General features: G+C 39.2%; 1 protein-coding gene across 1 annotated transcript; it reads right to left on the bottom strand.

Annotated features, from left to right (window-relative positions):
- Positions 1-14,423: 14,423 nt before the first annotated feature.
- Positions 14,424-68,281, bottom strand: SI (sucrase-isomaltase). Its single transcript, XM_075761625.1, has 48 exons — positions 68,142-68,281; positions 66,433-66,556; positions 64,945-65,018; positions 60,694-60,814; positions 60,497-60,606; positions 59,647-59,798; positions 56,223-56,394; positions 54,737-54,836; positions 54,019-54,131; positions 53,084-53,209; positions 52,105-52,236; positions 51,820-51,939; positions 50,546-50,659; positions 48,912-48,996; positions 48,174-48,291; positions 47,620-47,791; positions 46,394-46,510; positions 45,676-45,830; positions 45,016-45,100; positions 43,912-43,968; positions 43,253-43,377; positions 42,777-42,865; positions 40,295-40,344; positions 38,840-39,010; positions 37,742-37,891; positions 35,912-36,121; positions 35,254-35,408; positions 33,817-33,985; positions 32,845-32,941; positions 32,621-32,733; positions 32,392-32,517; positions 31,452-31,580; positions 31,227-31,334; positions 30,881-30,943; positions 30,485-30,619; positions 29,900-29,984; positions 28,837-28,975; positions 24,847-24,980; positions 24,372-24,406; positions 24,164-24,280; positions 22,601-22,749; positions 21,535-21,619; positions 21,383-21,439; positions 20,615-20,739; positions 20,243-20,331; positions 18,962-19,011; positions 16,599-16,769; positions 14,424-15,318 (listed from the first exon to the last, which is right to left on the bottom strand). Exons 2-48 carry the CDS (start codon positions 66,554-66,556, stop codon positions 15,256-15,258), a joined length of 5,436 nt encoding a protein of 1,811 aa, XP_075617740.1. The 5' UTR covers positions 68,142-68,281; the 3' UTR covers positions 14,424-15,255.
- Between the last annotated feature and the right edge of the window lie 3,808 nt (positions 68,282-72,089).

The raw sequence follows: 72,089 nt of genomic DNA, 5'->3' as shown, positions 1-72,089 counted from the left end.
AAATCTGCATTTTTTTTTACTTTGGGATGGGAAGGTGGTCATGAAATTCTTAGGCCATGGTTGAAGTTAGTCATATTTTCTTCTCTGCACTTTTTAAATGGCTCTTATGATATTCTTTTCCTTATTCCCCATTTCTATCTTGTAGCCATGCTTTATCCGTTTCACTAGTAAGTTCCAGGATGTCACATTTAGTACATTCTTTTCCATTTTCCCTAACTCCTTAATGTTATCTTTAAAAATGGGTGCAGTGGGAGGACATTCAGAGCATGGTAAAAATGTTAACAATAAATGTGTTGGCAGGGGCTAGTAACATTCAAAATGCACAGTTTTTTTAGTGGATGGGGGTAAAGGCTTGCATCTAACGTGGGCTATTCCAAGTGAACAGCACTCCCTTTCCTCCCGCTGCTGGCTGGCGATTTTGGGGGATGATTTCGGAGATTCCCAGCTCCTTTCAACAGGACTGCCGAGAGGATGTTGCTTTTTCCAGTTAGCAGAAACCTCTCTGTGTTCGTTCCCAAGATGTCCAGCACTCGGCGCAGTGGATGCCCCTGCCGTTTGGTAAGGTGAGGAAACAGTTTCATGTAACTTGGGTGGGTCTGAAATACTTGACATCAAATGCCAGATTTCTGGATTTTTCTCCAGACACAACTCTTGGAGGTGGTTTCTGTTCCGAATTATCCTGCCATCGAATCCAGAGTCAGTCGAGCGGCTGAGTCCTCTAACACATTACTCCCCCAACTTCCCATCCTGAAGTTATTTCCAACTCACCTGTAATATATGCAGCCCTGCTAAGCTGTTAAATAAGAAAGAGGCTGCAGAGCGCTAAAAATATTTAAATTGCTGCCTTTTCAGATTCTCTCGTTGCTGTCTAATGGGCCTTCAAACGCGCCTTCATTGTTTCTCCAAGCACATTGTGCTGCGAGCCCTTGCAGATAGATTCCTTCTGCTTCCAGAACTCATCTCTGTACCCTGCCCGAGATCAAAATGAATGCTTATTTCAAACTAATAAACAGGCTGCATTTTCTGACAGACCGTATTCACCAGAGTAATATCATAATGTATTTCTTTTGATGTGTTTGTTTCCCAAGTTGTCAATTAGCTGGAGAGAAAGTGTCACTCTCCCCACCATCTTTATTTCTGTGACCAGATCTTTTTTGGTACATCATTTGTCAAAATGTCAGCCATGGAAGCTTGCTGGGGGTTTTTTATGTGTCTGAAAGTATTCTTAAAAGATGTTCTTTCATTATCTAGTGTACATTTAAACCAAATGCTTTTGAAGTAATGTTGTTAGGCTTTGGAAACTTCTGAAGTTGACAACAAAAAAGACGGCTGGGAAGTTGAAATTCTTTGGTTTCAACAATAATGGTGGTTTTTTCCTATTGTTAAAATATGTGACTTGGAATTAAAAAATAAAAAAACTTTTCCTGTTTTTCGTATTTTCCCACAGTATTACATGATAACTCCCCCCGCCCCCAATTTGCAGCTATCGGGGTGCAGGGCAGTGCTGCTCCCCTTCTCATGGCCTCAGGGATGCAGTTTCCCATCTGCCCCGGGAGCCGTGGGCATGTAGGGATGGAGGTAGGGATGGATGTAGGGATGGAGGTAGGGATGGACGTAGGGATGGACGTAGGGAGCCCTCGGGATTTCAGGAGGCTCCACCTGGGCTGAACTTCCTCATCTCGCACGTTTCCCTGTGTCTATGCTCTTCAGTAGGATGGCAATAAAATCTTTAATTGTACCTGAAAGTTAAACTAAATAACCACTCGGTCACCTTGTACTGCAAGCTCGTTTTATTCCATGGGTCCTGCTAAAATTAAATATTTATAAGGTGCCTATAAAGTAAATAAGAATAAAAGCATGACACTTGCAGTAAAGGGACTGAGGGATTAAAGTTTCTCAGCAGCGTTCTCTCACCGTGTCCAACAGTTCTCTCCGCTGTTTGGCTGCAGCGTGTTTCAAAACTGCTGCGGATTTCTGCAGCGCAATCCTATTTTCATTTACAGCAAATGATACCCAACACTATCGTAGGTAAGCACCTAAGCATGATGATGTGCAATAAGTGCACAGCTGCTACTTCTTACTTTTACGTGATAGTGAAACAAACTGAAGGATTTTTTTTTCTATTTTATTAGAAAAAAATTAATAAAATATCAAGCTGTAGGAAATTATCTATTTTGTCATCATTCTTGAGGATAATTACCAAAACATTAAGAATATACTATTTCAAGCCTTGCTACTACAGATGTACTGATTTATTAAATTTCATGATTATATAAAATTATCTCAAAAAACCCCACCGTTTATAGCTGTACATCTACACAGCTGAACTGATAGATCTGCATGTGGATACAGGACATATAGATAGCTGTGGGTTTTCTAAGCATAAATATCCATAAACCCAAACATGCATAATCTCTAAACATGTTAACTTCTTACAGAATCACCATAGTATGAAAACAGTATACATCATAGATGCTGGAAAGCACATTACAATATGTTATATTTTTATTATATGCATTATGTATTAAAAAAAGAGAAAAAAATGCTATCTTCTCTCAAGTAACTAAATAGTTTCCTGTTGACATAATCAGTTCTGCATAATATGTAGATCCATGTCTGTGTGTGTAAATATTTATTGTGATTGAACATTCTATATAGGTATATACTATACATGAATGTGAAAGACACATTTCTAGCAGCTGAAAATATTTCCTCTCTGGGGTGTTGTTTCTACACAACAACAACAACAAAAATAATATGATGATTTATTACCCAATATGTAAAGGAACTTTGAATCTATCTGTGTTGGAAATATATACTCTCGAAGTTTGACATTTTCAATGTGTAGCCATTAAAAAAAAGCTTCCTTTGGTTTTGCTCCCCCTTTATTTAAGGAAAAAATAAATTTCCTTTTTGACCCATATATGTATTTGTATTCTCGTAAATATACTTTATGGTATGGTGGAAAGTATATTCCCTATCTAACATCTATTAGTCATAAATAAAAAAAAAATCTCATAAGATTCATCTAGCAGCAGGTAGAGAATTCCAGCTTTTGTTCTTCTCTTGCAAGGAAATATTGAATAGAAGGAAAGTATGAATTACCTCTCCAGAACTGTAATGGAAGACTCAATAAGAAATGCATTAAAATGCATTATGAGAGGCAAAAAGCCTGACCCAAAATTCTTCTCATAAGATATTAATGAATGGTTCTATTTTCTAGGTAGTGAGAGAGTATTTAAATAATCGCTCTGGTCATGCATGTGGTGCTGCCAGCGAAAGCCTGCACTGCCTGATGGCAATATTCATTTTTTCAAAGTCATAAAAGCATAAAAACTTCTGAAGAAATATCAAAAACTTCGGCTTGTTGGAAGTCGGTATAACAAGGCATCAGATACAGCCAGTAAGGGGACCGCTGAGCTGGGAAAAGTTGTCAGTAAGCAGATGAGAAACAGCAAACTTTGAGAAACAGTCAGAATATCCACTGCTAGAAAAGACACGAGCACCGTCCTCTAGTATGTTTTTTCAGTGTAATTCCAGAGGAGATTTCAGTGAAGTCCTACCTGACTTACACCCTATGAGAATATCCAAGTCCAAAAAAATACTAAGAAAACGCAGAGATATTTGTACCGACCCCATGAAAGCCATGCATCTACCTGCTCCTATATTCCCGTATTAACACCCGGGAATTTCGCTTGCTGAGGCTTTGGGGAATCATTTCTGGTGCATGTTTGCTGGCTTTTCCCACTAATGCTTCTGACCTGCTCTTTGCAGCGCTGGTCCGGAGCAGTGCCGTGCCCTGGGGCTCTGCCAGTGCAGGGAAGGAAAGGAAAACTATTTCCACTATATTCAGTCATGTACACATACCATATATCAATATATTCCACTATATTCAGTCATGTGCCATGGGAACAGCTATATAATGTTGTGTCAGCGTAGTTGTGTAGTACTTGTGTGGAGTTATAATACTGATATATCTGTATATCAGTGGGGGGGGTGGGTGTAAATATATGCATAATATTTTTAAATTATTTGCAAATTAGTTTTTTAATGGAACCATCAAAGCAAAATAAAATGCACTGAGACTTAGATTGTCTCATTAGCTTGAACTACGCAAATGTTTGTTTTCTCTCACGGTCATAATATCCAGTGCTATAAATTATTCTAGTATGTTGACTATCTCTGTGCTGCAGTTTATTTTGGGTTTGGTTAGTTAGTTCTCCGTGGTCAGAGGATGCACACCAGAATCATCTACATCTTTACTGGTTTGGCTGCCTCGTACCAGAAAGATCCGTACGTGATGCTCCGCGCCCGCATCCTGCCGCACGGCGCGGCAAGGCGATGTGCCTGGTACCTCCAGCTCCCGGGAACACCCATCACACGGTTCTGGGATAGGTGCCCACCAGCAGGCAGGTCCCTCGCCCTGCGCGGACCAGTCAGGCTGTGGGTACCAGCCTGCAGCCCTGCCAGCACGTGGCTGCGATGTAAACGTACAGGAGGTTCCCCCCTTACCAACGTGCTTGTCCTGTCCTGCTCCTGGGGCGTTCACAGAGTTGGGAGAAAAAGCATTACATATAGTCTATTTTTCATCTCGGAGAATAAAGGAGAAAAAAAAAAAGAAAAAAAAAAGAAGAGGTACTCTTCAAGCTCCCTGTTATAAAACAATATACAGGGGCTCACAGCCTGCTTCACCTTAGCACATAACTTGTTTAAAATGAGCCTGGTTAAATCATGTTTACAAGCGTATCTGCAGGTGTGAAAATCACTGGGTCAGGCAAAATATTTTAACTGTGGGTATTTTTATAACTGCAAATCAACATTCCTCACACTCTCATGCACTTTTTACGGCCTTCAGTTCTACAGGCAGCTTTTTCTGACTGAAATGTCACCCTGCACTACCATACTTGAGCAATATTAGTATATGTGATTCATAATTAAAGCACACTATAAAATATTGCCTGAGCATGGAGGTGTCGTCCCAGAGAAATAAGGCACGTGAATGAGCAGTCTCGTGAGGTTTTTATGCACAGTAGAACCAGCATAAAGAAGCTCAAAAAAGGATTCAATTGAACTTTGCAGTCCCAGACTCTCCCGAGTCTCGCCTCACTTACCCTCTGAGCAGTATTGTTTAACATCTATTTTTAGTTTCAATAAGATGATCCTTCTTTATGATCATCTTGGTAATGTCCTTCAGTTTCAGAAATAATTTAATTTCAGATTATTTTATTAAAACCATCTCTTTTCGCTTTATTCGCTAGGTGCTGCCGTGCAGAACACGCTGAGACGAAAAGAGCCAGCAAGACGCCGAGCATCCTCAGGAGCCCTGGCAGCGAGGACCCAGCAGAGCTTTCCTTGGTGGCAAATCACCTCGCCCTAATGCCGGCTCTTTCACCATTGTTCATTAACGTTACGATGTCCTTGTGAACTTGCCACTCAACGGAGGTTAATCAATTAGGTCAACCTATGGAGAAACAGTTCTCAAAATGAACCAAACCGACGGGTTATTTCAGTAGCAGAAGTTTTTCTCCATGTTCCTATTTCAGTTTGGAAACGTTGAAGTAAGCCTCTGCCTGTGACTGCTGCATTAACGAAGAAATGCACAGGGAATAAATTGTCCTGATACACCTTCGCATAAGCGGGCGGAAAGGTAGATATGCACCGAGAGACCGGTGGTCTCTCCAGCTATATTCAGCGTACCTTTTGAAATGAGATACGTAGCCTTGCCTGTAACAAAGTCAGCGTCAAAACAGACCGTGAGCCAAGACTCTAGTGAGCAGGTTCAGTCCAGGTCATTTCGTCCTTCCAGGTATCTTGCCCTGACGGGCAACTCTGCTCTCTGGTTTTCTGAGAGACCACTCCCAACATGGGAGGATTCATGAGTAACTTTGTAATCAGCTTTTTTATAATTCATTTTTATGTGCACACTGGGTAAGAAAATATTTACTCTTCATCTGGGATATATAGAGAAAGAAGTGGGGTGGGATGTGTGATGAAACAGGATATTTCAAAGAAAAAAAACCAAAACACCTTTGTACATGCGCCAGCTCTTCAAGTGCCGTATGAATTATAAATCGCTTAGATCTGTAGAGTTTGAAACTATTTGGGGAAAAGGGGATTGATAACTGTTTACTAGTCCATGCATTATGAGTACAGAAATTCAGTTCTCTGTTCTGAATTCATTTGGAGACAAGTATTAATAAGGAAGATTGTTACCTGCATCTATCCTGAAGCAAGAAATCATTTCATGCGAGCACTTAAGGTAACGAATGGTTTAGAACAGTCTAAGTAAGTCATGCATTGCTGATACAAAAAAAATAAAAAATCAGACCATGCCACAATTTTTAACATGTTAATTTTTTTACCTTAAATGTTTTTTAATTATTTACTTTTTAATTTAATATTTTTAATTATTATTAGTATTATTTGTGTAACCACATGTACTTTTGATATACTAACAACTCGGGAGGATTTGATGATATATTGGCAAGCATATATATTCTGAAATGGAATATTTAAAACTTGTTAATCGACTGTAAGTGCTGGGTTGGTACCAACACCAAAAGTTCGGTGCCTGAGTGACGAAACGCGTGGCGTGTCGCCTCACTCCAGCGGGTCTCTTCGAGCCGTTTAAGAGCTGGTTTTCCCCGCAGTCGTTTGTGTAGGAGAAGTTTACTTCAGCTTTGTACAAATGGGCTGCTGAAACCCCAAACAACCCGCTTGTCACTTGTTCCCCCCCTCCCTGCATCACCAGGGGTGGTTTGCACGATCAGAGGGAGGGGAAAGGAGAGGCATAAGCCGGCATAATTCCGGAAAAAAAGTGCCAATCCAATTAAACAGCATGTCATCGTTGTCTTTTTTAGCTGCTACTGCTGATTTACTTTATCTTGAGGTTTCTGAGTCCTAGCAGGAAAGCGGAGCCTCCTGAAGGGTGGGAGTAACGCAGAAGGGCAGGAGGTCCCCCCGCCACCCCAGGGGCGGGCATTCGGCTGTGGTTGGTCTCTGAGGGCGACGGGAGGGAGGTCGGGGCCGTGGAGCAGGCTGGGCAAGGTCGGCCACAGACACGCTGACTTTTCAGACAGAACCTGGAATATCAATATTAGAGTCAGGGCTTTTGCTTTTTTTTTTTTTTTTTTTGGCAATACTGACCCTATCTCTACAGTGGTTATATTCAAAAGCAAAAGGACAAAGTGACTGAAACCATCACTGTGAAGAAAAAAAAAAGTTACTTCACCTAAGAGAATTCTAATTTGATTTATAGGGTGCAGTTACACAAGAGCGATGGAGAAATGGGACAAGGATAACAAGAAGGGGATAGTAATCCAAGAGTTCAAAGGTAGGTAGCTGATCAAAGGTTAAATACAAGAAAAGGAAATATTCTATTCAAGTTAAAGATAGGACATTGTAACCTAAATAAATATTTAGCTTCAATTAAAACTCTTGGAAAAGGCTTTTGTGCTGTGGGTAAAAGTTCTCAAAGTCAGGCAAACTTTTTTTTTTTTTATTGCTTGAAATGTTATATGGGAAGAGTGAGAGATTAGGCTATCACTGAAGGATGCGATATCTCAATTTTCATTTGAAAGTGTTTCTAGTTATAAAAGGTAGAGGGCAGAACCGATTAGATCCATTTAAAATTGCGGTGTGTAGAGGCAGCATGAAAATATTTCGTTTTCTAAAGTCAGAGATGGAATAGGTAGAACCCGTAAAAGCATTTTCTTAAGACTGATAGCAGCACAGAGCGAACAGAAGGCAGAGGCTGGCAGTGAAAATGAGAAAAGGAGGAGCTGCGGGAGAGATTAGCTCAATTGTGAGAGGTATTTCATTAAAGGAATCAGATGGGAACTTGTAGAGGAAGCAAGAGCTGCCTGGTATGAAAAATAACAAAACATGCTTCCCGAGCATCCCTGCCTGCTGCAACGGAAAATGAATCCGGGAATACCGGATAGCAATAAAATTAATCTGAGAGCTTGTATATGCAGTGTAGGAAATTCTATTTTCTTTTCACTCATTATTTAATAGGAGGGAAATGTATAACTTTGAAACATCAGAACACCCTTTGACTGATGCCCTGCCGTAAGGAAGCGTTCCGCCTTTGCACCTCGGGGCTTCTGCCGAGCCCAGGACGGGGCTGCCCGGCGTGTCCAGACACGAGGCACCTGCCGAGCCGCTGTTTGGCTCTCTCGGTCCTGCAGGGACGGGGGGATGGACCCCACGGGACTGGGGGCGAGGGGTGCCCGGGGCCACCCGGAATTGGAAGGCAGAGTTGTCGGGGTGAAGGGGGGATGGCACAGGAGGAGGGGAGGGGAAAGCTCCCCCGTTGCTTGCGAGCGAAGGCTCTCTGCGAGTTGCTGGAGAACCATTTCAATGAGGGTTGCTGTTTCTCCTAGGATTCCCAAACAGCGTTATGATGTTATACCCAAGGAGATATTATTTAGTGGTATTAGTGCAGGAGGAAAACCTTTCCCTTTCCCTGGCTCTGATTAATTAGCTTTACCCTTGGTCACGTCTGGCCCAGCTAGAGCTGGCCAAGTCCCTCCTCTCATCGCTCACCCCCAAGAAGTGACAACGGGGAGGGAGTGGGACGCCTTAATCCTGGCGCAGCGGATAAGAGCGTCGGGATTCACCAACAAACCCAGCCGCGTTTCCTAACAGGACAGATCCTCCCGGAGCTGTTTTTTCTGTCTGTTCTAATCCAACCGGCCCTACAGAAATGATAAGATATAGGTGTCGGGATGTTGCGAGGAGTTGTGTAGATCAAATAGGAGACATCAGAGAGGAGAAAAGAGATGTTGCAGCTGTTATTTTAAATGAATGTACTGAGCTGTGCAGTCTTTTCAGAGGAGGCAGCAAGTGTCGTTACAGATAACACTTATTAAATACATATCTGACTGCAAATATTGTTAAAAATGCTATTTATTTCCACATGAATCTGTTAAAAATGATAACTGATAGAATTAAATATATTAGTGAAGGTAATAATAAGTGAGGCAAAATGGTTGGGCCTGAAAAAGAGCCTAATTCTCTCTCAAATTTCTGTTTGCTGGCTTCATGTCAAACATTGCAATCACCAGTCACAGTCTGTTACTCTCCATTGCATTCATATTCAGGAGAAAATAACAGAAGCCATCACATTTCTGCATTTTTTAGGCAGCAGCTCTCCTAGATTCAAAACATCAGATTGGACTCCTCAGTTCTAGACCTTTATCCAAATATGAAAGCCAGACACGAGGTTATTCTTTTAACTGGCTGTTTCAAAGTGAATCAAACTGTCCTGGTGACACCTCGTGCAGGAACAATCCCCAAATACAAGGGATTGGAAGGCTGTTGTAGCAACTCCGGTACACATCTGATTTAACTCCAACTCCTGTGGCTGTGCCCTGATGAGCCCTAGGTTTGGATATTCAGGTCTACATAGGAGTTGAACATTTTCTACGTTCCACAGCAGATCCTCCAGCTCAGCTCTTCCCATGCCAGCAAAGCAAGCCACGGACCTGGAGGGACTCCTCTAGACCACGTTCTTTGCTCTCCCCCATCCCCATGGTATTTTTAAGAAGCAATTTATGGCAAATAATGTTTTTAACAAATACTTTTTGGTCATCCCTCATGAACGCCACTTTTATTTGCCTTTTCTGCATTGAGTGCTCAATGCAAATTGCTTCCGTTTTTAGAAATGGCTGGAATATATTAGTATCAGCTGCTTTATGGCCTGACCCCGAATACAGGGTTTGTATGGGTGGGAGTAAACGGTGCACCATATCCGCCTGAAAGGTCTCACGAGATTATTAAAAGGGAACCACTGGTCAGAGAGCATTTCTAAATTGCTTATTACATAATTATTATAATGTGCATAATGCCTCATACGCATTAAAAATTCAACTGAAAAGACTCTGGATTTGAGAATAACCATATAATAAGTAACCCCCCCCCTTATTTTACATAATAGAAATTAAAATATTAATAACAAAGAATTTATATAGTGCATGCATAAGTGTATATACTTACACATTCACTTATGAATTACATATATGTAACATATACCAAATATGTATTTAAACACATAACATTTCCACATAGGATAATTTGAAGCGTTATATCCCATTGGATTCACTTTTATCAATTCCAGTTCATCATCACTCAAAAATTCATAACAATTCATATTGTAATATATTCATATTACTAATAGCAGTGAGCAAACCATCAAGCTTGGCTTAATCCTCAGAATACGAGATTAGTATTTTTGGTAAATGTGAAGAGCAAGGAACAAACTCTTCGTTACTGGTGTAGCTTCTTACCAAAATTTCCTGGTTTAGCTAAAGAAAACCCAAAAAGTTCATCAACTGATAGTACAAAAAGCCTTGCATTTTTGAAAAACAGAATGAAAATGTTTCTCTCAGTGCCTGTCACTGGAGTTGGGAGACGCTTTAAAACATAAAACCATGCTGACTGGGTCACCACCTCGAGATAAATAAGACCTAAGGAGGGAAGGAAGAACTCCTCGTCCCAGAAGGGAGGTAGAGCTGAGCCCCCCGTGCTGGAGCAGTGAAGACATTTGAAAACTTCACCCCGCCGTGCTCTCCCGAATGGAGAGATGCCGCTCACTTGGCAAAGCCAGACCACGCTCCCGCCGTGGTGCCAGATGTTGCCATCCAGCTGTTACTTCTAGACTCCAGGGAAAAATCCAATTAACTGCGCTTGTGTGTGGCAGTTTCATTAGAACAAGCACAGCCAAGTGTGACATGGTTTTGTCTTTTACATTAGTGGAATAGTAATTTCAGGGCCGTAAATGTCTCTTTAGTGCAGTGATACCTGCTCCTGTTCAACAGAGATACCCCACCCCAGGCAGCCCATCCACTCACTCGTGTACGTTGTACCCAAGAGAAGTCCTTCAGAGTAGCTAAGAGCATCATTTGGAAACCCTTTGGCATCATGCTGAAGGTAAATGTGAGTTGATTATTTACAATTTCCTTCCCACACCAATTAGTGGCGGTTTTCCTGTAAGTTGGCATAACTGAACACTTCTTTTTAGCAGCAAAAGAGCTGCTTTCAAAATGCAATACTTTCATGGAGGAAGATCTTAGCTAAGGGAGAAGATCTTGTATTGAACACCTCGCTGCTAAGGATGGACAATCACACAGCAGCATCTTCCAAAAGGCAAAACTTGCGAGCATCCCGACAACATTTTAACCCACAAGAACCGCAAATATTTAGAAAATCCACTATTTATGCTATATATGGTATAAGAAAGCTATCACTGAAATCTGTAGCTTCTGTCATCTTCCCAGAAGTAATATCAGGTGTGATACTGCAGGAATTAACCCTACAGCTTGGAAACCTGGGTTCTGACCCAAAAGCATCCTGGAAACACCAGTATTTCATTATCATTTCCATAGGTTTTTGAGTCAGAATCTGTTTAAGGTAAGTCACCCTCTGGTTATTACATGGTGCTCCTCAGAAAATGTCCTCCAGCTACTCGTCTGGCAAGGATGTAATTTACAGAGCTGTCACCTCGATAGCGCTCATCACGTTATGGTTGCTAGGAAGAAAGCTCCCAGCTCTTTCCAGGCTTGTGCTTCACGTGTTGTATTATTGAAGCATTCTTGGACTCTTCCACTTTCCAAGCATGAGAAAGGTAATTAGATCTGAATACCACACATTGCTACAGCCATGTAATGGTATTTAAAAAACAAAGATAAACTACTAAATGGTGTGGCAGACTGCAGAGAGGTCTGCTATGCTTCCTATTTGAGAAATAGGAGGGAAAAAAGGAGTGAAATGAAAACCCAGGGTTTTTTTGAAAACCCAGTTTTGCGGTTATCTCTGCTTTCTCTCTCTTTAAGACCAAAAGCAGAGCTTTCATAGCAGGAAACACAGAGGCCAGGTGGAAATCCACCCAGAAAAACCCACCTTGACCTTTGCAACCCAAACATGCCGTGTTCTGTCAGAGCACGTTCTCCTTCATGTTGGCTGAGTGGGCTCAGTGCACAAGGGCAAACACAGCGGTTGCCCGGCCGGTTGATGAATTAGTAATAATTGGATATAAAAATGCTTCTGTTCTGCGAGGTATTGAAGGTCGTGCTACCTGTCATTGGAAATGTAATTTCCTCTTGATTTGTGGTGGAGTTATGGACCTGGCCTCCAGCAGTCCCGTTGCCGGCTGGCCGGTGGCCTTGCGCTCAGGCTATTTCGGGGAGCTGGACCACAGCTCAGGCTTGTGCGGCACCTTCACCGGTGTGGGGGTAAATAACTGCAGCATTAACCATTCCTCACGTGTGTAAAAAAATACTTGCTTTTCTTTAAAACAGTCAGGATAATCTGCCAGGATGTGAAAAGCTGTCATCTGGAGAGGGATTCACCGGGCATTGCCTCTGTATGCGCTGCACTCCTACAGCGAGAACACTCGCGTTTGTTCCTCCTGCAGCAGCTTTTTTCCACCACCACCAGGTTTTAAGTGCAATCGCTGTGCGCTGCTGCGTTTCCTAGCTCCTCTGTATGCCGAGGTTAGAGACACTTGGAATGCCAAAGGTTTTGTTTGATGACAGCTCCTAATTACACAGCTAGGAGAGCCAGTTTCATAAAGTTCATTAACCTGTTACTTGACCTTGATTTAATCTCCAGGCTGCGTTCTAGGTCTGCAAGAATGGATTCCACGGCCGTTGTTGCTCTGGTAAATGAAGCTGTACCTGTGCTGGGAGCCGTGCCAGGGGCAGGAAACACAGGTTTTCAAAAACAGACCTAATCTTTCAGGAGTCGATCCAAAGCCCAAAGAAAAAAACCTTGTTGATTCCCATGAGGTTTGGGATGAGCTACTTAAACCTTGAACATTTTTTTCAAGGGAAAAAGGTGTACACTGTTTGCATCTGGCTGTTCTCTGGTGTGGTTCCCCTCAAACCTGAACATTACTAAAATTTTTTAAAAGTCTCAGTAGACTGGAACTCCACTTATTAATGATGAAATAAAACACATGTATTTACGTATGCATATATATGCACATATATGTGTGTGTATATATCATGGTTAAATAGATATGTATATACATATTTCTGTATACATATGTGTGTATGCATATATAATGATGTGTGTATATATTTATAGAATATCTATATTTATATCTATCTATAAATATATATGCACTCTCCCTCCCTTTCAGGCAGATTTCAGCTGTACATATGACAGAGAACCCTGCTGAAAATGGTTTGCTGAAAATTTTAATATACCAATATATTTCACGGGTACTGTTTGCTTTGGATTTATTTTTTAAGAATGCCCAGGACAGCAGCCAATAAAGTACAGAAAAAGGACAGTGAAAGCAGAACTTTATGGCCTTCAGGGAAGATGCTGTGCCTTCCGTGAGAATCTTCTGGTGCAACGGGCAGCAGGATTACGTCAAACCTGTGTGTGGTGTTTCGCTATTTTACGAGTAATTTTTTTAAGTGCTAGAAAGTCAAACTACTCAGAGAATGATAGTCAAAAATATCCTATCCTCGACACAAATAGTATGTTTGGTGCTGCTCACTTAATTCGGTTGAAAACTGCCCCACAAACTATTTGGCACGGCTCATGGACTTTAACGGGACTTTGAGCAGCAGGAGATGTTTCACAACACGCGTCCGTATCTGACCCAAAAAGAAACATGGCATGAAGAGCTACTACCGACCTGAGAAAAATGCCACCCGGTTCAGCATATAGCTTCTTTGGTCTCCAGCAGAGGACCGTGACGCTGCACGTGCCTGTACCAGCTGCGGGAGGGGATGCTCACTTCCCGGCCTTTGGAAGAGACACAGCAGGGAGCACCTCTGTAAGATGGCCGATGCCTGTTTGAAGCTGTGATTTCTCAGTCTGTATGAGTTCCTCATGAATTATTACTATCTCGGGGACTCAGTAAAAAAGCGCCTTCCCCTGTGGCTGAAATGCAGGTAGTTCAGCTGATGTGCTGAGCCTCTCAAAGCCGAGAAAACGGAACAATGAGGCTCCCCACATAAAACTAATAAGGAAAATGATGAAAATAAGCTCTTGGAAGCCTTTGGCTGTACCTAGTGTTTCACACGTCAGTGGGGTGGGCAGAAAGTGGGAGGACATAACGTGATGGGGAATGGGTCGAAGGGTCGGTAACCTGCACCTCCCCTCTGCAGCAATGGGACATGTCCTTGCATCTGCTAACTTACGGAGCTGGTCACCACTGGCTCTGGAGTAACAGTGTAGTTTGTTCCTTCAGACAAACATATTTGTCAAAATGGCAACTTTAGTCCTAAATTCTCATTTTCCCTGGATTGCCAATTTCATTATAACTTTACAGGGAAGTTTCAATAAATTCAGCCCTTACAGTGATCCACCTACAAGATGTTGGCTACTTAGCTGTTTTAACAAAAAAATTTTAAAGCAGAGAGGAATCCTTTGAATGAATCCTTAAGCACAGTCACTAGAGATTACTACTACCTCTGACAGCAGTTTATTCCCATTAAATTTAATTGTAAACATGCTTTACCAATCTGTTTAGATCATATGCTGCACTCTTGGGATACAAAGAGTCTTTAACATGAATTACTATTATAGTAAACATAGAACAACATTTCCTTCAATGAAATAAACACTGAGACACCAACGTTCATTAATTAACCTTGAAACTTCAGGTTTAATTTTACAGCTTTGGATCAAAACACCGGGGAACACAAATGTCTGGCTAAAGTCATACGGAAAGACCCCTACAAATTAGTTTTGAAAGTACTTTCGTACTTTATAGATCAACAACATGAATTATCATTTTGTGCTAAATCAGTAATCTGAAAACATTTACTTTTACTTTGTCTGGCCTTAAATACTTCTCTGTAGTGGTGACTTATATAGGCATAATTAAAATTAAGATGAAAGCTAAATATACGCAAAATTATGGCTGCAAATCCATGCAGGTGACACCAACTATATCTTTTTTTACAAAATTTGGCATGCGTGAAGCCAGTCAATTTCTACTCTGAGAAAACAGGGAGTTTTACACACAGTTGTCAGTTTTGAAAGATGAAGTTACACGGAAGTGTCATACGGTTTAAAATACAGGTTTTGCTTCACATCTTGTAACCTTCAACAATACTGAAACGTGACTGCTTTATACACATAATACCTTCATATGAACTGACTGTAACTAGTATGTTTTCATAGTAAAAAAGTATTCTAAGATGACAAAGAGGCACTCTGAAAACTGAAAAATTGAAAGTTTTAGAACAACGAGAAAATTCAGTGGTATGGCCAATGTTGTTTTGCAGCATTTTAGCTCCATTGTACAGTGTACTCTTTGCCTAATTCAAGTTGAAGCCTGCTGATTGTCAGGACCTGTGAAAAAAATAAACAAAATGAACAGTTAGTAACTCTGCCCTGAAGATCCACTGTTTTTTTCTGTGTTCAATAGAGGATATCGTGTCTTCTCATTTTAGGTTACAAGAATTTATTCCTCTTCCTTTGCTTTTGTGTTTGTATCACTATAAACATAGTTTAACCAGCATAGATTTGGTATGTCTGATCATGAGGCTCTGATCTGTTCCCTTCATTCAAAGGCTCTTTTGGAGCTGAGTTTCCTTTTATTTTTTATTTTTAAGGAAAAAAAAAAAAAAAGAATTTTAAAAAGGCAGCAAAACTTGACCACAAATAATTCAACTGTGCATATGAATTCACTTTTTTCCATCCAAAAGTCCACAGCAGAGTGAAATACTTCCATTCCCTTTTACATTTTTAACTCCTCTTCTTGGTTATGTACAAAATTTACACAGTTCTGGCTTTCCGTGAAAGAGAGAAAGAACTAAGACTTAACAGAATACTGAGTTTCAAAGGAAGCGTAGTAAGATCCCACTAACAGAAGAGGTGAGGCAGTCTCCCTCTACCAGAAGGCTGGCAAGACTGAACGCCTCAGCAGTTCCGTTCATATTTAAAAGATGCTCCACAGGAGTGCCGTCTTGAGCAGCAATACAAGTAAACACATTTATTTCAGCTGCCTTTAGGAGTGCTTGCCTTGATTGTCCGGGGAAGCAGGAGGGCAGAAATGCCCTGGGCAGCATGACCCATGCAGATAGAAACCCCCTTGCTCTGAAGTTGGTCGAAGGTATGCCCATAACTTTAGAAGAAGCAGGATTTGACTTTTACGTGTACGAACCCTGTGCTGCAATGCCTACAGCCGAAATGTGACATGACAGAATGAGAAATGGTCGTAGGTAAACAGGGCTGGGAAATGAAAATGTTGTCAGACAAGACTGACAACAACAGGGTCATGTAGAGACTATGAAAAGACTTGTAGTTGTTGTTCCTTCCTTCAGATCTCACAGGGCCCAAGTAAGCTATTAGGAAAGCAAGCACAAACCAAAATCCACCACTTTTCCACTGTCAGAAGCAGTTTGGGTTCCTCAGCAGTAATTTCCATGCTTAAAAGCCCTACCACAGTTACTGCACAATATTCACTATATATCAAACAGTGTATTATATAGTCGTTACCTGATGGTAGCTGACGTATCTTGCTGAAATACATTTTAAATATGCTATTACAGCTGAGAGCTGAATCTCCAAAGGTTTAAGAGCACATACGCAGTTGTGAAGGTAGCATTACCCTGCAACTGGCATCTCACCTTCTTGGTGGTGTTGTAGTCCACAGTGTGAGACGATGCAATTGTCCCGTTGCTCTGTGATACAGTCACCTGCTGAACATTGGTGGACACCCCCAGGACTTTAATGTCAGTAAACATTAAGTTGTTTGGATCAGTGTAACCTGGATGCAAAACCTTGATATCTAAAACACTCTGAAAGAAAAAGGAAAAAAAAAAAAAAATCAGATATTGTCATTAGATTGGTACAAATCACCTCGAGCTTTTCAATTACTTTCCTCTTTTCCATTTTTTTTAATTATTTTTTTAAAAAACTACCTGTATGTTGTTATTTATTTTTCAAATGCTGAAGGCTTCAGTTTTCTTTACATCGTTATTCTGGCTAGATCCTGAGCTCTGCTGTGTCTCTAATTGCTGCTTGGCTGATAGATGTGAGGAGCAAAGCAACCAGATGCTCTTAACCCCTGACACGGGCAGCAAGCGCTGCGTGGACAAACGCCTCCATCACTGTCACAGGGGCAGCGGTTATGCCTCGTCTCCTGGCTCCTATGAGGCCTGATCCAGGCTCTGCTTTCCCTGCTTTATGCCCTCCCAGAACAGCTTCCTCCACCACCATCATCTCCCTCAGCACTCACAGCTCCCCTCCCATTTCCAGCTGCTGTGATTTGAAGTAGACTATGGGCACAGGGTTTCTACAGGGTGCACCCAGGACCAGCAGGTCTCCAGAGAGTGAATGCCATGTTAAGCAGCCCAGAGATGGTGCCTGCACGTTCCTAGTCCAAGTGTGATCCCATGCAATTGGGCTATGATGTAATTCTGCACTTTTAGTGCTCAGAGGGTATTACTTTTAGCGTCTTTTTCATTGTTGGTTGATTCAAGACCTCTTTAATTATACTTTTCCTTACCAACTTTCTGTGAGAGCAGGGGAAGGTGCATTTATTTTATAATCTCCTTGCAACTGCAAATAGTGAATATTAGCAAAACAAACTTCTCTTCCTTAGTAATTAACATCCAATTATTTGACAAAGACAGAATTAAATGACAAGAAAGAACAGTACAGATAAAATTAGAAGACATTCTGGCACCCTAGAAAACTAATGAAATAACAAAGTGTGTTTTCTATTAAAATAGAAAAAGCATTTCTTTTAAACCAAAAGTCCATATAATTACAGTCTAATTTAATTCCAGATATGCAACTGGTTATGATAAAAATTGAAACCTGACAACCTAGAAACACCAGCACTTAAAATAAACACTCCTTTTCATTGACTTAGTTACCCAGGAATGCATGCCAGATTTTCTGTGCTGAAGAATAAAGGGAAAAAACAATCCTGAACCGAGGGAGTGACTCCACACTGGCCACTGTGCAAAGCTGTGGCTGGGACTAAGCCAAAGCTCTGCTCTCCTATCAGGCTGCCCCTCGTGGGCTTTGCAACGTGATACGGCCACAGCAGCAAAACCCACCATCTCCTACAGGATGCAGAGATGTATTCTATAGAATACGTCATCCTAGGACTGGGACTCAAGTTTATGACTCATAACCACTAAGACATCTCTGGTTTGTCATCGATGGGAGGGCATGAGTAGGACTCATGAATGAGGCAGGTCCTGTGCCCCCCTCTTTGCCATTTTAGAGAGTGATTTCTTTTGTGGTTGCCAATTACTCTGTATTCTCCTGCTTCCTCCCAGAATTAAGATTGCACACAATAAATACATTCTACAGTGAATACAGGCAAATGCACTACTAACAGAAACGCTCTCCTTCTGACCCTGTGAACTTTTCTTTTTTGAAGCAGCAACATAGCTTGAGCAACACGGTAGAGAATAGCAAGGAGGACCCTGACTTGCAAAATGAGCTAGAAACAATGTTAGGTGCCCATTCTTGAGAAGAAACCCAAATTGTTTGCTGGGCAGAGGTACTTCTCTGTAGTTAAGGTACTTCTCCTAAGCCAGGGTCAAAGCCTTTAGTCCTTAAAGCTTCCTGTCTGCAACCTCCAGCTTCCTTCTCACCAGCAAGGGCTGGTTTTCCTGGCACAGCTGTTCTGACCCATCTGCAAGCTCCAGATGTTCTGCATTGATATGTGCTTTCACTTTATAGAAATCATTTATGAACTAAACTTGTACTTTCAGAATCATATCAGAAATTACAATGCCATAAATGTACACTCTAATAATTCGCTGAAATTGGTATCTTCAGAATCATTCTTAAATTTGTTCTTACACCGTTTAATCATTTTACTTATAATCCATTCAGTCATGAGCACAGATCAGTGTTAGGGTGGGATATCTAGACACTGGGAAGTCCCAGATTAAAATATGTATAGTTAAAAATACAATAATAATCACCTAAAGTGATTATTCAGAAATGGTGAGATAGTATTGCATACCTGATTAGCAGTAAATGACGTTAGCAGATACACACCATCTTCATATGCATCTGTTAAAAAGAAAGAATAAAATAAAATGTATTTGCTATTCACCTTAGTTAACACATTATCAAAACTTCAGCTCAGGAATTGTGTCCATTTTCTATATACGCGTGACCACGATAGATGATGATGTTTCTTTGAAATTGCTGTTGTACATTTTATCAGTCGTCTTATTCAGCACTAAATGCACTCAAAGTAGTGCTGATAATCATGAACATTGCAGGTTCTCGCCTTTCTGCACTACCAAAACCAGATCACAGGCACCCTGGTGAGATGCACCTTGTAATCTATGCTAATTTCGTTTATCACCCGACTTCCATATACGTAGCCATCACTTCTGAATTCCAGTGCTAACAGGCATTGGTGTATGTGAAGCACCTTGGAATACACTAAGAGCATCCCGCAAACTTCCCTACACATCATTATGCAAAATAATACCATTTTCTGCATTACTTTCAGTAATCTCGGGTGATAGCTTATTGTTATTACAAAGGTAATATACTCTGGATGGAAAGGATAAATGGCATTTAAGTATCTCTTATCTGAAGACGATTTAAATGAATTAATGTTGAGGAAATTAGTTAAAGCTTCCCACATGATATAGGGTTGTGGTTCCCATAAGTTTGAGAGCAAGTCTTATCTGTGTTGCCTTAGGTCCAGGGCAAAATTTCATTTCTATAACGTATTAATTCTATAAGTCATAGCATTATGCAGTTTAAATCAGGAAAACTCATTTTACTATAATGCTAATCTGAAGGTTTAATTCAGTTTTGTCTCTGAAGGCATGTTCAGATATGTCCTCAAGAAATGTGATTGGTTTGGCCAGAGTCCATCATTTCCATCTGCTCCTATTGCTCCTCCTCAAACCCACCACACTACGCTGAGGACTTCTAAGGCAGAAGTAACCACCAGCACTTCTTTTCCAAAGCGACAGCTAAGCGAATCAGTTTCTTACAGCTTGGAGTTTCCACTTTGAGAACCGTGTTATTGTTAAAAACTGCAGACAGAAAAGCTCGTAAGTCAGCAACTGAGTATTACGTGGTTTTCAAGGACTGCTGTAATTTGTTCCATCTCTTCCCACTCTTCCCAGTTCATACTTCCCACTTGTGTTTTGTTTTGTCTGTTTTAGTTTAGGCCACGGGTGGAGGCTCTATGGCCTCTCTAGGCAACCTGTTTTATTGCCTGACCATTCTCATAGCAAAAAAAGAATTTTGTGAGGGCAAGAAACATCATACATACCAATGCGAACCCCATCATCCCAATAAAGCTGTCCTTCTGCAAACAGATTGTCATTCAAAGCGACAGTGAGTCCCATAGGGTTTTTGCGGCTATGGAAGACAGAATAATGTTTCCTCAGTTCCTTCAGCTAATCACATTTCATATTTATCAAATGTTAGAATTTTTAAAGAAATATCGTATGCCATTCAATTGATCTCCCATACTCATCTTCCTAAGCCCATACTATTAAATTAAAAGAGACCATCAGGAGGAAACCAAAAAGAAAAACCAGCCATAAAGTTTCAGTGTATCATAGATGTAGCTTCTCTGAGGACTGGTAGTATTTAGATGTAATTGTGCAAAAGTAAATTTTAAATTTTCAGCTAATCTTACCTGTAAAAAGTTGTATTTGCAGGTCTTTGCCAAGGAAGGATGTATCCACCTCGGATATGCAGGTTGATATGATCCAAAGGAGCTTGTAAAATTTTGAACTCTCCCCTAAAGCCAATATCTTCATCCTATTTACAAAAAAATAAAAGAGTGTTCTACTGAATTGCCTTCACTTTATAGGTTTTTTTAGAATGAAATGATCATTTTTTGCTGGACAGATTAATTAGGAGTTGTTACTACAGGAGTAACTACATAATGCTTTTAAGAGAAACTGAAATTCTGTATCTATAAAAGGCTGGCTTGGCCATAGATGACAGCAGCTGAACCAAAGGGGCCAGTCAGGTGAAATACGAACTTGTGATTAATGAAGTGACTTTTGATGCCTGCTCTTCCTGTTACCAAAGCTTTTCTTATTTTCTGTGAAAGATGATGCAGCTAAACCTGTTTTGTCTTCCTCCATTCCAGCATTCCTTATAAAGACATTATGTATATCATTTGAGGGTTAAAAAAAGTAAATAGAAGGACTTCAAATTAAAGGTATTAGATCACCTTTTAAGTTACCCTAACCGTGATCATGTTGTTATACATTATTATACAGGAATCCAGGATTTTTTTTTATCAGCTAAAAAGATGTTACATTGCTAAGAACTGATACTGAATGCAAGTTTGTAAAAGGAAGAGAGACAGTTCACACCTCAGCACCACTCTCAGCGCACCCTGCTGCTGTCTGAAGCACCGTGAAGAAGATGTATAATTTTTAAAATGACTTACTGTGTAGTAATCGTACCAGCGGGCATTGGGTAAGTAAGCATTCACTGTTACAGCACTCTGGAATTAAACATACTTGTTTTAGCCACCTTAAATCAAAAAGCGAAGTTTAGCTAAAGTGACTTTAATATTTTCATAAGTGCTTAAAAACGTACCTGCTGCATCACAGGGCTGATGAGCAGTGCAGGTCCCCAGAGGAACTGCTCATATATTTCCCAGGTTGTTGTGTCTTCTACAAACCTGCAAGTGAACACAATAAAGATTAGGCATTGGGTGCTGAATTTTTCCAAAGTGTTCCTTCTTCAAGACGCTTTTTGTCAGTAATTGAATCTACTATTCCTAGTATCTACTATTTCCTCATCTTTAATCTAGTATTAATAATTCATAGATCAATTAATGCTTGCCAGGAATGCATAAAGATCCTAATGTGAAACTCATTAGAGAAATGCAAGCTATTACTTAGCTTTTTTTTTTTTGCCATTTCTTTGCATTTGCTTTTCAGTATATTTAGATCACGAAACTCAGAAGGTCTGTTGTGCTTGGCCAGTATTAGAAATAATAAGATTAAGTAGTGGACAAACTAGGAACCACTTTCTTCTTAGAGTTTCTTTGAAAAAAGGCAAGTCAATACATGCAAACGACACAGTGTTCCTCAGCCAAGACATGTATGCAGATACTAGACCAAATCTTTTAATAGAAGGAATTAAAGCTTTTGCAGGTACTGCACCTCCTGGCCAGGAACAGAGAAGGCTTTGTGTGTCTAACAACATTTTTTTTAAAAAATCTGCTATATCAGCTTGGACATCCATTAAAGCAAGCTATTTCTCCCTGCAAATCTCTCATGACTTGTGGCAGAATTCTCTCTTTTTTTGCTTAAAGTTGTTGTCCGACTGTTTGCAACATTTGTTTTTTTGATTCTACATGTACCCAGCATCACATGAAACTTATGTTGCTTCCTCCTAAAGAGGTTAAGGGTGAGCTTTAAAATTTAAATATTACTCCTAGAGAAGCAAATGTTCAATTTTGCATAGTGAAAAATGGAAAACTATCACTGTTCAAGTGAGACTTGATATCGAAAGCTTATATTCTCAGTCTTGTGCTTTTTTTTTCTTTTAAATAAAAATTACTGTAACTAAAAGAAAAATTTATTGTTAGAAGGATAGTAACTACAGAAGTTTGAGTGCAAATTCCTGATAAGGAGAGCAAAGGATTCGCACTTACTCATGGAGTACGGGGCGGATCACAGTGCTGCCATGGGCATGGGCATCGTACATTAATGTGTAGAAATAGGGCAACAGGGTGTATCTTATGTTCAGTACATTTCTGGAAATGTCCTCAAATGTTGAGTTCCAAGAAACAGGATCTTGCCTCTGAAAGAGAAGAGACCATTGTTAGTCGAGCTGGATTGTTTTGTTCAGAAAAGCTAAAAAACCCCTGAAACCAAAAAGTAAAAAGCCAAAGAACAGGTCAAAGAATTTGCTAATGTTTACAAGAAAGTTCACATTCATTCATTTTATGTTTCCCTCCAGACTTCATATAACCTATTACTGTTAGTAATTACGAAATGTGCATTAAAATCCACGCAGCAAGACAAGGCCAGGGAAATTTCTCCTTCGAACTAGAGCACCTTCATTTACTTATTCTTCAATTAAGGAGTAAATGACACTAAAAGCAGTAGGTACCACTGTCAGCCCTAAGAGAGGAACTAGAAAGAGGGAAGGTGAGAAAAAAATGGTGGGGGGGGGGAGGGGAAGAGTGTAAAAAATGTCTAATGCAAGGTGTCCCAAAGGCATGACACATCCCAGTGTACATCATTTATTCTCACTCTTTTCTGCAGGGCAACACTCAGGACTTGCAAGAAGAGACCAAAGCACTAATGACTGATGTCAGGGAGCACTTCCCATCTTTATTAAATGTATTGAACAATACCTTGGCAAATTGGGTAAGACTGGAAGCAACATGATAACCCTGAATCTGCATTTTTAAAGGCTTTAAAAGCCCCATCGAAAGGTGTGCCGCTGCAAGATAAAGCACACGCTTTTTGAAAAGGAGACTTTAATCCATTAGATATATGCCATATAAAGAGCTCTACTCTGCTAGACCTGAAACTTTGACTGGAATAGAAGTGCTGTTTCATTTTTTTTTTTTTTTTATTTTTCCAGTTATCTTGTTTTACAGCTTTCTACAATATAGTCCTTAGCCAGCATAACCCTACATTTAGGCAATTATTTGCCTTTACTCTTAAAAGAAATACAGTATCTGATGGTGGCAAATGTGCAAAGCACAGAAATTGCCAAGTCTTACTCCAGAATCTTATTACACTCTTCCATTTTCTCATTTGTTGTATAATTATGGACAATTAGGGCTGAGAGCACCAAGGTCAGTTTTGCTCCTTTAAGTGTGTTTGCCATAAAACCACTCTATTTTAGTCTTGCCGCTGCAGTGCCTCTCAACAAAAACGGCACACAGGGAAAAATATGTGGGAGTTTGATTCAGTCAAAGCAAACTTAGAATACGCTTCCTTCAAGTGGTTCGAATGCCAGAGCAGCCCCTCGGTGGGCATAAAACCTCCCAGGTGAGGGGGAGGCTTACAGTGGAGCTAGCCTATACATAAAGACGACTTTTATTTGATAAAGAGCCAGACGTGGTCTCTTCTCGTCCATTTTGCTTGGAATGCACTTTTTTTTTTGAGCCAGCCCAGCTTGTGTGATCTTCTGGTCTGGTCTGGTCTCTACATCTGTGTGGCAAAGGCCCCTTAACAACCGTTAAAAAATTGCAACTCACCTTTGTCCCTTTCTCATTGTGATTCCTGGAGTATGGGTAAAATGCACCCAGCTGCATCCAGCGAAGACACAGCTCATACTCTGAATCTTTGAAGAAGCCACAGATATCGGCTCCTGTCTGAAAGTTTAAAAATAATCCAATTGGAATATTATAAATTCTTGTACAGCATCAAGATAATTAAATGTAAGGTAATAACTCATTAGCTTACATAAGATATTCCAAAGAGACTGAACTCCATCATACCTGAAAGGAAAAATAATTCAACATTACTAGTTGTTGGGGTTTTGCTCCTCTTTGGTATGCTAATGGTTGCATAGATAATACATATTGTAATGCTGAATGAGAAGGAAAAAATCCAAACACAAACCCCGCGGTTTCTCTAATGTGTCATGCTCTTCTGTAGCAGAAGAAGATGGGAGCTGGCTGGTCAGGAGCAAACAAAGAAATGAGTAGCAGGACACAGGGCATGAAGGTGGCCAGTCCCAAGGGGATAAAAGAGCTCCCAGCACCCGGTGCAGAAGCAAAGAAGCAGCAGTAAAAAATGCATTGACCACAAATTGTGGTTGCTGAACTAAAGGGCTTCTTTCAGCTAAAAAACACATGGATACTAAAAGCAAATAGATGAAGAAAAAGAAATAACTGCACACAGTGAATTGAATACAGATACTTTTCCTTCTACATACCAATAATAGATTTAGCCAGCTGATCCCAAGCTGCCGTGTTATCACCAAGCCAGTGTCCTGCCCATCTTCCACTACTGGGATATGTGGAACGGGTGATAACGATCCCACGCTCCTTGGTGGCACTCTGCAAACCACTGACATTGAAAATAGACAAAAAACCCCAAACAAATTACATGAGAAATATTACATTACTTATTATATAACATCATCTTTGAAAATAAACCTAAGAGCTTATATTTTCATAGCGAAGGGCAGCATTGTGGTATGCATAAACATGCACACATCCAATCTAGATGTGATTTTTACGGCATTTCACTATGATTCACACATGCACAGGAACTCAGCAGTGTCAGCCAACCTGTAGCTGGAAAGAGAATTGGCAAAACAAGGAGGTGCTAAGATAAATTTCCAGTACAGGTTAACTACTGTGTGGGGAAAGTATGAATGTAGTCCAGCTTGCACATTTTCTAAGGGCTTTACAATGTGGTCCCGGGCACATCATTCCTTTCTTAAAGTACCTGAAAACTTGCAGCAACAGTTGAAAATAGTTTAACAAAACTCATACCGAAAAGATCATACGGGGGGAAATAGAGGTGCCGGGAATATTGGACTCTAGTTGCCAAAAAGGTATTGGAACAAAAAGTAAGCCATGGTTCTGTAGTCACTTCAGAATCACCAACACAAATTTCATCTACATGAAATGACTAACACAGATTTGTCTAGAAGCAAACGTATTGAATCAGTGGGTTTCTGCTCAGGGCAGGTAACGGGCCTCACAGCTAAGGAATGACTACCAATGTCTGTAACTGCCTTGGCATTAGCTGACCTCTTGGTCTGATCACATTTGGCTTCCTCATAAGCAGAAGAGATTTTGGTCAGAGGTTAGTAACCTTAGGAGGTTGGTGGAACTTATTTCTCTTTCCCAAATTAGAGGCAAAAACCTGCAGGGCAGGAAACACAGAGGCACTTGGGGTTGGGGGATAGAAGGAAAGAGCTGGCACCAGGCAAGGACTGCCACGGACTTTTCAAGATGCTCTAGCACTAAAACCCAATGGCCTTGCTCAGGATCACTGCTGTTGGGAGGGGAGACTGCGGCTTGCCGATGATTCAGGAGAGAAGAGCTCCTGAGGCCCCCGAGCTGCGGGCACGAATGAGCTGGATGCAGAACTGATGCACCAATTAACCCCATTACCTCAAATAATTTTAAAAAAATAATTTCTTAAATAAAGCCTTGGCCATTGCCACAAAGTACCTGGAAAGGTAACTAAGTAAGCTTTAGGAAAAAAAAAAAAAAATTAGCTGAGTTAAAGGGAATTTATGCTTCCTAATTGCTCCACCAAGGATTCAAGCACCTTCCTCTGCAGCACGTGCTGTTGGTCTGTGCTGTGTGACTGGTACGGATGCATTACTGCTCCACTTTGTTAGAACAATTCCTCTGCAGCCACGCACACGTACTCTGAACTATTACAGCAAAATACTAAACCACAATACTAGTTAGAAAGCTACACTGATTAACTCACACTGCTCTCCAATGCTAGCTCCACAATAATTGCCTAAACAGCTGCTTCAATAAGGCAGCAAAAATTAATTTTTTAGAGGATTTGCAGCTTTATTGCACCTAAAATTCCAAATGTAAAGAAAATGTACGTCATGCATAGAGCTGCTCAAGTATGAGCATGACTCAAGTGTTTTGCTGACGCGAAGTGCCAGCTCTCTGCTCCAGGACTGAGCCATAGCTGTATCCATGAAAAGCAATTACTCATGTCACAAGGCCCAAATTTACCTCCAAATGGTTACTGCATTCACTGGTAAGGGTTCTGGCTTTCAAGTCTGTGCAAAAGCCTCATTATGAAAGAAGCCAATATCTAGATGTTCCTTTTACCCAATGGATAGAGAACCAAAATAGAATCATAGAATAACAGAGTCACAGAATCATAGAACGGTTTGGGTTAGAAGTGTCCTTAAAGATCATCTAGTTCCAACCCCCACATAAGTTACATAAAAAATTGCTGTTCACTTTTAGAGTTACAGGCTTTTGTGAGTTTGGCATGCAAGCAATCTTCCTGTTTGGATGGTTTAGTGTTAGAATAAATTATTATTACAACATGTCTTCGGTCGCACAATTACTCCTTCAGTTAGCACCAAAGAATAAATTGGGACCTGATAGATATACATAGCTATGTATGTTTCTGGGTTTTTTGAAACTTACATTTTTCAATAAGTTTAAAGTGCGAGAATATCTGTATAAGCTGTGTAATTTATCACAGTCCTTTCTGTTACGGTACCTCTCAAAGCAGAAGGAAATATTTCGCGACATTTCAGTTCATGCTTAATACACGGAAAAGATGGCAATATTCCTCCTAGTGTTAAATTAGTGTCTACTTACAATGCCCAAATCGCATGTGATTTGGCTGACAGCAGAGGCATCAGACATTCCTTCCTGTCCTGTCAGCAATTTCGCTCCTGCCTTGACTGGCAGAGCTGCAATGGCACGCTGCCAAATGCAACATCCACTCCCTCAAAAATTCAAGCAGCCTTGATATTCTCTTCCTTTATGGTAATATCAAAGGTACCAAGGGCTTTAAGGTTCTTAAGACCTATAAAGAAACACTGTTTCCTTGCTTACGCCTTGAGTTGGAAACGCAACAGCGCAGATCTGTTATCATTAGATCAGATGCTATCTAAAGTAGGCTGGGGTACTATTCAGAAAGGAACAGATAACGACGCCTGCCTTGGAACCAAGAGAATTAAAAGTAAAGCCTTCTGCACAGTTTGCATTTTAAAAGTCACTGTTCCCCCTTTTCACTACTACTAAATTCATTTGAAATAGAGGACATAAGCGAGCCCTTCTTAAATTAACATGGTTAAAAAAAACTATAGTCATTTTCCCTCTCTAGATGTATAGTGTAAGGCAAAACCAATATCCACCCTAGGAGTAAACCGGGCTACCCCAGCAAAATGGAGAAACACAAAAGTATGTTGTATTTTAACTACAGTAATTATGTGAGACTATCATTCAGTAATTACTGTTCCCAGCAGCTGATCAAAACGTTCAGACCTGCTCTCCACTCTGCCTTGTGCAGGAATGCCCAAGCGGTGCCTTTTGACTGACTGCTCTCGGTCACAATGCAGAGCATCGCCCTGGGACGCCCTTGCCGGCTGTCTCACAACAGAAACCTCTAGCTGAAAAGGCAATGTGTTGTGTTTGAATGCGTTGGGACAAGGAAATGCTCGATGGCGAGTAATTATATCCAAATTAAACTATATGAGAAATAGCACCATGGCCATCTGGTTTCATCATGCAGGTCAGCACTCGAGCTTGCACAACATGGCATTTATATGAATGAAGTCCTCAGAACTGGTATACAACGAATTGCTCCCCAGCTAGGTGAGCAGTAAGTTTCTTTGCTGTCCAACTTGGGTAAACTGTCTTTAACACCCACCTGGAAAAGTGTGTCTGCTCAGGGCCAGTGATTTTAAAGCAGCTAAACTCAAAATGAAAACTTTGCCTGCTTGCCCTGAGACAGTCAGTGAGGCAGCTGCAGGTGTAGATATGCTTGAGCAGGTGGCGGCTTTTCCTTCTAGCTAGCTCCAGTTACAGAAGGTGTTTATTGCAGTGAAACCACAGAAGCACAGCTTCAGCTCAGACCTGCGCAGACCCGCCTCACCTTCTCCAGCACATCCTTTCCGGCAGCAGCTCAAGTTCATACCACCCTGCTTGCATCACGGGTGAGATCACTGCGCTAACTGAGCAATAACATGATGGAAAATAACACCAACTGCAAGAGCTATAGCACTGCTGCTCAAACTTCTGAGCACCAAACTCCACTTCCAGCTGAACTGAAGAATCAAAGATATTGGGATGAAAAGAAAGATTTCTCAGGAGTGTTAAATAAACTGATGAAAGTTTTGGCCTTAAGAGTATAGACACAGAATATTCATCTACAATGTATTTTGGAAACAAAAACAAAGTATGCAAATTTCACTTACTCTAAGGTAGGTTTTGTTTGTGACCATCCATAAAGACTGTGGACATCGTAGTGTCTAACTGGGGTACCATCTGGAAGATATTGCTGACCCTCCATGCATGGAGTTTTGACAATTAATCCCTGTGACCGGTATCCCAAATCTAACAGAAAAGGAACAAAAATATTTACTACTGAATATTCAATAATAATTTGAGTTACTTTTTCTTAATTTTCATAATCTCTTAGAGTTTCAATCTCTTTTAGGCATGTATACTGTCATTAATTTATTTATAATTATAAAAAATATTATTTCCAAAATAGAATATTTCTAATGTAGGTATCTGGGTCTGTAAGTGTGTCAATAGTTCAGTTACAGATTCTCTTCCTGGAAAGGCCCAAAGAGTAAACAGAGTATACCCAAATTCAGAAGATATTGCAAATCTTTGTAAACACTGTCATATCATCCATATAAACAGAAAAATGGGTGGGGTGGGGGGAAGGTCTGTGTCTGTATATTAACTTCCTGACAGTTCCTGAGAAACTATTCATAATAACTGAAGACAACAGTAAGCAACAGGAGTATGCTAATAAACCTTTAATAAATAATTACTAATTACTACTACTTTACACTAGTACTTAAGTAAAACCAAGTTAAGAAAGCTAAGTATTACAAGTGTTCGACTGTATAGATAAATTGTAATGAGAGGAGACAGAAGGATATTTTCTAAATTTTAAATTGATTGCCTTATTCATCTGAGAAAAACTGCAAAGCAGAGAACTACATTCTCTACCATGCCTAAAGCAAAGGACCTAGATATAAAATAGGTATCAAAATCCATATGCAGGCAAGTAGCTGAAAATAACTTTATTTTTAAAAAGTGTCATGCAGTTACTGCTCCCACTGAAATAGATGGGGTTGAAGTGTGCCCATTATCTCAAAAAAAAAACCCAAACAAACCCCACATTCATTTAGGAGTTGTGGTTTTATATATCTAACTTCAGGCAGTTATACCACATAAACCATATAAGAAATTACGTAGTAACCAGAATGACCTAAAACTGTTTTAAGGAGCGATCAGACTTACAAGGTATATATGGTGGCATATTTAGGAGGTCATTTCTACAGCCGCCAATGGCGCCATTCAGAAAAGTTGCCGGTTCATTCATGTCCTAAAAACATTGAGCAAAACCTGTATTTGCTTCAAACCTACAAAGCACACTAAATATTAAATTACAAACAAGCAGCATTGTAGAAGTCTTCAGGAGTCCTCGCAGCTGCAGTCTCAGTCTGCTTTTCTATGTTTTGTTGACAAGTTCACGTGTGATACGGTTAGGGACAGGGAGCTGCGAAGCGTTTCAAGGGAAGAACAGTGCGTCCGGACACTGTTTCTGCTGTGCAAACAGCATCACAGTGGAGGAAGAAAGTCGTGATATAACAAGGCACTGCAAGTGTACAACCTAGAGCCAAAATGTGCCTTTGCCTGGGGGCTCAGGTTCTGCCTGCTGCTCTGCTTGCTTTCTTCCAGCTAGGTTTTTATTTTACTTAATGGCAATTTAACACCAGATATCCTCTAAGTTTCAACAGCAGTACATATACTGTGAAATGTGGCCCTCTGATAGCGTCTAGCAGAGAAAAAAAATCCAGAAATCAAATGCATTTCTATGCTTACAATCCACAGGCCATCAAACTTGATGCTTTTTGAGGCGTCGGTGGGATTGTTGTAGAACTCCAGGATTTCCCTCTTCCACCACTCCACTGTGGAATTGCGGAAGAAGTCTGGGAAAGCAGCATGTGCTCCATACAGCTATAAAAACAGTAGGAAAACAAAACAGATACAGGACTGAAAGCATACTGCTGTTAAAATACTGCAATTTATTTTAAAAAATTAGAAATTAAAAAAATTTAAAAATTACTCATTCACTAACTTTTTTGGCTCTGTTAGGAAGGCTAGCAAGTTTCTGCACCTTATTCCTTCCACAAGATTTATCAGTTAGTTTGCTGCTATATTTCTTAATTAATGTACTGTCTATATTTGAGTCCATAACAAAACCATATCAACATTTACCTGGATTTGGGTTTGCTCAGGCAGGGACTCATTGACTTCTACATTGGGAAGAAATGGCCAGACCTAATGGGACAAAGGACATTTTAAAGTAATCAAACCACACTGAATGTAAACTGAGCGTCAGCAACAGGCGGATATAACCATTCTTCCCTGATACCTATGTGAATGACAACACAAACTGAAGACAATTCAGTTTGTAGTATTTATTCAATATGTCATTTACAGCCAAGCGTGAATATACCATTAGCAGACTTTCCCCCTATGGCTAGCGCTGGAGTCAAGGATGACACGTTGCTCACTTGGATACAGCATGTCTCTATTGTCATCAACTTTTTAAGAACAGTACCTTGGAATATATAATGTCATTGGTATTCGGCCATTTTATGAAGACGTCATCCTGCACACCTCTTGAGAAGGTGGGATAATTGGTTTCGTTTCCAGAGATGGTTGGATCCTACGATTAAAAACATATTTACCCTTCTGCTTAAAAAACAAGTTTAGAAATGCTGTTGAATGTATTCTGCATTCTGCAATGATATATTGAAATTTAAAAGCAGTATTCAAAACTGACCAGGATAATGATAAATCTCATTCCGTCTTTTTTTATTTTGTCGATCAGAGCCGGTAATCCAGCGAAGCGTGCGCCAATGGTGAAGTCCAGTTGCCTTTCCATATGGTCAATATCTACATATTGGACATCCTGCAGTTCACAAAAACAATTAATTTAAAATGATTTTTTTTGTTCCAAAGACATATGTATTGAAAATCTGCCAAAATAAGTAAAATACTGAACTTTTGAACTGTAAATTTGGAAGTAGCTTTAAGCTTAACTTTAAGCTAAAGCTCTTAAATGAATATTCAACCTATCAGCAAGTCCAATACAAAAAACCCCTTTCACTACTGCATCTAGTCTGAAGGTAGAAATTAATACATAATAGAGAAAAAAGTCCTGGATTTGTACATATGTGTATGTAATACAGAAACTGTGCGTTCGTTACCATATCTATAAGGAAATAGAGGAAACAGTTGCTCTCTATTGAAATAGCGATGTTAATTACATTTAAAATGAAGAGTCACATTAAATTTACAGTATAATTTTGTTAGATCGATGTGCTATTCCAACTTTCCCAATGACAACCTGGGCCAAATCACAGCTGACTTGACTCAGAGCAATATACCATCGAAATGATGCTGTTTCATTTTCTTTCCTGCTGTTTTTTCTTGTTGATCATTGCTCCTTCATAGCCAGCATGACGAGAGCCCATGACTGACTAAGGCATCTGGGTGCTTCTTTGGTATGAGTGATAAGGAAAATAAAGCAGCCTAAGGACTACTTTTAATATGACCCAGAGTGTGCAGAGATGTTCAGTTCTGGCATAAACCATAGTCTGCTCTACTGTGGTGGTGGTTTTTTTGGTTGGTTCTTTAATTTTGTCTTTAAACGGTCTTAGTTAATACTCTGAAGTTAAAAGTTCAGGCACAAGCTCAAATGTTAACTGCTACCAGCATACTTGGGGAATATTAGCTTTCTTCATGTCCTCCACCAGCTGGGCGATTTCTGAGTCATTCCTGTATCCATAGCGGCACAACTGGAATCCCAAAGACCAGTAGGGTGGCATGACTGGTCGTCCAATCAGCTAAAAATAAGAATGAATATTTGTGGTGAGAAGGTGAAAATAGAACAAACCAACCAACCAGCCAAAAAAACAGCATTAGTTTGTAATAGAGTAAGAATCCTACTGCAGTGTACTCCTGAACAACAAGTTCTGGTGTTGGGCCCAAAACCATGTAGAAGTCGAGAATTCCTCCAATGGTGCGATATGTCAGGGCAGGGGTCGGCTGGAACGTCACATCTGGAAGTGGGGGAAGTAAAATGAGAAAAGGGTGCCTGGATTCACCACTGTTGCAAAACACTGACCATAAAAATAAAATACATTGAGAAAATAAAGTGAAGGTTTTCTTACCCATTGCATTGCTGTTAAGCAAGAGAACTCCATGGGCATTGGCATCTTGTTCAAGAGCCATGTAAAATGGTTGATAACCATAGGAATTCATCTTGTACTGCAAACAAAACAAAATACATTCTACTGGGGAAACATCACAAACGTTCACTTATTTACATTTATTAATAAATTTAGTAAAAGACGAGACACACATCTGCCAAATATACAACAAATAACTCCGAAATTATATACTTACACCCTATGTACCTACAAAACATACCTACAGAAGATCACTTTCAACTTCACAATTTGAGTCAGTCCTGGACAGACTGACCAGGCAGGAAGGAAAGCAAAGGTATTTCTGCCTTTATAACTTGCTAATGAGAAAGTGCTTCCCGAGGACAAAACTTCCATTCTTTTCAAACAGTAGCCAATGTCTATATTATCAGGAGATGCTGGTGACATTTGGTTATCTTTCATTTACTCAAAAATATGAAACCTGAACTGGAAATTAGAGCTATAATTAACCATCACTACTTCCTTGGTCATTCCCTGCAAATTGCAAACATTGTACTATCTCACAGGAAATAGCACACATAGGATATACATAGACGTAAGATTTCTGATTTACCTCTGTAAGTACTAATTTAATCTCAGAGTAATGGGAGTTGTCTTGACCCATGTCTAGCTTTCAGAATAATTAGCTGAGAAGAATAACAAAAAGGAGGAATGTGCTGTTATTGTTAAACCATTTTTTGTTTCCAATGCCTGTATGAGGGCCTGAGCTCCACACATTGGTCTCGCTGGTCACAAGGAATAGGGTTTGAGAAGACCATTGCCATTGAGACACCATCCAAATTATAAGCCATGATAAACATGACCAAAGTCAATGTGTGTCCAGTACCAGTGGACATCCACTGGACTTTAAAGTCCTTCTGAACACCTCTGCACTTTAGGCTCATTTGTCCAAAAGCTACATTTGCTTTTACTTACAGTAGGAGGCTGATCCCTTGTGAAAATTCCCCAGGTGTGCCAGTTCATGTCACGTCGAAACGTGGTGTGCTCAGTTTCTCCAAATCCATATATATACTGGGATGCTAAGCGGGTAGAAATCTGAATGAACATGTCACTGAACGTGAAGGTGGGTAACTGCGAATCCCAGCTAAAATGGAAAGAGGAAAACAAACCCAAGAATATAGTGTCTTCAGTGCGATGTTTAGCTGGTAGACACTATTTTTAGGCTACTCTTTTTCTTTGAAAATCTCCCCCTTGAGCAAAGGTGGAATAAAACTGTTGTGGTTACCAAGAAAACTTAAAGCACTTGAAATGGGGATGTCTAAGAATTTGATACACAGTTTAGAGACACAAAGTCCTCTGTATCTCTCAGAGAGATGTATATTATGCATAGGCGTAATGCATGACAAGTTGCATGATATTTTGGCAATTTAGTGAGAAAATGTGTTTCAGGAGACTATGATCATATTTTCCTCCCAGACTGATCCTTGGTGCCATGTGGAATATAGTAAAGAGGGTGCTTTTTACAGTTCAGTGGACTTTCTGTGCAGATTACACTGAAACTGTATTCATAGGTTTCATTTGTTGTAAATCAGCATCTTTACATTCAGAAACCAAACTGCAAGCTGATGGTTCCCTGCCAAAGAATGACATTGTTCCAGGAGGCTGAATTGCGATTGGAATGATTACTCTGGTTGGTAAAAAGGAACTCCGCTTGCAATTAAGTTTTGAGTACTTTAAAAAATGACATAAAAATTTATTATTTTTTTAAATAAAAAACACAACACAAGCAACTGCTAACATCATTGTTCTCTGTTTTCTAGCTTTGACTTAAACTTAATCAAGGAAAGAAATGAAGCTCCTGTCAGACCAGTTAGCTATCATGTTACAAAAATCCCTCTGCAAGTTAGTTGAGACACTACTTTCTTCTAATTTTTTTTTTTTTCCTAACCATTCCCCCAAACCTAACCAAATGATCAATCCTTAATGATCACCTGTGGTCACCTAAGGAAAATTTTAGAAAATGTAGAAAATCATTGGGCCTCCCAGAGACTTGGGAACTATACGAGAAATGGCCTTTGGAGTTGTCTACATTCCACACTTCAACATGTTGTAGAGGACACTTAGCTAGTGACAGATTATGAAGTTACAGGGGAAAAACCTTAGATAATTATGAGAAAAATAGGATATTGCTCAGGGCACCTTCTCCATCCTCCCCCTGGGCAGTGCTCTCATACAATGCAATGGTGAAACCATCTCCGCTGGAGCAGCACCTGGCATTTGGCAGGGTCATTTTATGGGAAGGATACAAAAGCCAGTCTTAAGGTATTTAAAAACATAGTACACAAGAAAATAGTTTGGCTTGAAAAGAGCTAATAAAATCAAGTGAAATAAAATAAAATGACTATGGCTTACATGACTGTTCCTGTGCTTTTGCGCCGAATCTGTATACCAAATGGTTTTTTCTGAACTGATACTTCGTAGAGTCGTTCCTTGTCCGTGCTCGTTGGGGAGCTTGGGAGATTTAGTGGTACTGGAACCTCATATCGTGCGTTTTGATAATCGTAAATCTGTGAAGTAAAAATCAATTCATTTCAATGAATGAGTTTTTTGAAATCTTACCTATAGCGATAGAAATATGAATTAGTTAAAATGAATACAACAAGTTGTTGGAAACACTAAACAATAGTGTATTAAAAATTTTAAAATAGAGGTAGAATGATTAATGCAAAAATAACTGTACATGATAATGCTTATAGATAAATTTACCTTAATACTAATAAAATGTCTTTAGTTCCAGAGTTTCTGGTTGACATTACACGTATATATTGACATTATACCTTTGATTCATATAATTTCATCATATAACCAAGTACAGAATTATAGGACAAAAAAAGATGTGAGCTAAGAACAATAGCAACTACTTGGTTAGAAAGAGAAACATATTTAGGAAAGGGTGCTACAGTCTATGTAATATAAAATTGACTATAAATACCCCTTATAATTTTCATAAATAAGAATATTTTTAATAATAGGATATTAAACACTCATAGAAATTCTGGAATGACATTACCTTAAATTGCAGCATGTTGTTAAGATGATATTTCACTTCCAAGCGTAGTGTACTAATTGGTGCAGTGAAGTTGTCATTAGCTCTGGTCTGGGCACTGTTTAAGGTGAGGTTGGCTGACAAACCTGACGAGGTGTATTCTACATTGTCTATAGAGTAGGCATTGTCAGAGCTGTAATAGCAGGGTGGGACATCTGAGTTTGATGTTACCGGCTGCAAACAGAAATAAGTTTCAGGTGAGTGAACTGGCCTGCTGTATTTTTTTGTTAGAGGAATCCAAAGCTCCCATTTTTATCAGATATCTGTCAAATGTAGAATTTGAGAAAAAAATTTATTGCAACTAGTGAACTATAAAGCAGTAATACAGAACCCTTTGATCTCTACACTAAATCAGATAAAATCAAACAATACAGTCACGGCTGTACAAAACAGTTCAGTAAAGAAACTGAATCCTTACATACTGGAGGTGGATTTAATTTCCCTATATCTGTGATCTTCAGCTCAATCCCACAACATGGCTTAGCCTTGGCCTGTTGAAATTCCTAAAGCTTCCTCTCTCTTAACCCCATTGCTCTCTGGTCTCTGGCTCACACAAGGTGATGTACCCAAATCGCATTAGTTATTCAGGCAACATCAGATGAGACCTTTCCATTGGCTTTATTCACACGAATTATCCTTAAAATATCCACTGAGAATTACATCCTATTTATCTAAGATCTCCTGACAGCAAGACCCAAATTACTTTCAGTTTCCTGCTACAGTTGAACATAAACACTCTAACTAGCTATGCTGAGGTTAGATGAGATGATTAGGTTAATGCATTAGCCTTCCACCTCTGGATACTTACCATCAATCCTGCCTAGCTGTTCAAACGAAGCTACGCCCGCTCTGCACATCTGAATCGCTAATGAATATTTATTCAGCTGTCGTCACCAAATTCAAAGCACCTTTCAGCTTGAGCAAGTGTTCAAAACATACCCAGTCCATAACAGGACCAGAGCTCAATTTCACAGGAACAGCCATTTCCAAACATCCAAAATTGCAAAAAATACTCCTAACAGTGCAACAAAATCAGGACAGTCCCTCAACCACTTCAGCTGAGGTTGGTTCAAGAGCAGCTGACAGAGAACTTTGGTCTTCAAGCCTAGGAGACGTGTCCAAGCTGTAATATTTAGATTTAGAGGAGAGCGTGGAGTGATTTAATTGGAGGGACCCCCTGAAGTTCAATCCTGCCAAGGCACGCTGCTCTTTGAATGTTTCTAGCCATGGGATATTCATACATGAAACTAGGTGGTAAAGAACTGCATATTGGGGATTACGATTTGGAAATACCTCCTCGACACGGATATAAACGACCAAGTTCACATAGGAATCAACATTTCATGGGTATTGAAGGATTTCTTCTCAAAGTGAGACCCAGAGGAGTCGGTCTGACTTAAAATGTGCTTCAGTGACAATGAAGGTGAGACAAAGGGGATAAGCCTTGAGGGCCATGGTGCCAATGAAGCAGAAGAGGTAGCTGAAGATGCTGATCTGAAGTCTATTCCCTTTATTCATCGCTCCATATTATTTCTTTCCACCTTTCAAGAAATGCCACCTTTTTCCTCCGTTTCTGATGTACTTTGGAAGAACTTACAGGGTTGCCAAGTACCTTAGTTTTAGTGAGGTAAATTAAATCTGTGAGTACAGGACCAGCTGATGTCTGTGTCCCCATTTTATTTAAATCTGATAATTCTGCCAGACTACTTTTTCCACTGTAACAACTATAAAGAGAAAACTATGATTCTGGAAACGTTTCTTTCTCAATAGTTTAGAGAAGTAACTTTTACTTACTTCCCAGGTACAGCCAAGTTGTTCACATTTTTCTTGTGTTGGATCAGAACTGGGATAACAATTAAACCTGTCATTGACAGTCACTTGTTGAGTCCATGTTATTGTGTAAGATTTCCCCAGTTCAAGCTGAAGTCCTGTTATATGAGCAACCTATAAATATGAAACAATAAACAATTATTAAATCCCACATCACATCCATCTTTCCTTCAGTCAGCAGAGATGCTAGTCCTCAGGAACAATACATTTTGCTGTGTCACAACTATCAAAAAACCCTGTCCTGTAGTATTTGATACTCTCACTTTTACAAACACACACAACTGATATTCTGGCTGATAAAATCTGAAAAATTGAGAATCTAAAAAAATTGAGTCATTCCCACAGCTTCCTTGGAAGCAGACAGGAATAAAGTTAAGGGCACAGGTCCTTCATGTTTCAAAATATGAATGTAAGAGGTAAGAAAAAGTTAAAATATTGTTATTTTGATTCAGTAACTGAGATAACATAACGGGTAACTCAGGTGCTTCTAATAAGTAAAGATGATGTACAATGCAAGTTGAAAGCAACGTCAGCACTATCCTTAGTGTGGAAAGTACTTTCATGAAAGCTTCCCACTAGCAGCAGCATGTTTGCTTGCTTTGCACATAAATGCACTGTGTTGCTGCTTTCCTGTATTCATCCTGTGAAGAACTCTGTAAAGTGATAAAGGAAGTTTATCTGTGCGCTTGATTTTGTTTAAAAAAAATAATAATAATAAAAAAAAAATCAATGCACAAATACTTATCTAAACCATAAATATTTTGTATCCTCCTCTAATATCAAACAAAATCACAAAGCTATTCCTCCTCTTAGAAATTAAATTTTGCTACATGAATAACTGTATAACTAAACTTTCTGTTGCACTGAGGGTCTGAGAGCAAAACTTAGATGTACTTTGTATGCAGCTGAATTGAATGCAATTGTACTTCTGTTCTGTAATAAAATACACAATGTATTCTGTTGAAACAACATTAGTGCTGAGTACTGTCCTTACCAATATATAAAATAAAGGTGATGCAGTTTCAAAGATTTTTACTTCCCATTTTCCTGTTATTGTTTTACCTTTTCTAGAGGATAATAGGTGATCTTATGTGGCGAATTTTCCACGACATTGTTCTGTGATACAGTAACTGATGTTATTTCCTGGACTGCTCCTAGTATCTTGATTTCTTCAAACTTCAAGTTGTTTGGATCAACATAATTGCTGTTTATAGCATTCATTTGTAGAACATTCTGAAAAAAAAAATATAGTGATCATATTCTTATAAACAAAATCGGCCCCAAACCCTGCAAATTTAACAATTTTTCCTAATTAGACCTTCATACTGTAGAATAAAGTCCATACCTTTTTTCTAACATATTAATTATTGCCCTGCTTATTGTTCCCACAATAATGCCTTTCTAACATATATATATAATATGCTTCATAGCTGTGTTTCAGCTTCTTTTTGTGCTTGATTTGGAAATAGGAAAAGGCTGACACAAGTCTGTGACAGAGCAGCCTCTACTCAACTGGGATCTCACTGGGATCTAACAAGTGAAGGTTCATTTCACTTTTCCTGATATAAAAACAGCAGTTGCTACTAAATTGCATTAGTTGTTATTAGATTAAAAGTCCAAAGAGCAGAACTGTACCACGGCTGTCACATATGTCAGTGTATAACTTTCTTATTACTCTCCATGTGAAATTTTATGTTAATTTTTAATTCAACATCATTACAGTCAACTGATGATTTGGCTAAAAGAGTTTCAAACTCCAATAGTAACTATGGTTTCTTATCTACAAATGATTGCGTGATTACATGTGATTAAAAAATAATTAATGCATGTGCTTCCACCTTCTATTCCATTGCTTTCACTCCCACGTTTCTATGCATTCTCTCTCAGTTCTTGCCCTGCTGTTTCACCATGGCAAGGGAAAGAATACCTTTAGTAGATATTACTATTATTATTATTATTATTCAAAATGTATGTTATATTACTTGGAATCTTTGTCACATGGTATCTGTGGTGAACATTGAATAGAAATATTATCTGGACTTCACTCTGCCATAAATTAACCCTGCCAAGGCTGTTTCAGTTCAAAAAAAATATTAAACCCCTAAAACTTAGTCATGAAGGGGATTCTGTGGGTTCAAACAAGGCATAGGTCTTCCCCTCGCTCTTTGGAAACATTCAGCTACAACAAAGACGTGTTTCAAATTTCCAATATTTTGAGAATCACAAACACTACCTTCACCTCCTCTCTGACCCTGTTTTAACTGCTACTGATGCTTACAGGTCTCTTGCTCAATACATATTGCTCCTGAGTTTGTTATGTGAAAGGAAACAGGGAGAAGAAAAGGCAAATAGCAGATTTGCATCCCAGTTAAATTACAGTAATTTAAACATGACTCTGCTTTGACTTTGTCAAATATTTTGCTTCTCAGTAAATCTTGTAGGAGAAAAGAATGCCCTTTGAAGATACTATTGACAAAACTTGAATGAAAATAAGATCATTTAAAATAAAATACTTACATTGGAAACTGTAAACTGATAGTAAATGTAGGCTTTACTCTCAACTGTACCTAAAAGGTAAAGAAAGTAGTTACACTTGCAGAACAGAAAGGACCGGCATTAAAAACTGGACCGTGCCACTGCTAGAGACCAATAAATTGTTATTTGTTATCTTTACTGCATTTAGAGGATGCACTGAGCAACTCAAATATTTATTAATATTTCTTTGAGGAACTCTAATTTCTCTTTTTCTTTTCTCCTTAGGCTTTCTTTCCTTTTCTCTCCTTTCTTTTCTCCTTTCTTTTCTTTTATCCTAGGAGATCCAAATTTTCCAAAAATTCATTGAAATCAGCTTTTCTAAAATGTACTACGTTTTATTTTACTGTTATTCCTTCTTAGCTTCTCTTAAATGTAGATCTATGGCTGAAAGTTAATCCTTTAAAATATCCTAAATAAGAAATTTTCATGCAAAAGTGACAATAATATTAATGATCTATGCCATGGAACCATAAGAGAGGAAATAACAGGCCATCGGGAAAAGGAAATACAAAAGTTGAAGCGATCAGGCATTTTTTTTTTCCACGTACAAAAAGAAAAATTCTGTCATCACAAACAAATTGCAAACAGTTTCCCTGAAAAGACTGCAACCTGTATGTTTTGGGCAGGAAATAAAATCATAAGATGTTTTATTGTTTTGTTTCTCAACAGAAGTGAGTGGAATAACAGCTTCGTTATTTTAGGCCTTGACAAAGGAGTACATATAGCTGTCACCCATACGTATAGCAACCACCCAAGGCCTTCGATATTTATGGCAGCAATAATCAGCCAAATCACAGCTCTATTTCTTAAAAGCATCCCAAACTTTCACAAAAGTTAAAAATAGTAGAGGCTTGAAAGTTTTTCTGGGAGATATGATTGATATAGTTAAAATAACAAAAGGGAGTTATACAGGTTGAATGCATAACGTAGAGGACAAGGTAGCTATGCAATTAGGAAAAGGGGGGATGCAATTTTGAACCCCAGGAGCTGCTTGCTTTCATGGAAGTTTAGTCAGAGCCCTGGGCCCTGCACAAGTTAAACAAATAGATTGTGACTGAGGATAAAGGTAGCTTTTAGCAGCTGGAGGATAAGGATATATTCTAACCTACATTTTATTCCAGTGTAGCTAAAGAAAGCTCTGACACTTTTGCCACTGACAGCAGTCTATGGACACAGTAGGACACGAATTAGAGAAGATTTGATCTACTTGGAATGCAGCACTATTAACGGGCAGATGTCATAAACCAAAGTCCTTAGCTCCAAATGATATGGTTCATTGCAAATAAAACAGTAAAATCTGTCAGATAGAACTCCTTAAATCATTTTAATACAAGCCTGAGTATTTTGTAAAAGTTCTTCAAAAAATCATTTCAGAATAACTGATTGGACTGCTTGCTGACTTTTCTAAAAAGTTTATAATAAGGAAAAAAGGCTGCGAAAGCAGCCTGAAGGATTTAAATACCCCAGACTCTTTCAGTTTAATGGACACAAGATGCCTAACTAAAACCTCAGAAATCCCACAAAAAATGCCACAGTTCAAGGTACCTCATTTTTCAAAATTTCCTATATCTCAAGATTAAAATGAAGAAAATACCTGATTTTTTGCAAAGTTCTTCCATTCCTTTAGAATAAGCTCTGCTCCCCTTAGACAGCATGTATTCCAAAAGCAGGTTTAATCTTAAATTAGAGGTTTGTGTCTTTTTTTTTAAATTTCAATGGAATTAAGTTGCAACCTTATTCTTACCCTAAGCAAAAAAGGTATGTATGTTGTAAATTCCTTGACAGAAAAAAACACTGGTGAGGTAAGTAGTATCGATGCCAGTACATCACAAGAGATGAGGTTGACAGGCCTTAGTGTAATTATAGCGACTATCCCAGGGGGAAACAAGATCTCTGGCAGCTTTACTAAGGCGAGGTTGGCAACGTGACAGATACAGCCCGTACACACTTACTCGCGTGCTTATGCGCCAGTATGCCGTGGAAACCAGACGGCAAAAAAAGTTGGCTCCGATGCCATACTTTTGGGTTAACAAAATTTCTACTGTTTTCACAAGCAATTTAAACAATTCCAGAGAGTTAATAACAGTGCTAGTTTTTTTCATTTTCTTCTGATTCTTAGTGCCTAACAATAATTAAATGCATTCTTGCACCCGTTGAAACTAATTTGGATATATACCAGAATATATATCAATCTTGACAGCACAGTTTAACAGTCAGCATGCTAATGTACCAAACCTTTACACATTTAAGGCTATAGTGAAACTTGAAGAAAGAAAAAAAAAATAAATTAATAATAGTTTCAGTTTTCCACTTTAAAGTGGTGAAAAACTATTGATGTACAAGGAAGTACTAATAGCGTGTTACAACGTCTTATTCTTGCTCAATGAAATCCGCAGGAAGATTGACACTTTTAAGTATTAATGCCTTGTTAATCATTCTTATTTCATTATTGATAACTGCTCACCTGTAGATTCTCCATCATCCCAGAACAAGTCCCCAGAAGCTGCACTGTTGTCATCCAGGGCAATTATAAGTCCCATGGGATTCTTGCGGCTGTGGAAAGTTACTTTCTGTCTTACATGTATCATTTATCTAATCAGTCTTAATACATCCTTCATGTTCGTGTTAAGAATATGACACTCAACAGGGTTGCAATACTTTGCGAATTGCCTTAGATTAGTCCTTGGTTGCCTTTCATTTTCATGTAAACAGATTAAAATACATGGCAAGTTTACAAAATGCTATGCAAAAACCCCTGTAGGTAATCACTGAAACTGTAATTTAAGGAGTTGTGGAAGTGAGGTATGGCTCACAGCTACTCCCGTATTTCAAGGTGAAATTGCTAAATGCAATAGGCTGCTACTGATTTGTAACCTGAAAGTCCTCAGCTCAGTCTTGGAAAAAAAAAAACGCATAAAAGCAATCGTTTTTGAAGCATACCTGGCAACAGTTGTGTTAGCTGGTTGTTGAGTAGGGTAAATGTAGCCTCCTCTCAAATGAAGTCCCAGTTTGTCTGCTGGCAGGTACATACTGGACCATTGCTTTCTCGCTGAGATTTTTGCCCCCTTATTGAGAGGGATGTAAAAGAGAACAGGTATGTTGCATAACTCGTGGCTGTGAACATTTTCTTAAGTCCTGAATTTCACCTTAATGTTTCTTCCTAGAAAAGGCTTTCAGTTATGTAAATATCTGTGTGCCAAGGGCACATAAAGATAAACCAACTACCTATCAATATGATTAAGCGACATAAATCAGCTCATAAATCAACATCTCTCACTCTTTAGTTTTTGCTTAGTCAATGCAGAGAGCAAGTCCTGTTGGAACTCTGACATGAATGTTTCTATTTATTTTATTTCAAACATGGCCTTTGCTAAAGTTTCCACTCAATCTGTCTCCTGTGCTATATTCCATACCTCTGTGTCCTTTCTTGAGATGTATATTTATGTACTTATCCCACCATCCCTTCATCCCTTGTCTCACCATTTCCTTCCTATGGGCTTTACTTTAGGTCTCTGTCACCAAAGCAGGGCTGACAATCTTATTTCGTCACATAGCCATTTAAAAAAAATCTCCCTATAGTAGCCTCTGCATTTACTTACCGTATCATACTCGTACCATACTGCATCAGGAATATATGCTTGAATTGTATCCACACCCTGAAAAGTGAACAAAGAAACGACTTCCATATTTGAAAGCAACTTAATCTACTAAATTATATTGTCCAAGAAAACTAAAGTTCACATTGAGAAAATCATTGATACTTCTCCTCTTCACTGTTTTCTCTAATGGTTTTATGATGATGTCCAGAAAGGAAGGCAGCTATCCAAGTACAATTTCTGCAAATTATTTACAAGATTCTGCCACACAATAAGCCACGATCCATTTGTTTTCTTGTGGCGTCCCAGACAAGCCGAAAGGCAGCAAGAAAAGCTGATTCTGAATGAAATTCAGGAATGACACAAAGTTGAGGTGAATCAGAATATCAAACCAGATGCCTTTGACTCCATAAAGGACTGGAAAATAGGAGTGGGATTTAATAGCACAAAGTGCCATTTTCCATTTTGGCAGTGACAAAAATATGCTGTGGGCTCTCTCACTGGAAGCAATAAATGAAGGAGGGAGGAAAAAAAAAAAAAGAAAAAAGAAGCAAAACCTAGGCTTGTTAGGAATCCATCAACAGCCATAAGTCAGTAATGTGATGTACCCATGAAAAAATAAATGTAAACTAAGGATCTCGCAAAAACCATGTTTGCACTGGAGGGAAATTTGTGTCAATGCTAATAAACAAGGCCCTCTGCAATCTCTTTGCCAATCGAGTTTACGGGTCTGGTCAAGACAGAAGAGTTCATGCTAGAATAGGACCAGGATTTCTTGGGATCCCTGGGGAAATGGCCGAGCCTATTCTTGCGGTTCAGCTCGTTCAGCATAAAAAAGGAGAGAGAGTGTGATTTTGGCAGGAAATACGTATGCAGTAGAGGAGCTATAACCTTTAAGCTGATTAACAGGGTTGTCACAAGACTGGAAAGGCCCAGAACTGGAAGGTGGTTTCGAATCAGAGCAATAAAGGAGTGACAGGAATAGTGTAACTTGGGGATTTGATGTTGCAAGCCCCTGCCAGAAAAGAGAGCTGGAACTGGAGACTCGACGTGTCCCTGTGCCTCGCGAAGTGCTTATGAGATAGATACCAAAACAGCCAAACCTACCGGGTCAAGTACAGGGGAAATGAGCAGCCCAGGACCCCACAGGAACTGCTTATCGACACTCCACGTCACGTCATCAGAGTAGAACCTGAGAGAATGGGAAGGATAGAGCAGTAAATGGCTTTTAATGAATTACGCCATCATCAGCAATCCCACTATTTCAGGGTACTGTCTAGAGGCATGACTGAAGAACGGCAGATAAAAATTGCCCTTTTTTTTTTAAGTGTCAGATACTCTAAAGATGAGGAGGTCTTAATTGTTTAGTTAGTATTCTCTACACATGTGTGAAAGTGTAGGTGTGCGTGTGCTCTTGACACAGCTTGTTCAAGAGTTTCCAGGCAAGGAAACATATATTCTAATATATATCTATACCTGGTGGTGGAGAATAATTTGATTAGCTGACAACAACAGCTCATAGCAACTCCTAAGAGTGACTGACAAGAATATATGCGTATATGCAGAAATTACAGATGGTTTCTGATTACTCTTCTGATTACTCCAAAATGGTGTTCCATGAATTGAAAAGTTGTCTATATATAAACACATTCCAATGTGCATTTTCAGAGACTACATCAGTGTTTAGAGAGTCCCTAGCAATGTTTAATGTCTCTGATTTTTTTTATTCCTCATAAAACTATCACAAAGACTGATGAGTAAACTTACTCATGCAAAACTGGCCGCACAACTGTGTCTCCTTGAGTGTGAGCTTTATAAAAGAGTGTATACAGGTAGGGCAGCAAAGTGTAGCGAATATTCAAGTAATACTTGGAGGTTTTCACCAAGACTGAATCAGGTCCAAACACAGCCGGATCTTGATCCTGAAAACAAATATCAGATGATTATTATTTTCATCATGCAGAAAACACTCTGCCAAACATGTGAAAAGTGGCTGTGGTTTCAGAAAAGCAGAAATTCAGTGGTGCACATCTGCACAGTGTTTGCCTTCTGGGTGGTGTGACCTGAGGTCCTGCTCCTCCAGGATCCCCGTGCTTTACACTGCGTGTCCTTCCTTGCCCATCTACATTGAAGGCTCATTGGGGTTAGGCCCAGGATTCACCCTGGCATGCAGGCAGGTGCATGCTGAAGGGATCCCAAAAGTCAATCTAATGGGTCATACAGCAGTAAGTGCTTGCCCTTGATGGTATGCACAACCCATGGTGATGAAACTGTTGCCAAATAAGTGTAGTCTTAAAGTATATATAATTAACCCTTATGAAGTTGAACCTCTGAGATCTAGGATTTCATAAAGAGAGCTTAGGTTCTGCCATTTCAAACTGGTCAGCTATGTAATCATCAGTGATAGTAATCATTACTAGCAATACTATTAAAGGGAATGTGGTAGTGTAACACAAAGCATTTTGTAAAAGAAAGCACAACTTACTATGAATCCTTCAGAATTGTGATTCCTGGAAAATGGGTAAAATGCTCCTACTTGCATCCATCGTCTGCAAAGTTCTTCTGTGGTGTCATCAAAGAAGCCACAAATATCTGCTCCAATCTTTAAATAAAAACAGGTTGTGTTGGATGTGCAGTACATTGCACCTCTAATCCCTACACAAAACTTCTAGTTTTCAGAAATGCATTAATTCAGCCTTAATTGCTAGCCAGAGTGACTGAACCATTCAACATATTTGTATCTTTCTTCTTTCAAATTCAACCTTGTTGTACAAAAAATTCAACTGATTACTAGCTAATGCTGCCCATCGCTCTGTTTCTTCCAAACTTTTACCTTCCTGTTTGGTGTTAATATACATACATTAGGAAAAAAGCTGAAAAGTCATGCAAGTTTAAATCATGGAAAGGAATTTGGCTATTTCCCTTATAAATGGATGTCTCTAATTTGAAATAAGAAAAACAGTGAAATGTTTCACATTGATCACTAGTAGGTGATCACAACAGGTAGCTTGGGATATACAAGATAACATGTTTGTTACCACCATACACACAGACACAATAATCAAAATAAGTGGCCTAAATCAAAAATCAGTAATTGGAAAAAGAAATCATAGAATCATAGCGTGATTTGAGTTGGAAGTGACCTTAAAGCCCATTTAGGTCCAGCCCCCTGCCATGGTAAGGAACATCCTCCACCAGACCAGGTTGCCCAAAGGCCCCATCCAATCTGGCCTTGAACACTTCCAAGTGTGGGGCATCCACAGCTTCTCCGGGCAACCTGTGCCAGGGCCTCGCCACCTTCACAGGGAAGAATTTCTTCCTAATATCTCATCTCAATCTCTCCTCCTCCAGTTTAAGGCCATTCCCCTTTGTCCTATCACTCCATGCCCCTGTAAACAGTCCCTCTCCAGCTTTCTTGTAAGCCCCTTTAGTTACTGGAAGGCTGCTCTAAGGTCTCCCTGGAGCCTTCTCTTCTCCAGGCTGAACAACCCCAGCTCTCTCAGCCTGTCTTCATAGTAGAGGTGCTCCAGCCTTCTGAGCATCTTTGTGGCCCTCCTGTGTTAAAGGGAGATTCCTAAAGGGGATTCATTTGAAGCTGAAAATGTAAGATGGTTATCTAGATAGCGTTTGATTAGATCATCTATTATCATAGAGGTAGAGCTACTGTTTATCCATATGTTTTGAAAGGATGTCACAAAAATAATGTCATACATAAGGAATTCCAAAGAGGTTAAAGTCCAGTATTCCAGGTATTGCCCATTTTAAGTGATCCCATGTTGCTGCATTATCTCCCAGCCAGTGTCCTGTGTGCTTTCCTGATCCAACAAAAGTAGACCTCGAAATAAGGAAGCTTCGTTTTCCAGGAAACAGTGCTTCGATAACTCTTAAAAGGAAACAAGACTGGAATTATGCAAAAGTAAAAAGACAATTTGGACATCAATAGTTTTATATAAGGCAGATTTACACTGACTGATTTACAATAATTGTTCATCCCAGGGATGTGGACTCCTTTACAGTTAATCAGGTGTCTTTTAGCCGAGGTCAAGACATTAATTTTAAACAATCTTTTTATACAGCTTTGACAACCAATGTGTGGCTTTTATTACCAACTTTAGTTAGCAGCTTTAGCTGCATTGGCTTAAATATAATACAGTGTTTTCCAGGAATTGGGTTCCTTTAGAAGTGAAATCTCTTGCTTTTTTGAAAATGCAGGCCATGTACTTTTCTGAAATCCTTTTGTAAAGATTTTAGGATGTATTCCTTACTTCTGCGTTGATATGGCCATGGAATATCCATAAAGACTGTGGACGTCGTAATGTTTCCCCCATGTCTGCACTGCATCCATACAAAGTGTCTTGGAAAACATGAGCTTATCAAGAATACCTTCAATAAAGGAATAGAAATACCACTTTTAAAGTACATTTTGATTCTGACTACTTGCAATCTTTTCTTTAATGCACATGCATGACATTTAAGCCCTTTTTCTCTTTAATGTTTGTACTAAGGCCGGTATTACTGCTACAAAAACAAAACGCTACTCTTGGCTGCTGGTTTGATTCATCTTTGCTCTGTGACCTTTTCTACTCTTGAACTTTGCACCCATGCAAAGAATAACTGAGAACTACACTCTAAATTTCTGAATCATTATCTGACAACAGGTTGGCAATAGTTACTTAAACCTACTACTTAATACAAATTATGAACTCCATTTTAATTCTGCATATATCTCAAAAACTACTGATAGTGAAATAAGATCATTATATTATCAGACATAATTAAGGCAATAATAATATTCAGTAATAATTTGAAAAGGGAAAAAAGCTGGTTACATGAACCATGCCTTCCACAAGGGCCAAAGTATACTGTTATTTTCTGTCAATAGTAATTTTCAAACTCCACCCATAAGACCTACCCTAAAATCACTTTGCATCCTTGTAGCCAATTGCTCAGTAATTCATAAACTTTTTGGTATTTTGCTTTCTGGTTAAAGCAGATGGACTTACTGGGAGTGAAAGGAGGATAGTTCAAGTCATTCGGCGCACAACCTGTTTTTGAGCCTTGAACGAAGTTGGATATTTCATTCATATCCTGAAAAGATAAGATGCAGAATGTAATAAAGTTTCCTCAAGTACATTTTTGTAACAAAGTCTTACATTCTATTTTCTTATCCTTTAAGGAATAATTACTTAGAACTAATACAATGCAATTAGGCAAGAACAATATAGCTCAGACACTGACCTGGTCTAATCCTGTATTAATGTAGGTCTCAGTGTTGGATAGACTTCTATATCCAGGTGAGCATCATGTCACCTTATCCCTCCCCAGAAAGAAACTGCAAGAAGTGTTCATCTGTACATCGTCCCTACCTATGACCAGCTCCACACATCGCTCAATGAAATGTCTTTGGTATGGAGCATGTGTTTGCAGAGAAACACAGAACCAGCAAACGTACGCTGTGACTTTCTGTCAAAATACCCAAGGTGACTAGATGTTCTGAAACATCTCATTTATAATACTTTCCAAGTCATTATGCTTTCAAATTTTGCTGTCTTCTTCCATGAATATTGTATTTGGCAATGCCGTAAGTGCATTTCTGTGTGCATCCTTGAACGTGCTGCAGGAACAGCATGCATGGAAGAAGAGAGCAAATTCATCATGGAGGCACTGTAGTCTACTGACCAATTTGCTTCACTCAAATTATTTGATCTCTGTAAAAGAGCTGTGCAGTCTTACACTTCATAGCTTGACTTGATGGAACCACAGAGTCAGAAAAAATAAGTGAGAAAAACCTCATTCTATCACGTAGCAGCTGAAGGACTGTATTTTGCCATACAGGTTAATTTAAAATTGTTACAGCTTTTTAAAATGTATGACAAAATTTTCAGTAGATTCTTGTTTTAATTCAAAATATATATTTATTTTTAAGTAAAAGGAAGTAGGAAAAACACAAAAAGAATAAAAGGAAGAAGGTGCTGAGACAGGGATTGAGAAGTTTAAGCACAGATTTCTTTCAGGCATCCACTTTTAGAAGCTTTATTACAGGATATTCCTTTAAAAAATGAATCTAGTCAGTCAAAATGGTTCTTAATCTCATCTGATTTGCATGAACTGTACCTAAAATCCATCGTGCCAGACTGTATTTTAGTCCTTTCCTGGGACAACCTGTCTAGGGAGCCTGAATTTTCCAAATCCTTATCTGGAAGAGCAATTGCAGATTCACTAATTCCACAAGCTACTTGGAGCATAGATACAGAGATTGTATGAAATACACTGTGTATTCAGGCCCTGCTTAGGACACATGCACTGAGCAAGCGTGCAGGTCTCTAAATGTTGCCATTTTGAGTGCAGGAGTGGGCTAGCATTTGCCTTTAGCAATGGTTCATCAGTTGAAGCATTTTAAAGTGTCACTGGACAACCAAAAAAATAGCACACTGATCATTTAAATGCCATGACTAATGATTCAAATTAAAATTTAAACTTCAAATTTGAATTGCAAATTCAACTCCAGAAGACATCCACATCCTGCGCTGATTTCAGGTTAGTAATAGTAAACATCCCTTTCAAATTCAATGCAAAAAGAATTTGATAAACTTCTATCCTTAGCTAGTAATAAAAATTAAAGTTCTGTATTACTTACAATCCAGATCCCATCATATGGCACTGTGTTATAGAACAGTTTGCATTCTTCCACCCACCAGCTAGTGCACTCTGGGTTGGTGAAATCTGGGAAGACAGTTTCCCCTGGCCACACCTGCAATATTAAAAGGGAAATAATTAATTAAACTTTTAATTATGTTAAAAAGAGTTCATAGAATCATAGAACAGCCCAAGTTGGAAGGCACCCTGAAAGATCATCTGGTCCCACCTTTCATGAGAAAGGGAACCCAGATGAGATCATTCTGCACCCTGTCCAATTGCATCTTGGAAACTCCCAGTGATGGGGACTCTACCACGTCCCTGGGGAGGGTGTTCCAGTGATTGATTGTTCTCATTGTAAAAAGTTTCCAGTGCAACTTGTACCTGTTGCCCCTCGTATTCTCCATGTGGTTCCTCGTGAAGAGAGAGCCTCTGTTCTCTTTGTAGCTGCCCTTTAAATACAGGTACATTGTGATGAAGTCCCCCCAAACCTTCTCTTCTCTAGGGAGAAGACACCTAACTCCTTCAGTCTTTCCTAACAGAGCAGGTTCTCCAGCCTTTTGATCATCTTTGTGGTCCTCCTTTGGATCCTCTCCAGTCTGTCTGTCTTTTTTGAATTGTGGGGACCAGAACTGGACACAGTACTCCGGGTGCAGCCTGACAAGAGCTGAGTAGAGTGGAATGGTAGATAGAGATCACATCTCTATCTCTGCTAGTTATGGCCCTGCGGATGATCACCAGGACCCCCCATAGTTGGGACATCGAGGGCAGTGCTCACATAGTGCTCTGCTGAAGACTTTTGAACAACAAATTGCTAGAGCGACAATAGCTTGTGTGCAGAAAGAAGTCAGAAAGAGTATGAGTTTCTTAACTTCAGAGTTTTCAATTGGTTTTCTTTTAAGCCATAGAAGGAACAATACACAACAGAAAAAAATCTCAATAGAAGTTAAAATTATATATTAAAAGGACAATGTGGGAGCTGGCTCTTCAGTCACTACTGAAAATAGATAGGAGCTGGCTGATGAATTGTCCCTTGAGACTTCAAGTTACCTTAGTTTTCCTTTTTGTTTAATGTAAAAAACTGAAAAAAAAATATCCAGAAAGTTTGAGAAGTATCATATCCTAAATGAGACCTTATAAACTTAGTTCTTACTGACAGGTAATTTTACTGAAAGCAGCAACTTAGAAAATGAGAGTTTAAAAGGATGCTCCTGACCTAAATTAAACCATAATAGTGACAACAGACCAAGTTCAAATTCATAAAAATGCAATTACCTCCCCAAGTAATGGTGTTACTCCATCTGATTCATTAACCCAGACTTTTTTGCTCTGTCCCCTGATGTAGCTTCCATATGGACTACCGTCAACTAGATTTTGTGTGCTAATAGCAGGATCCTAAAAAAAAACAAGAAAAACCACAAACAAAAAAACCAAGACACATTCCATCAATTATTATAGACTACTAGAATGTTAGACAATAAATCTAATAATTACATAGAATAAGCAAAGAATAATAATAGTTATAGTATTTACAAGGGAAAAAAATAGCTAAATGCTTACCAATATGATAATATATTTTTGTCCATATTCATGCATATAAGCTGCAAAATTAGGGAGATCTTGAAACTTCACTTTATCATAAGTAAAATCTTTCCTTTCCTCCATATAGTCAATATCGGTGATCTGAGCATCCTGAAAGAGAAGGGAGTTCAGCTTTAACACGAGAAGTGATGTGTAAAGATTTGGTATGTTAGTTCAACGTAATTTCTTCCGACAATTCCTGGTTATCCTATAGTGAATTTATTGTTGGGACTTTACTGCAGCCTGGCAGAACTTATGCTGTCAGGACCACTAGCAAACAATGTGCATCTCATCTCGTACTTACATACCTAATTAATGGTACTGACACATCTTTTGTGCCTAAAAAGACTCGCATTTACCATTAACAGAATTTAAATGAATGTGTATATTGGCATCCTTTCTAATAGCCCCTGGGCGTGTAGCTATTTCATTACAGTTGCCTGACTTCAAGAGCTATCCCCTTAAATCCAAACATTTTTTCCTCAACTCTCAGCTTAACATTAGGGTATTTTTATTCTATATAAGCCATCAGACTAATGTGTCCTGAAATCTAATTTCAAAAGTTAATTGTACTTTACCTTTGGCTCTCAATTAAGAATAATATATGGTCCTATAATTGTCCACTGGACAATTAAAAAAAAAATAATCATGGATTAGGTAACATGAGAAGATAAGTGGATATAGTTGGAAAGTATAACTGAAAAACTATTACAACAAATTGCTTAAATATAACTTCCTGTAATTAAGCCCCATCATGTCCCATGTTCTGATAATGGGTCTACCATTAAAATGCATAAAAACCTTTGACACCAAAAGCTTATATATTAGAAATTTACTAATTTAAACTGATATGAAATGCGCCAGTTGCAGAACACCATGGTCAGGATACCTCTGGGTCATTTCTCCTGCAGAGCTCTACCTTCACAGGGTTGCTGTGCTCCTCAAACCCCATACTTACGTAAGGGAGTCCAATCGCCCTGTTCCTCTCCACAACTTTCTTCACCTCATCCAAAGACCCGTAATTCCAGCGGCTGATCTGGAAGCCCAGGCTCCAGTAGGAAGGCAATACTGGCAGTCCCACGAGCTGCAAGTTGAGAGCAAAAATCCCATGCACTGTCAGTGGACACCGCATGTGTCACCTCAGCGCCCGTTTCTCTAGATCCATACTCCTCAAATCTATTTGAATAATATACACTAAGCTTGAGTGTGTGAAATGAGCAGCCCACACCCAAATATAATATTTTTCTATGGTGGTTTTTTTTTAAAAATTTTAAGAAATAGAAATAGTTTGGGACAATGCGCATTCTTTAAGGTGTCACTGAAATGTAAGCAGATCTCAAGAAGTACGAGAGATATCAATGATACTTTTTGACCATAAAATCATGACATACCTTTAAGCATGTTATCTACCCTATAATACTGCCAAATGAACAGGAATTTGTGCCTATAACAGTAATGAGCCCCAGCAAGGAAGCGTAAGTTATTCCATGTAGACCATCTCAGACTCCAATGACCACTGTGTAAATGAGTCAGGCCATACAGACAGATGGATTTAGCAGCTTCAGACTTCTTGGACCTCGAGCTGCCGCATGGTCTCTGCTCCAGCGTCTCCAGAGAAAGTAGTGCTTGAGTTCCAGCTGCCCGTAGCAGGACAGCTAAAAACATTTACACCCCATCTTAACCCCAGCTAGCTATTTCTAATGACAGCAGTCACATTAGGGACATACTAGCAGCTATTCTTAATTAAATATATACTGAGTCATATTTTGAGTTAATGTATAAGATAGTGAAGACATACTGTTATATAAAGTGGAAAAAAAAATACCAACCACCAAAAAATCCCAAGCGCTTTTAAAAATCTGTTCAATGCATAGTCTCTCGAGCTAAAGGTACCTGCAGGTACTCCTGGACTACTTGCTCTGGAGTGTTCCCCAAGAAGATATAGAAATCAAGGATCCCACCAGAAGTTCTGTAGGTCACTGCTGGAGCAGGCTGCACTGCAAACTCTGCCGGACAAGAGTCACGAAACCAATTATGAATATCAGCTAATTCTAAAAGAACATTGTGATTTTCTAATTGATGATTAGACAAATTACTTAAGAAAAAAACCCACAAAACAAAACTACCTAAGAAACCCAAAACCATTAATTGAACTTGTAATGAAGGGGGAATGTATTCAGATGACTCTTTTGAATATCTATATTTCCATTCATTTACATCCTACAGAAAAAAGAATCAGAAGAAATCCAATGGCTCAACCTTTTTTCTTTAAATTTTTAGTACAACTTTCTGGCATCAAGAGAGGTGAAGAGCTCTGTAAAGTAGACATATATGCATGCTTATCTATAGAGACTAAAGAACATTTACTTTCAAGTATTGCTTACTCCAAATTTAGGCTCCGATTCCAGAGTCCTGCACATCTGCACAGAGCTGCACAGGCTTCGGATAGCTTTCTGATCCTCAGGTTTCCAGCGCAATCTTCACGTTAACTGTGCGCTACTCACTGCTTACGTTGCGTACGCTAAACACTACAGTTTTGATCCCAGTCCCACAGTTCATTTACAAAGTTATTTAACTGCAATGCTCAGAGCGATAGAGAAAGCTTTCTTACCCATGGCATTGCTATTCATTAGGAAAACACCAAAGGAGGCTCCAGTGCTGTCTTCCAAACACAGGAAGAAAGTCTGAACTCCATACAAGTTATGCATTTCCTTAAAGGATAAAAAGAAAAAGTAAGCTGATTAAAATCTAATAACAGTATCTGTTCTGGGATATTTCAAAATATATCCCAGGTAGAACTTGAAACTTCTCAAAATATTAGCAAACAACAAAAATAAAAATCCTGACACCTTCCTACATTTCTGCTTTCTCTTTCCTGGCATTCCTCTCCTTTATGAGAACATTGTCAATTAAAACAAACATTTCCCCAAATACACAGATAACATAAGCAAGCAGATATGACGGATCTTCAGGCAAGTCTGCATATATTGCAGCACTATTTCTGGGTAATGTATATGCGCATCAAACGAACAATAGAACTTGAAGGGTGATTGCATCACCTTTCACCACAGATTAGATTTTACACCTCGTCTATATTTCTATTAATCCTGCAAGGTAATCATTTTTATGTCTAATCTATGGAAATAAGAGAGTGCCTTGCTTCTTATTTATTTCCTTTCTAATGTTGGTTTTTTTTTTTTTTTCCCCCATTATTATTACTGGCAAAAACCTTGGAAATTTTAACAATTGTTTTAATAGTTGTGCTTCTTCCCCTGCAAAAGAAAACTCAGAACAAAGTAATGAGAAACAGAACTTGATCAATTTGAAATTATCCTAACTTGATTCTGTTCACTGTTAGTTTAACTTAATGAGTCCACGCTCAATAGAGCCATTCAGGTAAGAAGTATCTTCGACAAGAGACCATAGTGAGGTGTCTCAAGGCAAGGGGTACAAATTCCAAATTATTAATACATATAGTGGTTTCATCCTGTAGCTTGTGTTAGTGTAGCTCCTATTTCAGCAAAACACTGAAGTGCTCTCTAGAAGTAAACCATATGAGTTGTTGCTTTATGAAGCTTGAGGTAATAGTGACAAATAGTTTTACAATTACCAAAAAATGGGTGCCCTGGAAATTGTTTTGGAAAGAGACAGCCATACAGACTATAGAAACAAATAATTGCTGACAGACATATTTTATCTTGTAAAGAGACAGCTGTTAAACAGAACTTTTCCATCATTTGACGAGCTACAAGGATGTTAACTGAAGAAGCGTGTGTCATCTGTACTGAAGGCTGCACACAGCAATACATTAGGACATATTGTTATTTATTTTGTTTATCAGTAGAAACTGAAGACTCCTATATTAATGTTTATCAAACAGTTTTCAACTGCACATCAACACAAAAATCAAAATATTTATAAAAAGCTATTCCTCAGGGAACTTTTGTCAGTACCATCTAGCTTTCAGTAATAACATGCAGTGCCTGAAAAGTCTTTGGGGAAAAACTCGATGGATATCATTAATGAGTCTCTTGCATAATAGCTTGAATTCCAGAAGTCATCTGCAAAGAATGAAACGTAATAAAGCCAGTCCTTACTCCAGAGGGGCCAATATCTCTGCTGAACATGGGCCAGGTTTTCCAGTTAACATCGTGCCGGTACTGCTTATGCACATGCTCTCCCACACCATAAATGTTGCTGCTAGGTAGTTTGATTGATAGCTGTAAAAACTGGTCAGCATACTGCAGTGGTCCTATGGTAGTATCAAACCTGATGAAACAATTTAAAAAAAAAAAAAAAAGAAAGTATTTTACCAAAAATTGTTGCAGTAGTTGTTTCTACTCCTTTTAGTTAGAGCTGGATAGAGGGAGGTAGGACAGTGTGGGGCTGGAGCAGAGCGACCCTTGCACAGACGACAAGATGAACGGTGCCTGTTGATCCTACAGAAACCTCTCGTCCAAGTGGCGCATTGGTTTTGGGGGGTACATTTGCTCTCCCCTCTTCCACCACAACTTCCCACCCTGCATCTGCTGCACTGAATCCTGAATCCACTCTCTGCAGCCACTCACAGTAACAGGGCAGATGGAAAATTCCCGTGGGTGGACAGAAACACAAAAATAATCCACTCCATCAGATCTTGCAAATCAATAACAGCTTTTGCTTGCCAGCAAAAATGAACAATACCTGCTCTTGAGTCCTGCTCGGCCACAGGGAACGGCAGACTACAGCTACATGCTGGCTCTCGAATAAACCATTTGATGGCTATCACACCTCTGGTAGCAAATTCTGCATAAAGCAACTGCTAAGCTTTCTAAGGAACCTGAAGGTGGTGGTGTTGAAAATAAATACAGAGGCTATTGTATATATCTGTGCAAACAGGACAAGCCCAAGATCAATATTCCTCCTTTACAGCTATTAGCAAAACACACACAGGAAAAGTCAATTTCTATTAATAAAGTTTCCTCTATTAATTTAATTTTGCACCTTTCACCATTCCCCTTTATTACAGACAAACAATTCATCTTCCAAATAAGAATGACGGGAGCTTTATGTACTTAAGCAAAACCTGGTTTCACTCCTTGTTTCTGCGGGAGGGACTCGGGAAATGGTGGGGAAATCTGAGCAGTGCTGAGGCAGAGGGCAGCAGGAGGCAGCCCAATTCCTGCTGCAAGGTGCACCGAGGAGCAGCTCCCTCCACGGCAACCGACTCATTTTGTTGCTCTCCTTCCTTTAGCTCTGCTGAGCTCTCACAGCTGGAATGGTCAACCAGACTCTAGACACCCTCGACCAGAAACTTCTCAGGTTGTGACCCCACCTGCGGTCCCCAATGGTGCCAAAAAGGCTTCGTTGGGCATCTTAGGCATCCTCGCTCCTGATGGATGGAGGGGACCATCCGTAGGCATCTTTTTCTACAGCCAGGTGTGTGCCACAACGCCACCAAAACGTGGTCATTTTCCGTCATGTGACAAGAACGCTGGGATTGTGGTCATGTTAATTTTAGAGTTAAACCAGATTGAAAGCAGTGAGAAATTGAAAGAAGCTGATCCTCAGATTTGAAGGTTATCTTCAGCTTCACTAAAGCAAGAGCTTAGAGGGATCTGGAGAAACACAGTCCTTCCCCAAAAGCAGAGAAAATGACTTACTTTCAGATGGCAAACTACCTTGGTATGTATTAACATCATACACAATTTCAAAGGAATATGCTTTTATCTCCTCACTTTATGTAGTTTTAATTAGAATCTCTTTCTACAATTGTATTTTCCTGTGATTTTTGTGACATTTCACAGTCATGATATTCGTATAGGGGAGAGTAACACAACTTTCTCTTGACTTATGCAAACACAGCCACATTAATTTTAAGGGACTTTATCACTTCAGATGTATTAGTACACTATGAGTACATTTAGCACGATGAGTATATCACTATCACTAAAATCTTTGAGGCATAAAGATGTCCTTAAACTATTAAATACACAGTGCATTAGTAATTACAAACACTGCAGAAACAAGAGACAGAAACAGGGGAGTTCGGACTTGCTACAATTTTAAGCTGCTCATATTTTTTTAAAGTTAAAAATACTAACACTTAATGGAGGCTTCATAGGCCAAATCCTCATCTGATGTATTTCTGTCCATTTTCATTAATTCCAAGGACTATCTTGCCCATCTGCTCACAAACTGTCCTGAAACTAGCTTTTTTTTGGAGAGGAAGGTCTGCATTTCTGATGAAACTATGGAAATCTTCCAGGTTTTCTTGCAAATGGTGATAGTAATAGACCAATCAGAACTCTAACTCTTTTGAGGCTCTCAAGTCCCACAAACAATGATGGAAAGTCATAGGCTTTAAAACAGGATTTTTGTAATGAACTGCAGTAACACATTCATCCCCACTCTTTCCTTTCCAAAGGGGTCTCACATTTATTTGGTTGTTTAAGACTTGGGGGAAAGCACTCATCTTGTGTAAACAAATTTATCAAGGATTTGTCTTTGAGAAGCTGCCCTTATCCCATGCTAACCACAGCTTTCTTTGAGATACTCAAACTCTGAGTCAAGCATTGTTTTATTTTTTTTCTTTAGAAACAGAAAATGCAACTACTTTTATCAAATTAAAGAAAAGCCTAAGGAAAATATAGGCAATCTTCCAGAGCACTGTTTCAACATGGTTCTATTAGACTAGATTTCTTATTCCCCCCCCATATACCTGTTTAATCAGTCATGCACTACTGAATATCAAGTCCATCTTTTGTGCTCTCTATAATGCAAATCAATCATTATAGAGGATTCTAAGCAAGAAAACAATACTAATAAGAGCACAAAAGTAACTGCTAATTAATTAAACTTGAAGCATTGATAATCCAACTGACCTAGCACTCTGACAGTTAATCATTCTTGGACTGATTTAATAAGCATGTTCATCCTGACACTTCCCCCTTCTAATGGGTCTTAAAGCCATGCTGTTACGTTTCTAGGTTTGTTTTATTTATTTATTTTTAGAACCTAAATGGGATGAAAGCATTCAATAAACAAGCTCAAATATTTTACTTACAGCATTACATGACCAGCTTATCAGTGGCTTGCACCAGCTATTCTTGGATATCATAAGTCTAAAGGGCAACCCAGTTTTGGCAATTCAGGGCTTCAGCATGATTGCAACAAATAAGATAAAACACACAATGAAGAGTGTTCCAACGCAATTTGAAGCACTGGCAAGGAGTCCTTCCTATAATAAAAATTCCCTCAATTGATAAAACAAAGTAGCTGTAAAGATTTCCCTGATATCGAGGGAGATAGACAGCCAGATTGAAAACCTTTCAGACAGACTTCTCCATATCAGACAAGTTATTTCCAAAGGCCTCACAAGAGTCCTGTAGAACAAGCATCAGCAAAACAAGAGAAGTAGATTACATGTCCAAGAGGGCACCTCACACATGGCATCTTGGACATACACTGTGTGGCAATGTGGGCTTTCAGAGAAAACCAATGACATCCGTGCTATTCAGAAAAAGCGCAAACGTTACTTACAGCACTCTACCATTGCTCACTCTGGTCACCACGATGCCAAAGGGGTTCTGCTTCACATCCACTTTATAGTTTAAATTGGAGGCTGCGGATCCAGTGAAAGATTGCACATGCTCATGAGGGACTTCAAATCTTTGTGCGTTAGGATCAGTGATCTGCACATATTTAAACAACCAAAGTGTTGGGCCTTTAAAAACTAATGTCTAATTCAAACATTTTCCAGCATTAACATGTAGTTCTGACTTAGGATATTCCCACCCTATCCCAGTTTCCTCTTCTACCTTCATTGTTATTCATTTCCAACTTTCATCACTCATTTTCAGCTGTTTCCCTCATAATACTGGACCCTGTGTTTCCCTGGCTCAGCAAGAACCCACCACAAGAGGAAGTTCTCCCACAGAAGAAGATCTGGCTCAACCCCAGAACCCATTGATATCCCACATTCACCGCACAGACTATTGAGTTTTCCATAGATAACAGAAATCATTGGAAGAGCTAATGTTGTCTGTCAAAATCATTGAGAGATATGGCCAGGCCATAAATAAATAAGTAAACACATTTATCCCAAAAATTTTCCTACAATGAGGAAAAAAGATAGATACCATAAAAGCTGAGCTTTTCAAAGGTCTCAGTAATTTTTCATGCAGAAATCCCACTGTGCTAAACCCTCGTTAACCCAATGCATTGCAACAGCGGAGAGCACAAAGAAAGGAGGAGCCAAGCACTTCAGTGGGAGCCATGAGAATGCATCAGAGGGATTAATCCAGCCCTCCTAACCTCACTGCACAGTAACAGCCAGCCTAAAATCTTGCACAGAACATGAACCTTAAAACAGCATAGGAAAAAGATTAACCTTGAACCGGAAGCGATTTGGTGTCTGATACTCTCCTGTGAGGAGGACGGTGTTGATATCATTCCCAAAGAGGGAAGGTGACGATAGCCTTGTTAACGTAGTCTCGAAGCCTTGGAAAAAAAACACATATTGCAATGTTTTGTGTTGAATTGGACATCAGCACGTGCATAAATTGGGGAACTGAGCCCACAGCTTACCTGCCCGAGTTGATCTTGTTGACCCATCCACTTTGTACCCATGTTTTGAAGAGAAGAAACACCAGGGCACACTGGTATCGCTCTGAGGACTCCAGCAGCAGCCACGCAGAGTACAGATGCTCTGATTCAAGGACATGAGGGGCACAAATGAGCTGATTTTACACAAATAAATCCTCTATACTAAAACAGTAAAAATGCACATGGAGTGTATTTTACCCCAAACACCAGAAACCTTAAATAACATTTGAAATCAGATCAACTCCTCTGAAAATCTATCAGGCAAATTCAGTGGCATAGAACACACTAAATAGAAAGGATATTTTTCTGGATTCAGAGTAGAAACGTGCTTACTAAACATTCATTCTTTCTAAAACTCACAAGATTCACAGGCAAAATGAACATTTAAAAAGAATTATTGAAACATTTGAGCTGTGACAGATGTAGTATAGTCTGACCAAAAGTCATACACTGGAGAGGGAGTAAAAGTTATAATTGGCTTAACATCTGGTAAACATCTGGTCGATAAACATCTACATAAGCATAATTGATCATAATGTATAATATCTATATTTTAATGTAATTTTCCAATATCAGAAATGTTCAGATTGCTTCTGCAGAATCTCAGATGGAGGGTTTTCCCCCCCTAAAAAAAAATCCCAAGCAAATAAACTTGTTTAAAGCATGTATCTCAGCATAGTGGCACCAACCTTCACACTACCTTTCAGTAGTACAGTAAGCTGCAGTACCTTTGCTTTGCTGTTAGAAATTAACTTACTCACGTGCTGTCTGCGTGAGTTTTATGCTTGAAGATAAGATTTGGGTAATACATCACTAAGTTTCTGCATATTTTCTCACATTAAAAATCCGACTCATTACTTAGGGCAAAGGGCAGTAGTAATACAAGCTTCACTGAGGGCAAAGGACAGTGTCCATAAGTGATGTCAGGTATCCAAATCCAACATGCAGATCTTTAAACCTTTTCCTCCAGCTGCTAACTAACAGAAGCTGCTTCTTCCTTCATCTGATTGCGGTCAAATGTTTCTGGTGTTTATGCCATGCTTATTTAAAAATATTCTGCAGCTTGAAACAGGTGGAGATGATCCAAAATCTCTATTGCTGCTGACCTGACTGGCACTTGGTTTTGGGTTATAGAGCCCAACCTGACCAGTGCAGGTCAAATGCTTTTCTCAGCCTCTGAAGAAAGCAAAGGTAGGCCAGCTCCAGCCCAGAAATCGTGCAAGTACTGAAGGAAAGCACAGAGGGAGCTCACAGAGCCACTGGCTTGGGAAGTCACGTTTTCGTTCAGTAGCGATTGCACAGAGTACAGAAATCTCTGCCAAACCACCCAAGATTAAACCTAGATTCACCAATCTAGGTGTCATGGACTGATCACATCAGAAAACATGTATGCTGTCATTTTCATTAGGTTCCAAGCAAAAAACTCAGTTGGAGGAGAGATATAAGGACTCCTTTTCCCCCACTTTGATCCACAAATCGATGCACTAAGGCTGTGAAAAACCCATGCTCACTTTCCACCTTCCCAACTCCCACCACGAGAGCTCCCTATTTCTCATTGTATAAACTATTTCAGAGTAAATGAGAAGCACCCATCCCCTTCAAGACAGCAGAGATCACAGCTCTGCTCCCTTACTTCATTTCATTCATACATAGGGGAATGTACTAAATACATAAGAACAGGCTTGCTACCTGCATCCTCTTATCCCTTCCTGGACCAGTGACTATCCCATCCAATGGAGAATAGCTTGAACAACAGGTTCTCCTAAAGCCTTATAGTTCAAGTATCTGTGTTCCAAACTCCATAAGCATGCTTTTCTTTTTCTCCAGCTACTTCTCATGAATACTGGTTGACTATTTTCAGCAGTCACTTTACAGTTCAGTGGTACTCTTCTAGCTAGATCTTATTCTAGTGGATTTGTAAGCTATAGCTCTGCATTTTTGTGGCACATTGAGCTTACTGCATAAGGAAGTAAATACAGAAGCGTAAGATCAGTTATGCCTGACACAGGGAATGGAGCAGAGTTCATCCAAAGACACTGGAGAGGCTGTTATAAAAGCTATCATTTAGTGCAAATAAAGATGTGAGCTGATCACAGCCTCTGAGCTATAAAACCAGCACAATAGATACCAATACCTAATAAAGCCAAAGAGAAAAATCAAAGCTTAATTAGAAATAATCCTGGATACGCAGAAACAGTTTACACTGCAGTATATACAGCATGAGATGGCTTCTGAACATGGAACTGAGCACCAAGGATTAAAAGAATAGCTTTTCTATGTGCTGAACTAAAATGTTTCCCTTATGTACACCCAAACAAACCTCTGCCAGCAGGATATTTTGGAAAAAAAACCCCAAACAAACCAAACCCAAACCAATACACCCTTCCCCCAAGCTTTCAGAGGTATCAGTCCAATAATGGGCTACTACTCTGCTCATAGTAGTTGCTTTTTTACTGGTGCATTCTTCTTGTCTAATCAAACTTCATGACAATTCTCCACAGGAGTGAACAGTTAACTATCTACTACCTTTCAGCATGTCTGTCTTCGTTGATCCTGTGATTGGTTAATAAATATCTATTTGTTTTCCAAACTTTTATCCTCTGCAATCCTACCCATTTTCTGGCTTCATCTAGGACATCTTCAGTGAATAAAGAAACCAAGACAGACATTAACCTGCTATAGGAGTGTAGGCAAATCACAATTTTCCCAGCTTCTGTTTATTCTGAAAAACCACTAATGGAAACCACTGCAGAAGAGTTATGTTATTCTAAGCAGGTACCTGTAGTTTTACAGCTCTGCTGGTTGCTGCATTAGAATTGCCGAAAGAAGGACAACCAAAATGCTTCCAGGAGAAAATTTATACAGGAATGAATGGATGCATTGGGGTGGGACTCTGGCTCGTGTCAGGCATGCACAGGATAAAGGTGATATCTACCTCTAACCCTGTGAAAACTGCTGCCTGTTCTTCACTAAGGGAAGAACAGATTCAGGAATCATTGATTTTACCTCTAATTCCAGAGCACGTATCCCAGTGTTCAAATCTGCATCTGGCCCTACTTTCTGCTAGTATCTATAATTTGATTATTTTTAGTTTTTTCTAATCTGTGATGGTAAAAAGCAAGGGCTGACTTACAATAAGGCTTACAGTTGTAACCAAAGCAAAACTATTTCCCTCACTGTATGATGAGTGCAGCACATAATGTGGGGTGACTGGTTCAAAAACAGTAATTAAAGATTAAAGTGATCTGCATGACTGCTCCTACTGTGGTGTGCTTGCTCCTGGGCTGGGGGTGTGTGTGTGTGTGTGTGTGTGAAGGAACCAAAAGAGTAGAGGAACAGGCTGTGATTTGAGCCTTTATTAACCTGTTTGCCCAGAGGACTTTATTGAACTATATATCATAACAAAACCCATGGTATGACAGAAGCTTTAACAACTGCCATTTCTGGAATTAGACTGGGAATTTCCTCAGAAATTGAGACAGCTGGGTAATAATTTTTTATACCTCTGTGAATGACATAAACATCATACATCATAACATATTCACTATTTTTTCTCCTAAGCTGCTCTCCTAAACCAAAGAAAGATGCCATGCATCCACCAGCTTCCATCAGAAAGTGAGAATATCTACCGTAAAGATGAACAATAATAATGATAATAAAAATAATAATAGCCTTTCAAGACCAACCACAACAAAAATGTTCTGAATGTGAGAGCACTGAAAAAATAAGATGATACTTTTCACTGGGAATCTTAAGTCATAGATTCTTAAGCCAAAAGGTCAAAACTCTATGGTCTCCCAGATAAGAGATACCACAACTGAGAAAGGAAGACACTGAGATTCAAATTGGTTCTGAAAGGAAACTGTCACTATGTCTTTTGCATTTGGGTAAAGTGCATCTTCACCTGCTATTTCTGAACTATTATAAATGCTAGTACTTGACCATCAGACAAAAAGAAAACCTTCAGGCAAAGTTGTTAAAAGTAAAGAGTGACTTTTTTAACTGGTTCATGTCTGACTAATTATGTTTCCACCTATCCCAAAACCAAACTGCTGGGGAGTACTTTGGCAGCGGTCTTCAACCTTTGACAGCAAACTGCTACAGACGTTCTGTTAATGGGCTGAAACGCGTTATACAGGAGTTACGCTTCCCTGCAAAGCGTTCAGGCAATCACAGATTAAAAAAGGTTGAGAAAACAACTGATATAGCAGAGACAAGTTAAATTTTTCAGACCTTTGTTGCTACTTGATCCGGGATGCAGTCAATTCTCTCTGCTATTAATACGTTCGGACATTCTGGTGTATATTCTGTTAGGGAAATAAATTAATGGGTTATGATCAGTATTTCCAAAATGTATACTCTAATCATTAATATGGATGCAAATGAGTGTAAACTATTGCTAGTGAGATTTATCGTACCTTTGACAAATTGCATACATCTATTCAGATAAAGGGTTTTTCTTAAAGGTTTTGAACATACAGGTGACGTTGATAATTTTATTTCTTAAGGTATACATTCATCCAGTTTTCAGTAAGTCCTGTAGCTCAACATGCATTGCTGCTTCTGAAAATACATGCTAAGTTAAATTTGGAAGGACTATTCTTAAATGGTACAGTGCTGCTGCTCTCACAGGTGCTCCTTCCTCTGAAATTCTGTTCTTCCACAGGAGCTTGAATTAGAACATCAGGTAAAAGCACCCTAAATCTCCATTAAGATTCTCCATTGGATTTCAGGTTTGTTGGACCAAATTTAAGGTGACCTCTTGGCACCTTTAGCAGGCAAAAGGGTACACGACTGTTGTTTTCTATTTTCCTTTACATATTTGGGAACACTGTATATGTTTGGAACGTGAATTGCGAAGTGTAGGAATCTTGTTTCAGGTGGAGATGCACATAAATACATGGACTCGCCCGTTTGCATTATCTGCGATATATGCACTTGTACTTTTTGCCCAGGGAGACTCATACTCATCTTGTGACAGAAATGGGCAGAAAATATGCAGATATTAGTCTGTATGGGTAGTTTTACTAAAAAACCAAAGTGTTTGATTTTTATAAGAAATTATTTTTATTTTACTGCCATTTTTACCTCCAAGCTTTTTGCTTTACCTCCATGTGTAAATGGGATTACTCACACAAAATGGAACTGTAGGTAAAGCAGGGTGCTCTATGTTACATTCCTGTAAGACCAGTGGTTTCTAATGTACCCATACATTAGCAGGAAACACTATAGGTTTTTGTGGTTATAATGTATATTCCACACAATTTGGCTGCTCCCACATAGTCTCCCTGAACCCTTTTTTTTTTTTTCAGTGCTATCTTTTTTTTATATTCAAAAATTTCGACATCATACCAGTTCTAGGTTTATAAAACAAGTCCAGTCTTGGGAGGAAGGGATAAAAGTTTTTTTCATGCCAATAAATTCTGAATCATGCTATTTATTATGTTAATGACTGGTAACTTTACTCATATTATCTGTAGGAAAGATTGATCATGATTCACCTTTGGGTAATGATAAGAACACATAGTAACAGTGCTTTTTTTTTTTTTTTCATCATGTGAATGTCCACATTCTTGAAAAGTCTAAATCAGTGACAGAAATTATGCCAATGGTTAGTTCCAGAAGCTCTGTGGCATTTACAATAGTCTCAGCAAGAAGAGATGAGCAGTTATCACTTAAGGTTTTTGCTCTGGTCCAACAGCAGCAATGGGAAGTACTTACCTGTAGTTTTGACTCCAGATTGTCCTGATGCTAAAAGCCCAATGAGGACACAGGCTACGATCACGACCAGGCAGAAGAGGACGATCAAGGTGATTTCCAGCCCACTGAACTTCCTCTTGCCCATCTAGACCCAGAGAAACACCGTTGGTATAAAGAAAACAGAAGGAACAGCTATGAAAACTCTATAAATCACATTAGTAATTTAATAAATTAGCAAAATTTATAAATGAATCAGGTTTTAAACCATGTTCCCTAATCCAAGGATTTAAATAAAACATTCCTTAAGGACTACATGAAATAAATCTCCAATTCAGGATAATTCACACAGTGCAGATTACTGCATTATTACACTAGTGGGCAATCACTGAGAAATGTATTTTGTTCCCTGCAAACCATATTACACACAAAACACAATTTTCTCCTGAGATTAACTATGGAGGTTTTTATGTTTCTGAAATTCCTGAAACAGAAAACCAACAAAATCAACTTCCTTTTTTTTTTCTTCACCAGTTTTCTTTCCTTCTTTAGAACAAACTATAAAGGAAGATGTTGATTTGTTAAAAATGTACTTGACAAAGCCTCTAATGAGCTCTGATAGCATGCTCGTGACACGTGGGAAAGGCAAGACGTAGGTAACTGGGTAAGTTACTTATTTGTAAAGTGGATGCACATGTCACGTGTATAATCCCATGGGGTTTCACAGGGGCCGCAGTTCAGTGAAAACAGAAGAAACTGCACACTAGTTGCTGCTGAAAGCACAACCAGAATGAGGGTGAGTACATAGGTGGAGTCAGTGCCTTAAAAGTCCGTGTAAAACTTGTGTTTTTCCCAGTATTGCTTTTTTGTGAGGCACAGTGGAACAAGGCGTGCTGCGGCAAGGGGGCTGCGCTGGCTGCAGAACCGGCTGCTCAGCCCCGTGCGAAGAACACCACTGTGCCATTAACGTTGGACTGCGCACCAGCAGTAAAACTAATTAAAACTAATCTCCAGCATCCAGATCAATAGACATTGGCAGCAGCTACTGCATTTAACATTTGGTTAGGGACATTTAACCTGCTAAAACAGCCTTAAATACAGAGAAACTGGTTCTTTTTAGTCAAAGCAAGAAGGTGCGGGAATACACGTGCGTTGCACTGGCATGTCAAAACACGTTCACGTGTTTTAGGGATGACCCAAAGGAACGAGAAATACTTTAGAAGAAGCTTTTGTTTGTGCAAAAGAACAGTCTAAGTCTATTGTATATTATTGCCTCCCATTTCTTCCAAGTATAACCTATCACCCCACCTGCACCCCTGTTCACGGAAACCCCACAGCCACAGGGAAAGAACAACGACTAAAAGCAATACCGGCCCACCAACAGTCCCCAGAAGGGGAAAGCCAGTACTTTGGTAACTAAGTGCTTTTCAGTGTGGGGATTAACAAAGAAGCTTTTATAAATAGCATAGTGCTACTCATATCAAATTGCCATTCATATCAAAACATGGAGCCATTTTTAATATTACGATTATTTTTACTCCCCTGGGGAACGTTGTCTTTAAAGCCTGCAACTACACTGTATATTGAGAAGCGTACATTTTAAGGCCTGTTCCTTGCAATGAGGAAATGATACACCAGCAGTTCCTCTCCTGAGTTCCCCTTAACATTGCCTGAATACATGTTGACTAGCAGCCTTAAATCATAACTTGGATGCAATAGAAGGAATGACATACCTTAAAGCCCCTCTGCTTCCTTCATCTGCTGCTCTTGATTATAAAGCCCAACATCAAATCCGATGCTTTATGCTTTGCTGTTATCACTTCGTTGCATTGTTTGCTCACCAACCTACCAATGGCAGGTACATACATAATTGCAGGCAGATTGCAGAAACTCTTTGGACTAAACACAGTTACTGTGATTATTGCAGCCAAGGAATGGCTGGTTAATTAATAATATTTTGGTTCAATATGATGCATCAGGCTCTGCAAATGAGAGAAAAGCAGCAATAAAACACCAGTAAGCTTATCCATGTTGCATGACTAAAGAGCTTTTATTATCTTCTTTTTCTATATCTTTGTTACTAGAACCTTCATGGAACTTTCTCATTCTTTGTCTATCATTTCTGCTTTAAGCACGACCAGAAGGCATTAAAATGTTCCCAAATGAGGCAAAGAGCTATTAAAATAGTTGCAGGAGATAACTGAATTTATGATCATTAAAATGTTTTTTAGGAATGAGCTATAAAGTATTAATTTCAATATCAATATAAACAGATTTCATGGGATACTACCAATAAATGTCAAAAGCAGAAGAAAAAGATGAAAGACTAACATGGAAAAGAGTTTATAGGGAAGAAGCTTCAATCATAATCTTAATTTGAGACTTTTGTATGTAACTGGGTTTTGTCTTTTTCTCACAACAGATACATAGAATCTTAACATTAAATCTTCATTTTCCAAAGGAAAGCTTTCAATCCATGTTATTAAAGTATTTACAAGTTATTTGTCAGTAACCTAGAAATGGCTGAGAAGTGCCATTTGTATTTTTTGAACTGTTGACAAATCTATTCAATTTCTTGAATATGTCACTGCCCACTGTGAAGCGCAGGAATGAGATGGGTCCTCTCATCACAAAGGGAATGGTCCTCTTGTCCTTGGTCAGCACTCAAAAGAAAGAAAATCAATTGTACATATAGAGCACTGGGGCTCTCCTGTAACCATCCATCTTTACACAAATCAATGCCACCACTCTGAATGACGCTGTTTTTGAAATGCAGCCTGTTATTTAGCTATCGCACCCTCTCCATTTCATTGTAACATCATGCATATCTGCATGCGTGCAAGTAAGCTCTGGAAATGTAATTCTAACATCCCTCTCGATATTGCTAATATGCTGCTTTCTGAGTGCTTATTCAGAAATAATGGTTTCACATGGATTATGAAGATATCAATGGTTTGGGAGGCCTAGGGGTTTTGTTTGATGTTTTCCAAGTTTTATATCTTCCTTTAACTGTTCCAGGAAAGCACTCAGTCCGGAAAGCATATGGCAATGTGTTTCATTTAAACATGCCTGCAATCACCCTGCCATCAATATAACCATTTGCTTAAGTGCTTTCCTGAGTTCACGGTGCTACAAACTTATATTATCAATCACCTAGTGAACACATTTTCTATGCAACTTGAGGGCGTAAAAGCTCTGAACGAAAAGGTCTCACAAGAGGGTTAACCAGCAGGTTTCCTAGCTGAGTATATTTTCATTAGTCTACAAAGGATGTCAACAACAGGGCTTTCAGGTCAAGATGTGATATTGAACTCCAAGAAGCAGGAACGGGGAAGGCTCTTCAGACAGGGATGCTGAGAGACCATAAAGACAACCAAGAATTCTATTAAATCAAGAGCTGGAACACCATGGTGTCTGCTGTGTCCTGATTTAGTTTCCAGAAATTAAGAGCTGATTTGTTTCTGACAGCTGGTAAGCAGAATTACTAGAAGTCCACGAGCATAGGCTAGACTGTAGAGAACAGTGTAGGAAAACAAGCTGTGTACTGTTAAAAATGCAGTCATTTAAAAAGAGACTTTTATCTCTTAATTTTTACCAGGTCCATTTTTAATTAAGTCATATACAACTTGAAAAACTTGCTACCTGGTTATAGTTAGCTCCTTGGTTGTATTCATTCAGAGAGTTGTGCTAATAATTGAGTTTTTAGCTAAGGGACTATGTTAGGAAAAAGAAATTGCTTATGCTTTTTCTACAGTTTCATGAGATTTGTTTTTTTTCACTGTTTTGGTATTAAACATTTACTTTAAGTTACAGTTTGGAGCCCTTAATTCCTGCAAGAAGCGGCCTGCAGATTACCAGTTCAGTCAGGAACATAATCATTAACCATCATAGAAGGACATCTATCACAGATCCAATGGGAGCACACTCCTGTACTCCTCACATGTGATGTTTGTATGGTTGAAACCACTCTGCAATCAAAGTTCAGCAAACTGGGAGCTCTTCAGCACAGCTATGGTCATATCCAGGGAAGAAAGAAGGCTGAGCAGTTTTTAGAGGCAGCCATGGAGAACTCTGAGCTCAAAGACTCATCCCTCAAGCCTGGGAAAAATAAACCATCTTGATTTACCTTCTGCACATGACAAGGCAGCTGCCAACTGAGGTCTCCTCCTTCTCTGAAATACTAGATGCAGCTCTTGTTCCTTCAGAAGAAGGAGGAGATACTAGCCCTTATCACCTTTCTGTGTACTGAAGTGCAAGTGATTGTTCAGTACAAAGAGCCATAGGTCTGCACTCCACTCCCAGGTCAGCTACCCATTAGCAGATTGTCAGCTGCCAATCATCACACACCCATCATCTGCTTGCTTCATGATTTTTACATATGGGTAATGAAGATGAAAATGGTTCTATGAATGCTTCTAAAGTCTTTAGATGAAAGGCACTGTGTGAAAGCAGGATAATGGCCTTACCAAGGCACAACCTGAGACAAAACCAGGCAAAGCTTCAGAGAAGCTGTGAGAAGATTCTGCTTTAACGACTTATACAGTTCAGATCTGAACAGATTTGCATTACTCTGGTGTGAACAGAATATTGCAGGGCCTCAATGAAACATATATATCACTGTGAGGTCACATTAAGCGAGTTATGGTTTGATTGGAGATATATAGAGCTTTTTACCTAGAGAACAGAAGACGGTTCAGCCTCTCCAAGGAGTCACTGGGTTGTTGTCCCACAGAGCCTTACAGTCCCTGAAGTTTCTGGCTGCTATGCCCTGCTGAACAAATGTCTCGTGATCTCTGACCTGAGGTGCTGGTCCCCAGTCACCTGCTCTGGTAGAAGTTCATGGCTTCCCTGACTCAGGCTCTTCTCCCAGGTATGTGGACAGAGGGACCATACACAAGTCCCTCCCTGGCAATACAGGCACAGTTGTACTACAGGTTATATCTAAATATATCTGAATAGATCTGAACATTACCGACCCTGCATAGATTGGGTAATAACTTACTTTTCCTAAGACAAAACAGATATCGTAGTTGGGCAAAAGTTAATAATTGGGTCAAATCAACATTTTGGTGAGAGTCTCAGATTCTACGTGATACGATTGAGCAGGTGGTTGGCAGGAGACCCAGTCTGCTCCTGCTGTAGCTCTGCTGCTGTAAGTCAGTATATATTGATGATGAATTTGCTCCCAAGAATTTCAGGACATGTTGAAAAACTAATGAGGCAGATGCGCGCAAGCAGGAAAACCAGTCCAAATTCAGCACAGCTCTTAGAGGGCTCCTGGGAACACCTTGATAAAATTCCACCATCAAAAAACATGCAAATTGCATGGATGCTACTCCTGCACCCAAAATCTTTCTCTTTGACAATGAAATCACAGAAGACTTGTTACAGAGTTCAACTAAAAAAAAAAAAAAAACACACTTCAAAAAATAAAAGCACAGGTCCTCTTCATACTGAAAAAGGTCAGGTTTTAGAAATTCCATTAGAACAATCCCAGCCCATAGAGAGAGCTAAGAGAAAGTATATAATTTTTTTTTTCCCCATTCTTATATTCATCTGGAGAGAAGACTGGGTACTTTACATAAACAGTGAATAAAATACACAGTGCTTAAGCAGAAGTTGGACACGAGGACTCTAATTTGAAGACTATCTTAGCCTTTCAGCTGAAGTCATTGCATGTT

The sequence above is a fragment of the Balearica regulorum genome, chromosome 9, assembly GCF_011004875.1.
Source record: "Balearica regulorum gibbericeps isolate bBalReg1 chromosome 9, bBalReg1.pri, whole genome shotgun sequence".
In the NCBI taxonomy this organism is placed as follows: Eukaryota; Metazoa; Chordata; class Aves; order Gruiformes; family Gruidae; genus Balearica; species Balearica regulorum.
The sequence above is the reverse complement of the archived record's forward strand: the minus strand, read 5'-3'. Positions and strand labels throughout refer to the sequence as shown.

Coding starts and splice junctions, on each gene's coding strand:
- SI (XM_075761625.1), bottom strand. CDS start 66,556: ATGGGCAAGAGGAAGTTCAGTGGGCTGGAAATCACCTTGATCGTCCTC. Junction 51,940..52,104: donor AAAAATATATTATCATATTG/GTAAGCATTTAG, acceptor GTTTTTTTTTAG/GATCCTGCTATTAGCACACA. Junction 40,345..42,776: donor GGATGATGGAGAATCTACAG/GTGAGCAGTTAT, acceptor TTTACCTTTTAG/GTACAGTTGAGAGTAAAGCC.